The sequence below is a fragment of the Bombina bombina genome, chromosome 1 (assembly GCF_027579735.1).
Source record: "Bombina bombina isolate aBomBom1 chromosome 1, aBomBom1.pri, whole genome shotgun sequence".
In the NCBI taxonomy this organism is placed as follows: domain Eukaryota; kingdom Metazoa; phylum Chordata; class Amphibia; order Anura; family Bombinatoridae; genus Bombina; species Bombina bombina.
Window position 1 is genome coordinate 470,147,263 of NC_069499.1, and position 72,089 is coordinate 470,219,351.

Genomic DNA, 72,089 nt, shown 5'->3' on the forward strand with positions numbered 1-72,089 from the left:
GCTGCGAGTCTGCAGGGGGGCAGCGTTGCACCAGCAGCTCTTGTGAGCTGCTGGTGCAATGCTGAATACGGAGAGCGTATTGCTCTCCGTATTCAGCGAAGTCTGGCGGACCTGATCCGCACTGTCGGATCAGGTCCGCCAGACTTTGGTAAATAGAGGCCTTAGTCTTCAAAAAAATAAGAGTAAAGATTGGCTATAGCTGTATTAAATTCCCTTAAAACCCTTGGGTGCATTCCATCTGAACCTAGAGTTTTATTTACCTGTATATTATCCTCTAGAGATAACCCAGTTATTGGTATGTGATTGTATGTTCTAGTTTCAATGTATTCTCCCTGTCACTGTTATTCATGCTAACCTTCTCACATTTTAATTTACATATATTTTCCTTCTTCAATTTTTTTGACATTTATTTACTTCAAAAACTTTTTAGGCTTTTTAGACTTTCTTTGCAATAATCTTTCATTTTTAATTTTGGCTAATTTGATTGTTTTTTTTGCATGCTTTGTTACATTCCTTATATATTTGGAATGTAGAGTCAGTACTATTTTCTCTGAATAATTTAAATGCCCTACATTTTCTTTCCTAATTTCTTAACACATTTTTATTTATCCACATTGTCTTGGAATAATTTCTCTTACTTTTATAACCGAGTGATATGCGTTGATGTGTATATTTGTTTAACAAAGTTTTAAATGTTATCCATTTATCCTCTGAGTTTTTATTTGAGAATACTTTGTCCCAATTTATGCTATTTAAAAATGTTCTTAAATCATTGATTTTTGTTTTCTTAAAATTAAAAGTCTTGGTTGAACCCTTGTAACTGCTTATGGAAAGTGATATTAAACGTAACTATGTTATGATCAAATGTTCTTTGACTTCTATGTTTGAAATTATTTCTGTATTGTTGGATAGCGCTAGATCCAATATAGCTTTATTCCTAGTTGGCTCCTCAATTAACTGTGACATGAAGAAATCTTTGAGAGCATTTAAAATCTATCTCCCTTAGTTGTATTGCTAGTTTCATTGCCCAGTTTATGTTGAGGTAGCTAAAATCTCCCATAATTACATAACTGTTATTATTAGCAGCCTTTCCTATTTGCATTAGCAGCTGCGCTTCCTCCATGTCACTAATGTTCAGGGGCTTGTAGCATGTTCCTTGTAATATTTTTTTAAGATCCCCCCCCCCATTACTTTTAACCCACAGGGTCTTTACATTATCACCTGTATCATCATAAATATATTTCCTTATTGTAGGTTTAAAATAAGGTTTAATATACATGCAACATCCTCCTTTTATTACTCCTGTCCATCGTAAATAAAGTATACCCCTCTAAGTTAACTTCCCAGTCATGTGAATCATCCCACCAGGTTTCAGTTATACTGATAATATCATAGTCCGCTTAAGCAACTAAGAGCCCCAGCTCCCCCATTTTACCTGTCATGCTTCTTGCATTTGTTGTCATACATTTAATTTTCATGTGCTTTCTCTTGATACTTGGTGCACTTTCCTCCAAACTTTGTAATGTGACATTTCCTATGTGTTCCCTACTGTCACTCATTCCTTGAAATATTCTAGATATATACACAAACTGATCTGTCTGTTCTATTATGGTACGACTGGACCCCCCCTCCTTACCTAGTTTAAAGATTCTCTAAACGTGCTACCATCCTCTCCCCCAACACACCTGCACCCATGTCATTCAGGTGAAATCCATTCTATACATATTGTATTATTATTATTAGCATGTATGTATAAGCTGCAAATATACAGTATATTTAGCGCAAACACACAAATAATTTGGAATTAGAAAAGTGTACTGAAGACCAAATGTGTTTCTTTATCAACAGTTGAGGAAAAACAAAGCAATATGGATTAAAACAATCATTTTATGGAAATGAAAAATAACAAATAATCTGATTTTATCCCCCTTGACATTGACTAGGGCACTAAAATCAGTCAGAACAGCTGCACAGATTACGGATCAGTGACCTGTTGCCTAAACACATTTTATAGGCCCAGTGGTTTAGAATGAAAAGGTTCTAAGGGCATTACAAGGCATTCCACTAGACTGTGTTATTACCACAATTTTCAGAATGAAACTTAAAAAATAGCTGTGGCTATTCAACTGCTTATAATTTTGAGGTCTCAAGAGTATTGCAGGATTATCACAGACTTTCACATAAAAAAGAGACAGTGAAATTAAAACATGGCAGCTAATTACTTCATTATTGATGATGATTGCCTAATGTATAAACCTCTGAACAGCTCATTGCAATCATAAATTAATATTTGTATGGTCATATAGTTCAAAAGTTTGATTTAAACTACATATTTGATTATTTTATTATAAATAGCTTGTTTCTAAACATGGGAGCAAGTGTAAAAACTCACTGAAAACTGTTCTAACAGCCAGTAAATTACACTTGAAATGTGTTTTCAACAGGTCCAAGGTGTTGAATTTAAAAAGTCCAATAATTCAGTTAAAAGCTGTCAGGAATGGAGTTTCTAATTAATTTTAATATAGATTTTGAATTATCATCATTCATGTTTAAAGGGACAGTGTACTGTAATTTTTTCCCCTTTAATATTTTCCCAGTGATCTATTCTACCAGCTGGCATGTATTAAATTATTTACAAATTACTCATTTTACTTTATTTTGTCATTTGAAATAGCTGATTTGGCCTATTGTATCCCCACCTATTCTGTACATTTAAATGCTTAAGTAGTGGTTATAGAAAAACTACGTAAACATGAAGGTTAAGATGAAATCATGCTCCCATGTTTTAAAAGTATCTGCATCACAATAAAAAATTGCAAGCAAAATGGAAGGGGAGTAAATCATTGCTTGACAATAGTCTGGCAAAGAGGCATTTAAGTACACTTCACTATGGGATGTGTCGGTTCTCTGCCATTGGTGGAATGTTCATGCAGCATAGCCATGTGTAGCGAGGGTTTAATATAAACGATCCCTTTAGACATTGTGGAATGACAATACAATTTGCATGTGTTTATTGAAACCGAAACTCTTTTGGTTCCTATTCGATAGTTAAAATTCTAACACCTAGATTACAAGTTTTGCGCTATAGAGGGTAGTTAACGAAAGCAACAAAAGTTGAGTTATTTCACCCTCCATAGCGCTGCCATTATGAGTTTTTGAAAAACCGGCTTGTGCGTGTGATATTTTTGCATCATACCGCACAAAATACAAGCACTTTCCCCATAGACATCAATGGGGAGAGAGTGGTAGAAAAAAAACTAACACCTGAAGCGTGGAATGAAAAAGCTCTGTAACGCAACCCCATCGATGTCTATGGGGGAAAAGAACAGTTACGTTTAAACCTAACACCCTAACATAAAACCCTAGTCTAGACACCCCTAATCTACTGCCCCCGACATCGCCAACACCTACATAATGTTATTAACCCCTAATCTGCCGCTCCCAATATCGCTGCCACCAAAAATAAATCTATTAACCCCTAATCTGCCGCTCCCAATATCGCTGCCACCGAAATAAATCTATTAACCCCTAATCTGCCACTCCCGATATCGCTGCCACTATACTAAAGATATTAACCCCTATTCCCCCGCACCCCAACATCACCCATACTATAATAAATCTATTAACCCCTATTCCGCCGCTCCCCGACATCGCCGCCACTAAATAAAGTTATTAACCCCTAAATCTCTGGCCTCCCACATAACTACCACTAAATAAACCTATTAACCCCTAAACCGTCAGCCCCCAACATCGCAACAACCTAAATTAAACTATTAACCCCTAAACCTAACCGTAAACCTAACAACCCTTAACTTTAACATAATTAAAATAGAGCTAAATTAAAGTTACTAATATTAACTAAATAATACCTATTTAAAACTAAAAACAAACTTACCTGTGAAATAAAACCTAAGCTAGCTACAATATAACTAATAGTTACATTGTATCTAGCTTAGGTTTTATTATTATTTTACAGGTAAGTTTGTATTTATTTTAACTAGGTAGACTAGTTAGTAAATAGTTATTAACTATTTACTAACTACCTAGTTAAAATAAATACAAACTTACCTGTGAAATAAAACCTAAGCTGCCTTACACTAGAACCTAACATTACAAAAAATAAAAAAACACTAAAATTACCAAAAATAAAAAAACTACCATTACAGCCAATAGGATTTTAGCAGCCCTAATTCCTATTGGCTGATTTTAATTTTTCAGTCAATAGGAATGCAATGGTACCCCAGTATAAAAGGGGTACCTTGCATTTCAATCCTCACTGTGCGGCGTACAATCGCATGAAGAGTACCTCCACATCAGATCGTTGGACCTCCGCCTGGACCTCCGCCTTGGACCTCCGTGCATCGACCGCTCCGCCTCCGCAGGGATAAAGAAGATGCCGGTCCCGCGATGGATGAAGATGGAGTCGCCTGGATGAAGATGGAGCCGCTGGGATGAAGATCGTTCAAGTGGGACTTTAGCAACTGTGAGTACCTAAAGAGGGGTTAGTGTTTTTTTTAAGGTTTTTTAGGGTGGATTTTTTTTTAGATTAGGGTTTGGGCATTTCGTAAAAGAGCTGAATGCCCTTTTAAGGGCAAGAAAAAGAGTTGAATGCCCTTTTATAGGAAATGCCCATACAAATGCCGTTTTCAGGGCAATGGGTAGATTAGGTTTTTATAGATCGTTTTTTTGTGGGTTTGGGGGGGTTGTAATGTTAGGGGTCTTTGTATTTTTGTTTAGAAAAAGAGCTGATTTCTTTAGGGCAATGCCCTACAAAAGACCCTTTTAAGGGCTATTGGTAGTTTATTAAAGATTAGGTTTCTTTTATTTTGTTTTGTTTTTTTTAAAAAATGGGTATTAGAATAGGAATAATTGTTATTATTTTGGATAATTTGTTTGTTATTTTGTTTTGTTTTTTCGTTTTGGAGTTGTTGTTTTTTTTTTAGAATAGCCATTTTTTATTTTTAATGGGCAGCAAAAGAGCTGAATGCCCTTTTAAGGGCAATGCCCATATAATTTTTTTGTGGGTTTGGGGGTGGGGGTTTGTATACTATTAGGGGGGTTGTTTTTCTTTTGTAGAAAAAGAGCTGATTTCTTTAGGGCAATGCCCTACAAAAGGCCCTTTTAAGGGCCCTTGGTAGTTAATTATAGATTAGGGGTTTTTATTTCGGGGTTGTTTTTTTTTTTTTTAAACAGGGTATTAGAATAGGAATAATTTTTATTGTTTTGGATAATTTTGTTTGTTATTTTTTGTAATGGTAGTTTTTTTGTTGTAATTTTAGTGTTTTTTACTTTTTGTAATGGTAGGTTTTTTTGTTGTAATTTTAGTGTTTTTTACTTTTTGTAATGTTAGGTTTTAGTGAAGGCAGCTTAGGTTCTATTTCTATTTCACAGGTACGTTTGTATTTATTTTAACTAGGTAGTTAGTAAATAGTTAATAACTATTTACTAACTAATCTACCTAGTTAAAATAAATACAAACTTACCTGTGAAAAAAAAATAGAACCTAAGCTAGCTACAATATAACTATTATTTATATTGTAGCTAGCTTAGGTTTTATTTCACAGGTAAGTATTTATTTAGTTTTAAACAGGTATTATTTAGTTCATAATTGTAACTTTAATTTAGTTCTATTTTAATTATGTTAAAGTGAATGTAAATTTTCTCTACTTTGAACGTTTATCTTATTTGCTTTTTGGTGTACAATTTAAACCGCCACTTTTTTTTTTTTTTTTAAATGTAAAATAAATATTATACTTTTATTACCAATTTGGTCCGTTTTATGGACCAGCTCCTCCCATCCACAACTTCCTGATTTTGTTCCATGTTACATATACAGCGGTCCCACCCGCTGTTTACGTAGAGGAAATGCGCGCTCCCGGCTATCGGCACATCTGCGCATGCGTTACACGCCAATGTAATTGTATAGTAACATAGTATTCAATGAATGAAAACATTCATTGAATACTATCGTTGAAGACAGTACAGCAGCGATCGAGCCAGCCCCTGTATGATCGCTACATACCTTGCGATCCAAAATTGGGGAATAAATTACTAAGACCCAAAATCGTTGAAGAGCGCATGCGCAAAATGTGAACGCGTGTCTGAGATCAGTATTAGAACAGCGCTCTAATGCAAGCACATTACGGACGCATGACGTAGAGAAAAAGTTTTGGTCCCCTCGTGGTGGATTCACTGATTGGTTGACAAGATCGAGCCTACTATGTCAATCAATCATCAAAGATGGCGGGCGGAGGATTAAAAGTACGATCACAGCTATCTAAATACAAAATACTCGGTAAATACAAATTTATTACAAAAATCATCAATTAAAGTATACCTATTTTCAAATACATTTTAATGCTGTGTTTAGCAGCCAGAATGACTTTACATTCACTTTAAAGTTAGGGGGTGTTAGGGTTAGGTTTAGGGTTAGGTTTAGGGGTTAATAGTTTAATTTAGGTTGTTGCGATGTGGGAGGCTGGTGGTTTAGGGGTTAATAGGTCTATTTAGTGGCAGTGATGTAGGAGGCCAGAGGTTTAGGGGTTAATAACTTTATTTAGTGGTGGCGATGTCGGGGATCGGCGGAATAGGGGTTAATATCTTTATTATAGTGTGGGCGCTGTTGGGGTGTGGGGGAATAGGGGTTAATAACTTTAGTATGGTGGTGACGATGTTGGGAGCGGCGGAATAGGGGTTAATACATTTTATTAGTGGCGGCGATGTCGGGAGCGGCAGATTAGGGGTTAATAACTTTAATATAGTATTTGCAATGCGGGAGGGCCTTGGTTTAGGGGTTAATAGGTAGTTTATGGGTGTTAGTGTACTTTGTAACACTTTAGTCATGAGTTTTATGTAACAGTTTTGTTGCATAAAACTCATAACTACTGCTCTCAGATGGCGGTACGGATCGTCTCGGTATAGGGTGTAACGCAAGCTTTTTAGCCTCACCGTAAAACTTGTAATACCGGCGCTATGGAAATCCCATGAAAAAACGTAATTTTTTCGAATGTGGGACTGACGTTGCATTACAGGCTAAAATGCTTGCGGTACAGCTATACCGACAAGACACGAACACAAAACTTGTAATCTACCTGTAAATGAATAATAAACCTACTTGAGCTGGGGTATTGTGGGTATATTGTATATGTGTATATAATGTGCTCTATGTATGCATTATACTGTAAAATAGAATTTTATGTATTTTATTTAAGTTTGTTAGTAAAATAAATATGTTTTTTTTATATTTAGGAACAATATTTTGTGTACGGGAAATTAATATCTGAAAGAAGTGTTTGCATGTTTTCCGGTTTACAATTGTGGCCCCAATCACAATCTATTGGCAGAGTCTTTTTCATTTCTTTTTAAGGCTGAAAAGTCTACTTTTAAATTCTGAGCATTCACAAAAGAGAGTTTTTAGCTGATTTTCGCACTTTCAAACAGGTTTTAAAATACTTGATAAAACTTGTTTTATCTCTTAGGAAGATTCAATGTAGCAAGGCAGCAGGGTCAAGATTTACAGTTTTTTTCTTTTACATGCAAATGGTGATTTAACAAACAATCACCTAGATTACAAGTTTTGCGTTATCGGGCAGTAAGGCTATACTGCTGAAAAATTGTCCATTGCACGTGGAATGGCAGGTAACGCATATTACAAGTCGCGGTGGTATAGCTATACCGCAAGCATTTTTGCCTTTACACAAATCTCCATTCCGCTTTAAAAAAATGATGTTTGAGTGTGGGATTTTCCATAGCGCCGTATTACAGGATGTGCGGTCCGGCTAAAATGCTTGCATTACAGCCTATGCCAACACAATCCATTCAGCGATCTAAGACCAGTAGCTATGGATTTTGCCTAACAAAAATGTTTCACAAAACTCATAACTAAAATGTTACATAGTACACTAACACCATAAACTACCTATTAAACCCTAAACTGCCACCTTCCCGCATCGCAAATACTATATTACACCTATTAACCCCTAATCTGCCTCCCACCCACATAGTCAACACTAAATAAACCTATTAACCCCTAAACCTCCCCCACATTGCTACTACTATAATAAATCTATTAACCCCTAAACCGCCGGCCCCCCACATTGCCAACACTATAATAAAGTATTAACCCCTAAACCTCCAGACCCCCACATCGCAAATAATAAACTAAACTTATTAACCCTTAAACCACCAGCCGCCCACATTGTAAATAATAAACTAAATGTATTAACCCCTAAACCACCAGCCCCCCACATTGCAAAACACTAAATTAAACTTTTCACTCCTAAACCTGACAACCCCCAAACTTTAAATTAAAAGTTACACTATAACTATCTTAAAATAAATATAAATTTACCTGTGAAAGAAAAAAGAATAAGATTAAACTATAAATAAACCTAACATAACTATTCTAATAAAATAAACTACCAAGTAAAAATCCTAAATTACATGATTAAAAAAAACTAACACTGGGGCGTGTCCAATCCACGGCCATGATCGGATGCTAAACTCAGGAGCTCCTACTGCAATCTAACTTAATCTATAGATTATCATCCAACTAATTAGCCATCCTGCTATGTAACTTTGAATATCAACAAAGGAGAAGATCTGGAGTCGACTGATACTATTATCCTGGATATTTTATCATTAAAAGATCCAATCCGACCAAATGCCTGAATCATCTTACCAGCACCCCGCCCCCCCCCCCCCCCCGGCTTGACAATTTGCCGGGTAAAGCTATCTCTTTACGGATCCAAGATGATGGAATCTTGTTTAAGCATATCTACTCTACTAGAGGAATTGGAGCGCAAAGCTATAAGGAAGTTGTCAGGGTGCCAGGAATCAGACTGAGACGAGAAGTGCAAAAATAATCACACCTTTATTAATAGCAAAAAATAATAAAAAATCTGCAAGTCAAATAACAAGCCAGGAGTCAAAACCAGAGCTGGTAGCCAGACGAGCTGAGTCAGGATCCAAAGCGAATAGTCAGACGAGCCGGAATCAGGAACAAGGAAAACAGCAGAGTCAGGAACAAGCCAGGGATCAGGAACCAGGAAGGACGTCAGGCAGCCAGGTAATACACATGAACTCTCACAAACAGGTCTGAGACAACGCAAAGGCAAAGCATACTGAACAGAGGCCCTTTAAATAATGAGTGATGAAATCACAATTCTGAGACTGCATCCTGTCTCACACGAATGATGCACACCAGTCTGGCCATAAAAGGAAGTGCAGGAAATGAGCAGCATCTCCCACAATGCACCATAGTCAGCAAGAGAGGTGAGTAAAATGGCTGCCAGCAGCACATGGCAAACAAAACAGGGAAAAAACCCTGACAGAGGTTTAACAATCTCACAACCACTATCAGAAACACGCTCATGCAAACGGAAGTGCGCCAACCTACCAATTATGGAATTGACACAGCGGAGCTGACAGAAAGTACTTTTCACATAAAGCAGCCCCCATTATATATGAAGGAGAGGCCCGGTGGGGCTTCGGAGTATCATACAAGAAATGGCATAGATGACAAAACTGACCGGTACTGTGCTGACAGCTTTACATCGCTAGCTGAAGTCTCGCTGCTGAAGAGTCGGGCCATTACCACCTTTGATGAGGGGCCTTGCCTGATCTCTAATTGGCAGAATCCATGGGGCTTGACTCCTCCCATCCCACGCTCCCGTGATAAATTGAGACTCAATCTTCTACTCCCAGGCTTGTACTGGGGAGGTGCGGCCGACTCCCACGGGTGAGCTCCGGGGAGTATCTTACCTATTGCTGAGGGACATTTGGGGTGGGAGGTGAGAGACTCGGTAACCGGACTCCTACTGTCCTGTGAGTTGAATGACTTACTAAGCAAGCTTGTTATTTACCGATATGCCCAGACGGGCTTCAGATCTGGCATAGGTTAAAGAAAATATTTACCCACTTAAGAGGATTCCTTTCTTTATACTCCTAGAATAGTACATGTTTGAGACTTGTTAGAATTTACCAATACTTGTTATCTGTATTTATTTAACTCATCAAGATTGTTGTATTGCGCCGTGGCCTGTAGACACCTAACTACTTTGTTAACGCATAAAAATGCCACATTTAAGAATTTTAGATCAGGTGTCTCTATATACGGTGCAAACAATTTTTATACTATGCTGACTGATTTTTACACTGCTGCTTGTGTTTAGTATATCCTCAAAATAATCTGTTCTATCCAGTTTTAATTTATATGTGTAAGATAAACTTAATGAGACTTCCAGCAACCTATGATACAAATCTGTGTAAGGGGTTAGTGTGAGATGCAATTAATATATGTATTAACATTGTAGGCTCTTCCATACTCTGATGCTTAGAACTGTGTGAACAATGAATACAGCAACCTTTCACCTTTCACTAGCTGGTAGGCTTAGTTAAGTACTCCACATTCATCATTATAAAAGCGAGCATAGGTCACTTCAATCAAGCTTATGTATGTACTAGCATAAACCTGCAGAATTACCCAACCATGTGGGTGACACATCTAAAAGGCTACATAGACCTAGAGCAAGTCTCCTCCCTTAGTCACAATAAGCTAGTTTACCGTTTCATAACCCCCTCCAGCTAAGCATATGTATATAGTATCAATACACACCATACCTCTCTAGTAACACTTTCTTGGTTCTTAAGCAAGTTTACATCTCACTGTTAATGCTCAGAGAATGGTCCAGAATTTGCTAAGGCTTGTCACCTGTTTGTATTTAATTTGTTTGGATGTTCATGTCAACCAGTAGCCTGTAGATATCTAACTACTTTGTTGATATATAAACATGACTAGTTTGTCACTGTTAAGAACCATGCCTAGGAATCTTACGGCTAGATTTGGAGTTTGGCGTTAGCCGTGAAAACCAGCGTTAGAGGCTCCTAACGCTGGTTTTAGGCTAACTCCGGTATTTGGAGTCACTCAAAAAGTCACTTTTCAGCCGCGACTTTTCCATACCGCAGATCCCCTTACGTCAATTGCGTATCCTATCTTTTCAATGGGATCTTTCTAACTCCGGTATTTAGAGTCGTGTCTGAAGTGAGCGTTAGAAATCTAACGACAAAACTCCAGTCGCAGAAAAAAGTCAGTAGTTAAGAGCTTTTTGGGCTAACGCCGGTTCATAAATCTCTTAACTACTGTACTCTAAAGTACACTAACACCCATAAACTACCTATGTACCCCTAAACCGAGGCCCCCCCACATCGCCGCCACTCTGCCGACCGCCACCTACGTTATACTTATGTACCCCTAATCTGCTGCCCCTAACACCGCCGACCCCTGTATTATATTTATTAACCCCTAATCTGCCCCCCACAACGTCGCCGCCAGCTACCTACAATAATTAACCCCTAATCTGCCGACCGCAAAGCGCCGCCACCTACATTATAGCTATGTACCCCTAATCTGCTGCCCCTAACACCGCCGACCCCTATATTATATTTATTAACCCCTAATCTGCCCCCCTCAACGTCGCCTCCACCTGCCTACACTTATTAACCCCTAATCTGCCGAGCGGACCGCACCGCTACTATAATAAAGTTATTAACCCCTAATCCGCCTCACTAACCCTATAATAAATAGTATTAACCCCTAATCTGCCCTCCCTAACATCGCCGACACCTAACTTCAATTATTAACCCCTAATCTGCCGACCGGAGCTCACCGCTATTCTAATAAATGTATTAACCCCTAAAGCTAAGTCTAACCCTAACACTAACACCCCCCTAAATTAAATATAATTTTAATCTAACGAAATAAATTAACTCTTATTAAATAAATTATTCCTATTTAAAGCTAAATACTTACCTGTAAAATAAATCCTACAGGGAGTGCAGAATTATTAGGCAAATGAGTATTTTGACCACATCATCCTCTTTATGCATGTTGTCTTACTCCAAGCTGTATAGGCTCAAAAGCCTACTACCAATTAAGCATATTAGGTGATGTGCATCTCTGTAATGAGAAGGGGTGTGGTCTAATGACATCAACACCCTATATCAGGTGTGCATAATTATTAGGCAACTTCCTTTCCTTTGGCAAAATGGGTCAAAAGAAGGACTTGACAGGCTCAGAAAAGTCAAAAATAGTGAGATATCTTGCAGAGGGATGCAGCACTCTTAAAATTGCAAAGCTTCTAAAGCGTGATCATCGAACAATCAAGCGTTTCATTCAAAATAGTCAACAGGGTCGCAAGAAGCGTGTGGAAAAACCAAGGCGCAAAATAACTGCCCATGAACTGAGAAAAGTCAAGCGTGCAGCTGCCAAGATGCCACTTGCCACCAGTTTGGCCATATTTCAGAGCTGCAACATCACTGGAGTGCCCAAAAGCACAAGGTGTGCAATACTCAGAGACATGGCCAAGGTAAGAAAGGCTGAAAGACGACCACCACTGAACAAGACACACAGGCTGAAACGTCAAGACTGGGCCAAGAAATATCTCAAGACTGATTTTTCTAAGGTTTTATGGACTGATGAAATGAGAGTGAGTCTTGATGGGCCAGATGGATGGGCCCGTGGCTGGATTGGTTAAGGGCAGAGAGCTCCAGTCCGACTCAGATGCCAGCAAGGTGGAGGTGGAGTACTGGTTTGGGCTGGTATCATCAAAGATGAGCTTGTGGGGCCTTTTCGGGTTGAGGATGGAGTCAAGCTCAACTCCCAGTCCTACTGCCAGTTTCTGGAAGACACCTTCTTCAAGCAGTGGTACAGGAAGAAGTCTGCATCCTTCAAGAAAAACATGATTTTCATGCAGGACAATGCTCCATCACACGCGTCCAAGTACTCCACAGCGTGGCTGGCAAGAAAGGGTATAAAAGAAGAAAATCTAATGACATGGCCTCCTTGTTCACCTGATCTGAACCCCATTGAGAACCTGTGGTCCATCATCAAATGTGAGATTTACAAGGAGGGAAAACAGTACACCTCTCTGAACAGTGTCTGGGAGGCTGTGGTTGCTGCTGCACGCAATGTTGATGGTGAACATATCAAAACACTGACAGAATCCATGGATGGCAGGCTTTTGAGTGTCCTTGCAAAGAAAGGTGGCTATATTGGTCACTGATTTGTTTTTGTTTTGTTTTTGAATGTCAGAAATGTATATTTGTGAATATTGAGATGTTATATTGGTTTCACTGGTAAAAATAAATATTTGAAATGGGTATATATTTGTTTTTTGTTAAGTTGCCTAATAATTATGCACAGTAATAGTCAACTGCACACACAGATATCCCCCTAAAATAGCTAAAACTAAAAACAAACTAAAAACTACTTCCAAAAATATTCGGTTTTGATATTAATGAGTTTTTTGGGTTCATTGAGAACATGGTTGTTGTTCAATAATAAAATTAATCCTCAAAAATACAACTTGCCTAATAATTCTGCACTCCCTGTAATATAGCTACAATATAAATTATAATTACATTGTAGCTATTTTAGGATTAATATTTATTTTACAGGCAACTTTGTAATTATTTTAACCAGGTACAATAGCTATTAAATAGTTAAGAACTATTTAATAGCTACCTAGTTAAAATAATTACAAAATTACCTGTAAAATAAATCCTAACCTAAGTTACAATTAAACCTAACACTATACTATCATTAAATTAATTAAATAAAATACCTATAATTACCTACAATTAAACCTAACACTACACTATCAATACATTAATTAAATACAATATCTACAAATAACTACAATGAAATAAACTAACTAAAGTACAAAAAATAAAAAAGAACTAAGTTACAAAAAATAAAAAAATATTTACAAACATAAGAAAAATATTACAACAATTTTAAACTAATTACACCTACTCTAAGCCCCCTAATAAAATAACAAAGACCCCCAAAATAAAAAATGTCCTACCCTATTCTAAATTACTAAAGTTCAAAGCTCTTTTACCTTACCAGCCCTGAACAGGGCCCTTTGCGGGGCATGCCCCAAGAAGTTCAGCTCTTTTGCCTGTAAAAAAAAACATACAATACCCCCCCCAACATTACAACCCACCACCCACATACCCCTAATCTAACCCAAACCCCCCTTAAATAAACCTAACACTAAGCCCCTGAAGATCATCCTACCTTGTCTTCACCTCACCAGGTATCACTGATCCGTCCTGGCTCCAAAATCTTCATCCAACCCAAGCGGGGGCTGGCGATCCATCATCCGGTGGCTGAAGAGGTCCAGAAGAGGCTCCAAAGTCTTCATCCTATCCGGGAAGAAGAGGCGATCCGGACCGGCAACTATCTTGATCCAAGCGGCATCTTCTATCTTCATCCGATGACGACCGGCTCCATCCTGAAGACCTCCACCGCGGACCCATCTTCTTCCGGCGACGTCCAACTGAAGAATGACGGTTCCTTTAAGGGACGTCATCCAAGATGGCATCCCTCGAATTCCGATTGGCTGATAGGATTCTATCAGCCAATCGGAATTAAGGTAGGAATATTCTGATTGGCTGATGGAATCAGCCAATCAGAATCAAGTTCAATCCGATTGGCTGATCCAATCAGCCAATCAGATTGAGCTCGCATTCTATTGGCTGATCGGAACAGCCAATAGAATGCGAGCTCAATCTGATTGGCTGATTGGATCAGAATATTCCTACCTTAATTCCGATTGGCTGATAGAATCCTATCAGCCAATCGGAATTCGAGGGACGCCATCTTGGATGACGTCCCTTAAAGGAACCGTCATTCTTCAGTTGGACGTCGCCGGAAGAAGATGGGTCCGCGGTGGAGGTCTTCAGGATGGAGCCGGTCGTCATTGGATGAAGATAGAAGATGCCGCTTGGATCAAGATGGTTGCCGGTCCGGATCGCCTCTTCTTCCCGGATAGGATGAAGACTTTGGAGCCTCTTCTGGACCTCTTCAGCAACTGGATGATGGATCGCCAGCCCCCTCTTGGGTTGGATGAAGATTTTGGAGCCAGGACGGATCAGTGATACCTGGTGAGGTGAAGACAAGGTAGGATGATCTTCAGGGGCTTAGTGTTAGGTTTATTTAAGGGGGGTTTGGGTTAGATTAGGGGTATGTGGGTGGTGGGTTGTAATGTTGGGGGGGGGGTATTGTATGTTTTTTTTTACAGGCAAAAGAGCTGAACTTCTTGGGGCATGCCCCGCAAAGGGCCCTGTTCAGGGCTGGTAAGGTAAAAGAGCTTTGAACTTTAGTAATTTAGAATAGGGTAGGGCATTTTTTATTTTGGGGGTCTTTGTTATTTTATTAGGGGGCTTAGAGTAGGTGTAATTAGTTTAAAATTGTTGTAATATTTTTCTTATGTTTGTAAATATTTTTTTATTTTTTGTAACTTAGTTCTTTTTTATTTTTTGTACTTTAGTTAGTTTATTTCATTGTAGTTATTTGTAGGAATTGTATTTAATTTATTTATTGATAGTGTAGTGTTAGGTTTAATTGTAGGTAATTGTAGGTATTTTATTTAATTAATGTAATGATAGTATAGTGTTAGGTTTAATTCTAACTTAGGTTAGGATTTATTTTACAGATAATTTTGTAATTATTTTAACTAGGTAACTATTAAATAGTTCTTAACTATTTAATAGCTATTGTACATGGTTAAAATAATTACAAAGTTGCCTGTAAAATAAATATTAATCCTAAAATAGCTACAATGTAATTATAATTTATATTGTAGCTATATTAGAATTTATTTTACAGGTAAGTATTTAGCTTTAAATAGGAATAATTTATTTAATAAGAGATAATTAATTTCGTTAGCTGTAAATTATATTTAACTTAGGGGGGTGTTAGTGTTAGGGTTAGACTTAGCTTTAGGGGTTAATACATTTATTAGAATAGCGGTGAGCTCCAGTCGGCAGATTAGGGGTTAATAATTGAAGTTAGGTGTTGGCGATGTTAGGGAGGGCAGATTAGGGGTTAATACTATTTATTATAGGGTTAGTGAGGCGGATTAGGGGTTAATAACTTTATTATAGTAGCGCTCAGGTCCGCTCGGCAGATTAGGGGTTAATAAGTGTAGGCAGGTGGAGGCGACATTGTGGGGGGCAGATTAGGGGTTAATAAATATAATGTAGAGGTCGGCGGTGTTAGGGGCAGCAGATTAGGGGTACATAGGGATAATGTAAGTAGCGGCGGTTTACAGAGCGGCAGATTAGGGGTTAATAATAATATGCAGGGGTCAGCGATAGCGGGGGCGGCAGATTAGGGGTTAATAAGTGTAAGGTTAGGGGTGTTTAGACTCGGGGTACATGTTAGAGTGTTAGGTGCAGACGTAGGAAGTGTTTCCGCATAGCAAACAATGGGGCTGCGTTAGGAGCTGAACGCTGCTTTTTTGCAGGTGTTAGGTTTTTTTCAGCTCAAACAGCCCCATTGTTTCCTATGGGGGAATCGTGCACGAGCACGTTTTTGAGACTGGCCGCTTGAGTAAGCAACTCTGGTATCGTGAGTTGAAGCTGCGTTAAATATGCTCTACGCTCCTTTTTTGGAGCCTAACGCAGCCTTTATGTGTAATCTCAATACCAGAGTTATTTTTATGGTGCGGCCAGAAAAAAGCCGGCGTTAGCTTTTCGGGTCGTTACCGACAAAACTCCAAATCTAGCCGTTAGAGTACTGTGCAAACATTCTGTGGTTCTAATCTGTGTAAGGGGATAACTTGAGGTACAGTTGATGTGCATGTTAACGCGGTAGACCCCTACAGTACTCTTTCTATACTTTGATGCTTTAAACTATGTAAACAATAGTTACATTAACCTACCTCATATCCGCTAGCTAATAGGCTTAATTAAATACTCCACATTTATCACCACAAAAGCAGACATAGAGCACCTCGATCGAGCTTATATATACACTAGCATACTTATGTAGAATTCCCTAACTGTGTGGGTGACATATCTAAAAGAATACATGGACCCATAACAAGATTTGTCATAATGAGCTAGATTATTCTGACATGTCACAGTTACCTCCAGATTAAGCATATTCCTATAACTCCTCCTATATATAAACCCATCATACCCCTTTAGTAATACTTTCTTGGATCTTAAACAGGTTTACATCTCACTGTCAGTATATTTTAAGCGGTGCTCATCCGCTGCTAACCTTATACCTCCTTTGTGCTTTTGGGCACTATAGGGTCTTTGATATGGCTATCATAATTTATCAGTTTGTCCTATATCAATTAGTCCATAAGAGGCTGACTAATTAGTCATCTATGAAAGCTGTTAAAAATATAAAACTGACGTTTCAGAGGCTCATATTACATTATTTGCTTGAAATCCTACTTCTGCCATCTTCTCACTATTGTATTATACTCTTTGTGAAATATGTTACTTATTTATGTTTGTTCATAACTATGCAAAACCTCAATAAAAATGATATAAAAAAAAAAACTAACACTATGAAAAAAATAAAAACCTAAATTACGAATTTAAATAAACCTAATACTATGTATTAGGTTTATTTATAAACCTAATACTATGTAGGAGGCCAGAGGTTTAGGGGTTAATAACTTTAGTGGCGGCGATGTCGGGGATCGGCGGAATAGGGGTTAATATCTTTATTATAGTGTGGGCGCTGTTGGGGTGTGGGGGAATAGGGGTTAATAACTTTAGTATGGTGGTGACGATGTCGGGAGCGGAGGAATAGGGGTTAATACATTTTATTAGTGGTGGCGATGTCGGGAGCGGCAGATTAGGGGTTAATAACTTTAATATAGTATTTGCGATGCGGGAGGGCCTTGGTTTAGGGGTTAATAGGTAGTTTATAGGTGTTAGTGTAATTTGTAACACTTTAGTTATGAGTTTTATGTAACAGTTTTGTTGCATAAAACTCATAACTACTGCTCTCAGATGGCGGTACGGATTGTCTCGGTATAGGGTGTAACGCAAGCTTTTTAGCCTCACCGTAAAACTTGTAATACCGGCGCTATGGAAATCCCATAAAAAACGTATTTTTTTCGAATGCGGGACTGACGTTGCATTACAGGCTAAAATGCTTGCGGTACAGCTATACCGACAAGACACGAACACAAAACTTGTAATCTACCTGTAAATGAATAATAAACCTACTTGAGCTGGGGTATTGTGGGTATATTGTACATGTGTATATAATGTGCTCTATGTATGCATTATACTGTAAAATAGAATTTTATGTATTTTATTTAAGTTTGTTAGTAAAATAAATATGTTTTTTTTATTTTTAGGAACAATATTTTGTGTACGGGAAATTAATATCTGAAAGTGTTTGCATGTTTTCCGGTTTACAATTGTGGCCCCGATCACAATCTATTGGCACAGTCTTTTTCATTTCTTTTTAAGGCTGAAAAGTCTACTTTTAAATTCTGAGCATTCACAAGAGAGAGTTTTTATCTGATTTTCGCACTTTCAAACAGATTTTAAAATACTTCATAAAACTTGTTTTATCTCTTAGGAAGATTCAATGTAGCAAGGCAGCAGGGTCAAGATTTACAGTTTTTTTCTTTTACATGCAAATGGGGATTTAACAAACAATCACCTAGATTACAAGTTTTGCGTTATGGGGCAGTACGGCTATACTGCTGAAAAATTGTCCATTGCGCGTGGAATGGCAGGTAACGCATATTACAAGTCGCGGTGGTATAGCTATACCGCAAGCATTTTAGCCTTTACACAAATCTCCATTCCGCTTTAAAAAAATGTTTGAGTGTGGGATTTTCCATAGCGCCGTATTACAGGATGTGCGGTCCGGCTAAAATGCTTGCATTACAGCCTATGCCAACACAATCCATTCCGCTATCTAAGACCAGTAGCTATGGATTTTGCCTAACAAAAATGTTTCACAAAACTCATAACTAAAATGTTACATAGTACACTAACACCATAAACTACCTATTAACCCCTAAACTGCCACCTTCCTGCATCGCAAATACTATATTACACCTATTAACCCCTAATCTGCCTCCCACCCACATAGTCAATACTAAATAAACCTATTAACCCCTAAACCTCCCCCACATTGCTACTACTATAATAAATCTATTAACCCCTAAACCGCCGGCCCCCCACATTGCCAACACTATAATAAAGTATTAACCCCTAAACCTCCAGACCCCCACATCGCAAATAATAAACTAAACTTATTAACCCTTAAACCACCAGCCGCCCACATCGTAAATTATAAACTAAATGTATTAACCCCTAAACCACCAGCCCCCCACATTGCAAAACACTAAATTAAACTTTTCACTCCTAAACCTGACAACCCCCAAACTTTAAATTAAAAGTTACACTATAACTATCTTAAAATAAATATAAATTTACCTGTGAAAGAAAAAAGAATAAGATTAAACTATAAATAAACCTAACATAACTATTCTAATAAAATAAACTACCAAGTAAAAATCCTAAATTACATGATTAAAAAAAACTAACACTGGGGCGTGTCCAATCCACGGCCATGATCGGATGCTAAACTCAGGAGCTCCTACTGCAATCTAACTTAATCTATAGATTATCATCCAACTAATTAGCCATCCTGCTATGTAACTTTGAATATCAACAAAGGAGAAGATCTGGAGTCGACTGATACTGTTATCCTGGATATTTTATCATTAAAAGATCCAATCCGACCAAATGCCTGAATCATCTTACCAGCTCCCCGCCCCCCCCCCCCCCCCCCCCCGGCTTGACAATTTGCCGGGTAAAGCTATCTCTTTACGGATCCAAGATGATGGAATCTTGTTTAAGCATATCTACTCTACTAGAGGAATTGGAGCGCAAAGCTATAAGGAAGTTGTCAGGGTGCCAGGAATCAGACTGAGACGAGAAGTGCAAAAATAATCACACCTTTATTAATAGCAAAAAATAATAAAAAGTCTGCAAGTCAAATAACAAGCCAGGAGTCAAAACCAGAGCTGGTAGTCAGACGAGCTGAGTCAGGATCCAAAGCGAATAGTCAGACGAGCCGGAATCAGGAACAAGGAAAACAGCAGAGTCAGGAACAAGCCAGGGATCAGGAACCAGGAAGGACGTCAGGCAGCCAGGTAATACACATGAACTCTCACAAACAGGTCTGAGACAGCGCAAAGGCAAAGCATACTGAACAGAGGCCCTTTAAATAATGAGTGATGACATCACAATTCTGAGACTGCATCCTGTCTCACAAGAATGATGCACACCAGTCTGGCCATAAAAGAAAGTGCAGGAAATGAGCAGCATCCCCCACAATGCACCATAGTCAGCAAGAGAGGTGAGTAAAATGGCTGCCAGCAGCACATGGCAAACAAAACAAGGAAAAAACCCTGACAGAGGTTTAACGATCTCACAACCACTATCAGAAACACGCTCATGCAAACGGAAGTGCGCCAACCTACCAATTATGGAATTGACACAGCGGAGCTGACAGAAAGTACTTTTCACATAAAGCAGCCCCCATTATCTATGAAGGAGAGGCCCGGTGGGACTTCGGAGTATCATACAAGAAATGGCATAGATGACAAAACTGACCGGTACTGTGCTGACAGCTTTACATCGCTAGCTGAAGTCTCGCTGCTGAAGAGTCGGGCCATTACCACCTTTGATGAGGGGCCTTGCCTGATCTCTAATTGGCAGAATCCATGGGGCTTGACTCCTCCCATCCCACGCTCCCGTGATAAACTGAGACTCAATCTTCTACTCCCACGCTTGTACTGGGGAGGTGCGGCCAACTCCCACGGGTGAGCTCCGGGGAGTATCTTACCTATTGCTGAGGGACATTTGGGGTGGGAGGTGAGAGACTTGGTAACCGGACTCCTACTGTCCTGTGAGTTGAATGACTTACTAAGCAAGCTTGTTATTTACCGATATGCCCAGACGAGCTTCAGATCTGGCATAGGTTAAAGAAAATATTTTCCCACTTAAGAGGATTCCTTTCTTTATACTCCTAGAATAGTACATGTTTGAGACTTAAGTTAGAATTTACCAATACTTGTTATCTGTATTTATTTAACTCATCTAGATTTTTGTATTGCGCCGTGGCCTGTAGACACCTAACTACTTTGTTATCGCATAAAAATGCCACATTTAAGAATCTTAGATCAGGTGTCTCTATATACGGTGCAAACAATTTTTATACTATGCTGACTGATTTTTACACTGCTGCTTGTGTTTAGTATATCCTCAAAATAATCTGTTCAATCCAGTTTTAATTTATATGTGTAAGATAAACTTAATGAGACTTCCAGCAACCTATGATACAAATCTGTGTAAGGGGTTAGTGTGAGATGCAATTAATATATGTATTAACATTGTAGGCTCTTCCATACTCTGATGCTTAGAACTGTGTGAACAATGAATACAGCAACCTTTCACCTTTCACTAGCTGGTAGGCTTAGTTAAGTACTCCACATTCATCATTATAAAAGGGAGCATAGGTCACTTCAATCAAGCTTATGTATGTACTAGCATAACCCTGCAGAATTACCCAACCATGTGGGTGACACATCTAAAAGGCTACATAGACCTAGAGCAAGTCTCCTCCCTTAGTCACAATAAGCTAGTTTACCGTTTCATAACCCCCTCCAGCTAAGCATATGTATATAGTATCAATACACACCATACCTCTCTAGTAACACTTTCTTGGTTCTTAAGCAAGTTTACATCTCACTGTTAATGCTCAGAGAATGGTCCAGAATTTGCTAAGGCTTGTCACCTGTTTGTATTTAATTTGTTTGGATGTTCATGTCAACCAGTAGCCTGTAGATATCTAACTACTTTGTTGATATATAAATATGACTAGTTTGTCACTGTTAAGAACCATGCCTAGGAATCTTAGAGTACTGTGCAAACATTCTGTGGTTCTAATCTGTGTAAGGGGATAACTTGAGGTACAGTTGATGTGTATGTTAACGCGGTAGACCCCTACAGTACTCTTTCTATACTTTGATGCTTTAAACTATGTAAACAATAGTTACATTAACCTACCTCATATCAGCTAGCTAATAGGCTTAATTAAATACTCCACATTTATCACCACAAAAGCAGACATAGAGCACCTCAATCGAGCTTATATATACACTAGCATACTTATGTAGAATTCCCTAACTGTGTGGGTGACATATCTAAAAGAATACATGGACCCATAACAAGATTTGTCATAATGAGCTAGATTATTCTGACATGTCACAGTTACCTCCAGATTAAGCATATTCCTATAACTCCTCCTATATATAAACCCATCATACCCCTTTAGTAATACTTTCTTGGATCTTAAACAGGTTTACATCTCACTGTCAGTATATTTTAAGCGGTGCTCATCCGCTGCTAACCTTATACCTCCTTTGTGCTTTTGGGCACTATAGGGTCTTTGATATGGCTATCATAATTTATCAGTTTGTCCTATATCAATTAGTCCATAAGAGGCTGACTAATTAGTCATCTATGAAAGCTGTTAAAAATATAAAACTGACGTTTCAGAGGCTCATATTACATTATTTGCTTGAAATCCTACTTCTGCCATCTTCTCACTATTGTATTATACTCTTTGTGAAATATGTTACTTATTTATGTTTGTTCATAACTATGCAAAACCTCAATAAAAATGATATAAAAAAACAACTAACACTATGAAAAAAATAAAAACCTAAATTACGAATTTAAATAAACCTAAAACTACGAAAAAAAAATTAAAAATCTATCATAAAAAAAAAACGCTAAAATGACAAAAAATAAAAAAACACTAAGATTACAAAAAATAAAAAACGAAATTATCCAAAAAAATAAAAATTACATTTATCTAATAGCCAAATAAAAACAAAAAAGCCCCCCCCCTTATAAAAACACCCCTAACCTAACAATAAACTACAAATATCCCTTAAAATTACCTTTTGTAGGGCATTACCCTAAGTTAAACAGCTCTTTTACCTAAAAGAAAATGGCAAAGTCCCCCCTAAAAGTAACCCCTCACCCCACCCAACTAACACCTCAAAATAAAAAAACGAAGTCTAAAAAAATCCTAAAATACCCATTGACCCTATAGGGGCATTTGTATGGGCATTGCTCTTAAAAGGGAATTCAGCTCTTTTACTGCCCTTAAAAGGGTATTCAGCTCTTTTACTGCCCATCAAAACCCTAATCTTAAAAAAAAAAACGCCCCAAAAAATTAAAAAACCTAACACTAACCCCAGGAAATCTACTCACAGTTCCTGAAGTCTGGACATCCATCTTCATCCAGGCAGCGAGAAGTCTTCATCCATCGCGGTGGCATCTTCTATCTTCATCCTGGTGGCACAGAGCTGTGGAGGGGTGGAGCATCGTCGCAGGTGGCGCAGACATCCAGCGAGTAGGATCCTATTTATACGATCACCGCTGTACACTGAAACTTAAATGCAAGGTATTCTTTTAAACATGGGGTACCTTGCATTCCTATTGACTGACATTTTCAAATCAGTTAATAGAATGAAAGCTACTGAAATCCTATTGGCTGATTTGAACAACCAATAGGATTTCAGTAGCTCTCATCCTATTGATTTGAAAATGTCTGCCAATAGGAATGCAAGGTACCCTATATTTAAACGGGTACCTTGTACAATGTTACGCCCCTCCACAGCTCCGCACCACCGGGATGAAGATAGAAGATGCCCCCGCAAAGGATGAAGACTTCTCACCTCACCGCCTGGATGAAGATGGATGTCCGGCCTTCAGAAACTGTGAGTAGATTTCCTGGGGTTAGTGCTGTTTTTTTTTTTTTTTAGGGTGTTTTTTTTTTTAGATTAGGGTTTTGATGGGCAGTAAAAGAACTGAATGCCCTTTTAAGGGCAGTAAAAGAGATGAATGTCCTTAGGGGTTAATAACTTTATTTAGCGTCGGTGATGTCGGGGGGCAGTGGATTAGGGGTGTTTAGACTAGGAGTTTATGTTAGGGTGTTAAGTTTAAACTTGCATTTCCCCATAGACATAGTTTTTTTCTAACACTCTCCATTGATTTCTATGGGGGAAAGCGTGCACAAACACGTAAACTCAGCCCTTGGCTTTTGGGGGTATGGAGCTTATAAAATCATAACGCACAGCACAAGGAGGTTTTTCAGATAGAGCACACAATTTTAAACAACTTTCCAATCCACTTCCATTATCTAAATGAGCACAATATATTTATATGCACAGCTCCTACTGAACATGTGCAAAATTTGCAGGACATACAGTACGTATATGCATTTTGTGATTGGCTAAAGGCTGTCACATGACACTATAGAAAGGAAAATGTAAATACATTTGTCAGAAAATTCAAACTAAGTGCTTTAGCAGTGTCTATTTATTATACATTTATTGATTAAGCTATTCTACTGTGTTTAGTGATCCTTTAAGCGATCTCCTTTAAAACCACTATTTTGTTTATTTTTATTTTTTTTAATTTCTTTTTATTGAGGTGGCAATAACACATCATTACAAACACGGCATCTAGGCATGCAGAAGGTGTAACAGAAGTTTACAGCATGATGATACAACATAATATAATCTTATAGGCCGAACTTTTCTGCTCCTCATTTTGTTTTTAAACCACAGTGTGTCCTCAATGGCAGACAGATCCTCTGGTGGGATCACACTATCCAAAATACAAGGAGGACACCGCTAATAATCGTAGTCAGCATCAGAATCAGACAAAGTGGTATTAATAAGAGTGCTGTGACAAAGCATACTTCAGATATCACTGTTTGCTCAATAAAGTAACAACAGTTAACATTTTTGTCGTAAAGATAACATTGAAAAAACTGGTAAACAACCCTCAGACATTATGTAGAACACAGTGAAAACATTAAAACATGCAGACCATAGATAGTAGAGAACACACAAGTAAACAAAGCATTTATTGTTTCATATTATGACCCGAAGAACCTTTTTACTTATATAGGGGAAAAAACGTACTCAGAGGTTCTTCAGGCTGGGCATAGACTACGAAACTCTGCTAAAGCAGATGATGCGGAGGATAAGTCACATATCCCTAACCACACAAGGGTGGTGAGGGGGGGGGTGCGGAGGTTATGTTAATGATAATGTTCCCCTCCATTGCTATCATAAATAAAGGACAGATAAGCAGTGTCAGTGATAGTCGACGTTAAACATATAACCAGCCTAGGCACACTATGCGTACTAGATCACCAGAGATGACTGGGGAGAGAGTGAGGCCATGGAAGGTACTAAGATTAAGATTATTAATGCACTTATATGATAGGAACTTATAATCGATCAAAGAGTAGCTGAAATATATAGCAGTAAGCTTTTTATATTCTAGAGTATGACACCCAGAACACATAATAAAAGGGAGAGAGTTACTATCTCAAAAATAAGAACTGTGAGCCTAAACCATCACAAACCACACTGAGCCAGGGCTATAGGATATAAGCCTTGTGAAATATAGCTGATCTTGATATAACCCAAATAAGGGGCGTATTATTCAAAGAGATAGGTAGGTCGTTAGTTAATTTCTTAATATGCCATTCGTGATGAACACTCTATATTCAGAACAGGGTACACAAGTATTACAGCTCCTTGTTCTGGTGCTAAATAAAGAATTGAGTGATATCTAGGCCAATACTAAGCTGTACATAAACTGGCACACCACCCTATAGTATAATTATATGTCTCACAATAGTGTTCTAACCTCTACTCACCCTGTATATCTAACTTTCATAAAGCTGGACTCTAAATCCAAGGTGGTAACAGGAACTACTCGCCATAATAGTTATAAACCCCTGTCAGGTATACTATATATGCTAGTAGGGTGTTATATCGGTATCTTCTTATATGAACATCAGGTATATAAAACGGGTGCTACATATGCGGTAATTAGCTACTTTAATTACTTGTTACACAGAGTTGGTAAATTTCAGCATATAGCCACGGCTAAGTATTAATTGCTTGTGCACCTGAGTGGAATTGGAAAAAACAACTTACAAGGTCAGATAAGATGTACATTTGTGCGACTGCACATGAAAGCAAGGAGAGAGTACCGCATCAAAACAGATATCGTGCTAAAGTATATGGGGGGAGGACATAAGTGGTAATCCTAAAATGATATAGAGCAAAGGGGAAATCTCCTTCTAGACTCCTGGGCATGCTATGTAAACAACTAAAATATTAAAAGGGCTAACCCAAATTGCACATGAGACCTAAACAAACTGGTATACATCAAATATAGGCCTTATACCCTAATCAGCTGAGGGCTAGAAAAAGAGGAGACTCATGCTGCAAAAATATGCATATACTATGACATAAAAATTTCTGACAGACATAGGCTTTTGAACCAAGATATACAGCTAAATGTTAGGATATAGGTAGGAAGGTTAAAAGTGTGGAATTTGTGCAGTTTCAGAACACACGACTTTATAAATGCAGAATCATATCACTTATTGTATACAGGGAAATTGATCTGGGAACGCGACCCAATAAACACTTGTAAAAGCTCTTTAACCCACACCAGATCTGTGAGAGCTCAGGGGAGCATGGCATTGAGAAAGAAATGAAAGTCTCTGGTTTGCAGATAGTTCAGTAAAGCAGGTAATGTATAAGATCATGGAGATCAGAATGTCCCGCTGCAGTATCACAGAGACACCAACATAGGAGGCACTGCTAGTTACAGGCAATAAATCCTCTGTCTCCCGTATATCTAATACATATCGATCATCGTACCAGAGATTATAGGGGGACTTTCCCTTTATAGGTCAATAAAGAAGCTGACCTGCACAGGGTGAGTTAGCAGCGTATCTGTGCAGCATCCCCAAGCCAAGTCCACCCGGAGGATCCTCTTGAATATCCAGGTAGTTGTGAAGCTCTGGGTCAACACCAAAACCCTTTTTGGCCTGCTTCTGAGGCATCGTATGTCCCAGAACACAGGGGGCTGCAGATATCGCCACCTCCAAAAAATCAGTACCCACCTCTATGTGTAAAGTTCCACCATGCTCCCAAATTTTTATGCTTTATCATCCACTACTCTGCGGGGTAGGTCCAGGGCACCCCACCACCTTCCAACTGTGAAAGGCTAATGACGCGTAATGCTCCATTCCTGAGAGGCCTCAATGCCGGTTAGGCCCCGATCTGCATCGCGATCAGCACTTCTCTCCGTTCCACCAAATATACCGGATAGTCCCCCGGACTGTTGCAGGGCTCAATTAAAATGAGTGCGTCTCCTTAGATGAGGGCTAAGATATATAAAACAGATATACTAGGTACCATTTGCCCTAAAACCACTATTTTACTAGTACTGTTTGTGACAATCATGATAGTGCGAATGAGACTTGCAATCAAATATAAAAAAAATGTAAAACATGGCATTTGTATATGTGGGTACTGTAGATACTGGTGTCCCACAGTGACTAATGAAATATGCCCATCATATCAAGATACATAATGGCAATTATATGGATACTGAGCATTGGGAATGTTTTCTTATGGCAATAGGTGAATAGCACACATGCAAATGAGTATTTTCCTTGCAGAATGAACAAAGGGGTTACATGAATACAGATTTCCTGTAACCTTACAAGGTTTAAATGGAATAATGTATGTATCAGTTTTGGGAGAAATTTCAAAAAATTTACTTAACGTGTGAGGGATTTCTTTCTTTAAAAACGTATTTGCGGTGGCAGAGTTTAACAAATGAAACAATATAGTACTGTTATCATTTAGGAAACTCAGCTACCAATACGGTCTGAAAGCAAAAAAGCTTTTTTTGGGAGCAATCCAACAATAGAAGATGATAGGAGAAGATGTGTTTCTTAACATCCTATTCTATAAAAGGCAAAGTGTGTTTGTCCGAAGCTGTCATGCGCAGTAGAGACAGCACAAGGACAAACACACCTGGCCTTTGAGTCCTACTCCCTAGCTGATCTGCAGCAGAAGAGGGCATGGCCGGGCGTGAGCAGGGGGCATGGCCGGCGTGAAGGGGGTGTGCCCGGGCGTGAATGGCCATGTAGGGGCATGGCCGGGCGTGAAAGGGGCACGGTCGCGATATAGAGAGGGGAGAGAGATAGAGAAGGGGGAGAGATAGAGAGAGAGGAGGGGAGAGAGAGAGGAGAGGAGGGGTGAGAGAGGAGGGGAGAGAGGAGGGGAGAGAGGAGGGGAGAGAAGAGGGGAGAGAGAGGGGGAGAGAGAGAGGAAGGGAGAGAGATAGAGGAGGGGAGAGAGAGAGGAGAGGGGGAGAGAGAGCGCAAAAGAGATGGGGGAGAGAGAGAGAGCAAAAGAGGGGGGGAGAGAGAGCGCGAAGAGAGGGGGAGAGAGCGCAAAAGAGAGGGGGAGAGAGAGCGCAAAAGAGAGGGGGAGAGAGAGAGCAAAAGATGGGGGAGAGAGAGAGCAAAAGAGAGGGGGAGAGAGCACAAAATAGAGGGGGAGAGAGAGCACAAAAGAGAGGTAGGAGAGAGAGAGAGAGAGAGAGAGAGAGAGAGCAAAAGAGGGGGAGAGAGAGCACAAAAGAGAGGGGGAGAGAGAGAGGGGAGAGAGAGGAGGGGAGAGAGAGAGAGAGAGAGAGAGAGAGAGAGAGGAGGGGAGAGAGAGAGGAGAGGGGGGAGAGAGAGAGAGAGGAGGGGAGAGAGAGAGAGGAGGGGAGAGAGAGAGGAGGGGGGAGAGAGAGAGGAGGGGGGGAGAGAGAGGAGGGGGGAGAGAGAGAGGAGGGGGGAGAGAGGAGGGGGGAGAGAGAGAGGGGAGGGAGAGAGAGAGGGGGAGAGAGAGAGCTCAAAAGAGAAGGGGAGAGAGAGCGCAAAAGAGATGGGGAGAGAGAGCTCAAAAGAGAGGGAGAGAGAGAGCTCAAAAGAGAGGGAGAGAGAGAGAGCGCAAAAGAGATGGGGGAGAGAGAGCAAAAGAGAGGGGGGAGAGAGCACGAAGAGAGGGGGAAGAGAGCATAAAATAGAGGGGAGAGAGCACAAAAGAGAGGGGGGAGAGAGAGAGAGATCAAAAGAGGGGGGAGAGAGAGAGCACAAAAGAAAAGGGGGAGAGAGAGCAAAAGAGAGGGGGGGAGAGTGCACAAAAGAGAGGGGGAGAGAGAGAGTGCAAAAGAGAGGGGGAGAGAGAGAGCGCAAAATAGAGGGGGGAGAGAGAGAGCAAAAGAGGGGGAGAGAGAGTACAAAAGAGAAGGGGGAGAGAGGGAGGGGGGAGAGAGAGTGGGGGGGGAGAGAGAGGAGGGGAGAGAGAGAGAGAGAGAGGAGGGGAGAGAGAGAGGAGAGGGGAGAGAGAGAGCTCAAAAGAGAGGGTGAGAGAGAGCGCAAAAGAGATGGGGGAGAAAGAGAGCTCAAAAGAGAGGGGGAGAGAGAGAGCGCAAAAGAGATGGGGGAGAGAGCTCAAAAGAGAGGGGAAGCGAGAGCACAAAAGAAATGGGGGAGAGAGAGAGAGCAAAAGAGAGGGGGAGAGAGAGTGCAAAAGAGAGGGGTGAGAGAGCGCAAAAGAGAGGGGGAGAGAGAGAGTGCAAAAGAGAGGGGGAGAGAGAGCATGCAAAAGAGAGGGGGGAGAGAGAGAGAGCGCAAAAGAGGAGGGAGAGAGAGAGCGCAAAACAGAGGGAGAGAGAGAGAGCAAAAGAGAGGGGGAGAGAGAGCACGCAAGAGAGAGGGGGAAGAGAGAGAGAGCAAAAGAGAGGGGGGAGAGAGAGAGCAAAAGAGAGGGGGCAGAGAGAGAGAGCAAAAGAGAGGGGAAAAGAGAGAGAGCGCAAAAGAGAGGGGGAGAGAGAGCGCAAAAGAGAGGGGGGAGAGAGAGCGCAAAAGAGAGGGGGGGAGAGAGAGCACAAAAGAGGGGGGAGAGAGAGAGAGTAAAAGAGGGGGGAGAGATAGGGGGGGATAGAGAGCAAAATAGATGGGGGAGAGAGAGAGCTCAAAAGAGATGGGGGAGATAGAGAGCGCAAAAGAGAGGGGGAGAGAGAGAGCGCAAAAAAGAGGGGGGAGAGAGAGAGCGCAAAAGAGAGGAGGGAGAGAGAGAGCGCAAAAGAGAGGGGGGAGAGAGCGCAAAAGAGAGGGCGGGGAGAGAGAAAGCTCAAAAGAGAGGGGGTAGAGTGAGAGAGCTCAAAAGAGAGGGGGGAGAGAGCAAAAGAGAGGGGGGAGAGAGAGAGAGCAAAAGAGAGGGGGAGGGAGAGAGCGCAAGGGGTGGGACCGCTGTACTGCAAAAAATGGCCCATGTGAACGGGCTTTAGGACTAGTTATATATATTTAGCTGCTACAAACGCCTAGAAATGTAAGTTCTCACAGTATAAATTTTTTTTTACAGTATGATATATATATATATATATATATATATATATATATATATATATATATATATACATATATACATATATATATATAACATAATTTATGTAAGAATTTACCTGATAAATTAATTTCTTTCATATTGGCAACAATCCTACCAGGAGGGGCAAAGTTTCCCAAACCTCAACCTCAACAATCCTACCAGGAGGGGCAAAGTTTCCCAAACCTCAAAATGCCTATAAATACACCCCTCAGCACACCCACAATTCAGTTTAACGAATAGCCAAGTAATGGGGTGATAGAAAAAGGAGTAAAAAGCATCAAAAAAAGAACTGGAAATATAATTGTGCTTTATACAAAAAAACCTAACATAACCACCATAAAAAGGGTGGGTCTCATGGACTCTTGCCAATGTGAAAGAAATTAATTTATCAGGTAAATTCTTACATAAATTATGTTTTCTTTCATGTAATTGGCAAGAGTCCATAAGCTAATGATATATGGGATAGTAATACCCAAGAATAAGATGTGATACTCCACAGAAGAGTCACTAGACAGGGAGGGATAAAAATAAAAACAGCCATTTTCTGCTGAAAAAATTAAATCCACATCCAAAAAAATAAGTTTTTCTCATAATTGAAAAGAAAAAACTTAAAACATAAGCAGAGGAATCAAACTGAAACAGCTGCCTGAAGAAACTTTCTACCAAAAACTGCTTCCGAAGAGGCAAATACATAAAAATGGTAGAATTTAGTAAATGTATGAAAAGAAGACCAAGTCGCTGCTTTGCAAATCTGATTAACTGAAGCTTCATTCTTAAAAGCCCACAAAGTGGAAACTGATCTAGTAGAATGAGCTGTGATTCTCTGAGGCAGAGCCTGACCCGTCACCAAATAAGCCTGATGAATCAAAAGCTTTAACCAAGATGCCAAGAAAATGGCAGAAGATTTCTGACCTTTCCTAGAACCAGAAAATACATTATATAGACTAGAAGTCTTCCTAAAATCTTTAGTAGTTTTAACATATTTCAAAGCTCTTACAACATCCAGAGAATGTAAGGGATATCTCCAAAGAATTCTTAGGATTAGGAAACAAAGAGGGAACAACAATATACCTGTTAATGTTGTTAGAATTCACAACTTTAGGTAAAAATTTAAATGAAGTCCACAAAACTGCTTTGCCCTTATTGAAAATCAGAAAAGGAGACTCACAAGAAAGAGCAGATAATTCGGAAACTCTTCTAGTAGAAGAGATAGCCAAAAGGAACAACACTTTCCAAGAAAGTAGTTTTATATCCAAAGAATGCATAGGCTCAAAAGTAGGAGCCTGTAAAGCCCTCAAAACCAAATTAAGACTCCAAGGAGGAGAGATTGATTTAATGACAGGCTTGATACAGACCAAAGCCTGTACAAAACAGTGAATATCAGGAAGCTTAGCAATCTTTCTGTGAAATAAAACAGAAAGACCAGATATTTGTCCCTTCAACGAACTTGCAGACAAACCTTTATCCAAATCATCCTGAAGAAACTGTAAAATTATAAGAATTCTAAAAGAATGCCAAGAAAATTTATGAGAAGAACACCATGAAATATAAGTCTTCCAAACTCGATAATAAATCTTCCTAGAAACAGATTTACGAGCCTGTAGCATAGTATCAATCACTGAGTCAGAGAACCCTCTATGACTAAGCACTAAGTGTTCAATTGCCATACCTTCAAATTTAACGATTTGAGATCCTGACGGAAAAACGGTCCTTGAGACAGAAGGTCTGGTCTTAAAGGAAGTGGCCAATGTTGGCAACTGGACATCCGGACAAGATCCACATACCAGAAGCTGTGAGGCCATGCTGCTGCTACCAGAAACACAAACGATTTTTCCATGATGATCTTGGAGATCACTCTTGGAAGAAGAACTAGAGGTGGAAAGGTATAAGCAGGTTGGTAAAACCAAGGAACTGCTAACGCATCCACCGACTCCGCCTGAGGATCCCTGGACCTGGACAAGTACCTGGGAAGTTTCTTGTTTAGATGGGAAGCCATCAGATCTATTTCTGGAAGACCCCACATCTGAACAATCTGAAAAAACACATCTGGATGGAGAGACCACTCCCCCGGATGTAAAGTTTGAAGGCTAAGATAATCCGCTTCCCAATTGTCTACACCTGGGATATGTACCGCAGAAATTAGACAAGAGCTGAATTCCGCCCAATAAAGTATCCGAGGTACTTCTTTCATAGCTAGGGGACTGTGAGTCCCACCCTGATAATTGAGATATGCCACAGGTATGATATTGTCTGTCTGAAAACAAATGAATGGTTCTCTCTTCAATAGAGGCCATACCTGAAGAGCCCTGAAAATTGCACGGAGATCTAAAATATTGAATGGTAACCTCGCCTTTTGAGATTTTCAAACCCCTTGTACTCTCAGAGATCCCTAGACAGCTCCCCAACCTGAAAGACTTGCATATGTTGTTATTACAGTCCAGGTTAGATGAACAAAAGAAGTCTCTTGAACTATACAATGGTGATCTAACCACCAAGTCAGAGAGAGTCGAACATTGGGATTTAAGGATATTAATTGTGATATCCTTGTATAATCCCTGCAAAATTGATTCAGCATACAAAGCTGAAGAGGTCTCATATGAAAACGAGATGCAGTCATGAGTCCTAAAACTTCCATGCACATAGCCATGATTGAGACTGAAGGTTTCGACAAGCTGAAACTAGTTTCATTCGTCTCTTGTCTGTTAGAGACAGAGTCATGGACACTGAATCTATCTGGAAACCTAAAAAGGTGACCCTTGTTTGAGTAATTAAAGAACTTTTCGGTAAATTGATCCTCCAACCATGTCTTTGAAGAAACAACACTAGTTGATTAGTGTGAGATTCAGTGGAATGTAAAGGCTGAGCTAGTACCAAGATGTCGTCCAAATAAGGAAACACCACAATACCCTGTTCTCTGATTACAGAGAGTAGGGCACAGAGAACCTTCGAAAAAATTATTGGAGCTGTTGCTAGGCCAAATGAAAGAGCGACAAATTTGTAATGCTTGTCTAGAAAAGAGAATCTCAGAAATCAACAGTGGTCTGGATGAATCGGAATATGAAGATATGCATCCTGTAAGTCTATCGTGGACATATAATGACCTTGCTGAACAAAAGGCAGAATAGTCCTTATAGTCACCATTTTGAAAGTTGGCACTCTTACAAAACGATTCAAAATTTTCAGATCCAGAACTGGCCTGAATGAATTTTCTTTCTTTTGGACAATGAATAGATTTGAATAAAACCCCAGACCCTGTTCCTGAAACGGAACTGGTATGATTACCCCTGAAAGCTCTAGATATGAAACACACTTCAGAAAAGCCTGAGCCTTCACTGGATTTGCTGGAACGTGTGAGAGAAAAAATCTTCTCACAGGAGGTCTTACTCTGAATCCTATTCAATACCCTTGAGAGACAATACTCTGAATCCACTAATTTTGCACAGAATCTGCCCAAATGTTTTGGAAAAAATGTAATCTGCCCCCCCCCATCTGAACTGGAATGAGGGCCGCACCTTCATGCAGACTTGGGGGCTGGCTTTGGTTTCTTTAAAGGCTTGGATTTATTCCAACTTGAAGGTTTCCAATTGGAACCAGATTCTTTGGGGGAAGGATTGGCTTTCTGTACCTTATTCTGTTGAAAAGAACGAAAATGATTAGAAGCTTTAGATATACCCTTAGATATTTTATCCGGAGGCAAAAAAAATCCCTTCCCCCAGTGACAGTTGAAATAATTGAATCCAATTGAGAACCAAATAAATTGTTACCTTGGAAACAAATAAATAGTAATCTAGACTTAGATACCATGTCAGCATTCCAATATTTGAGCCACAAAGCTCTTCTAGCTAAAATAGCTAAAGACATAGATTTAACATAAATTTTGATGATATCAAAAATAGCATCACAGATAAAATGATTAGCATGTTGAAGCAAGCGAATAATGCTAGACAAATCAGAATCTGTTTCCTGTTGCGCTAAGCTTTCCAACCAAAAAGTTGATGCAGCTGCAACATCAGCCATAGATATAGCAGGCCTACTAATATAGCCAGAAAATAAATAAGCTTTCCTTAGATAAGATTCAAGTTTCCTATCTAAAGGATCCTTAAAAGAAGTACTATCTTCCATAGGAATAGTAGTACATTTGGCAAGAGTAGAGATAGCCCCATCAACTTTGGGGATTTTTCCCCAAAACTCCAATCTAGCTGCTGGCAAAGGATACAATTTTTTAAACTTAGAAGAAGGAATAAAAGAAATACCAGGCCTATCCCATTCCTTTGAAATCATATCAGAAATAGCATCAGGAACTGGAAAAACCTCTGGAGTAACCACAGGAGGTTTATAAACAGAATTTAAACAATTACTAGTTTTAGTATAAAGAGGACTAGATTCCTCAATATCCAAAGTAATCAACACCTCTTTTAACAAGGAATGTATATACTCCATTTTAAAGAGATAAGTAGATTTGTCAGTGTCAATATCTGAGGTAGGATCTTCTGAATCAGATAGATCCTCATCAGAGGAGGATAATTCAGTATGTTGTCGGTCATTTGAAATTTCATCAACTTTATGAGAAGTTTTAAAAGACCTTTTTACGTTTATTAGAAGGCGGAATAGCAGACAAAGCGTTCTGAATCGCATCAGCAATAAAATCTTTTATATTCACAGGGATATCATGTACATTAGATGTTAAAGGAACAACAGGCATTGTACTAGTACTGATGGATACATTCTCTGCATGTAAAAGCTTATCATGACAACTGTTACATACTACAGCTGGATATATAATCTCTGCTAATTTACAGCAGATACACTTAGCTTTGGTAGAACTGTTATCAGGCAACAGTTGTTTCTGAGACAGGATCAGATTGAGACATTTTGCAAATGTAAGAGAAAAAAAACAACATATAAAGCAAAATGATCAATTTCCTTATATGGCAGTTTCAGGAATGGGAAAAAATGCAAACAGCATAGCCCTCTGAGCATAAAAAAGGCAAGAGGAATATAGGAAGTGGGGTTTAAATAAATAAATAATTTGGTGCCAAGTATGGCGCACAACGCAAAATTAAGTTTTTTTGGCGCTAACAACATCCGGAAATGATGCAACTCGCGTCATGGCAGACACAACCTTGTGCAAGGTAACCTGGCATCAACTAAGTCGCCGGAAATGAAGAATTTGTGTCACCGAACGTACCTTCGTGCCAAAAAAATTCTTGCGCCAAGAATGATGCAATAAGTATCAGCATTTTGCGACCTCGCAAGCCTAATTTTGCCCGCAAAATTTAATGAAAAAGCAGTCAATTTGAAGAAAAGACTATACCCCAGGTAAGAAAAAATAACTTCCTAAATATGTTTCCCAATTTTGAAACTGATAGTCTGCAAAAGGAAATATACATAAAACTTACTCATGGCAAATATAAGTACAATACATATATTTAAAACTTTATATTAATACATAAAGTGCCAAACCATAGCTGAGAGTGTCTTAAGTAATGAAAACATACTTACCAAAAGACACCCATCCACATATAGCAGATTGCCAAACCAGTACTGAAAAAGTATCAGTAGAGGTAATGGAATATGAGAGTATATCGTTGATCTGATAAGGGAGGTAGGAGATGAATCTCTATGACCTATAACAGAGAACATATGAAAAGATTTCCCGTGACGAAAACCATTGAATCAATAGGTGATACTCCCTTCACATCCCTCTGACAAACACTGTACTCTGAGAGGAATCGGGCTTAAATATGCTGAGAAGCGCATATCACAGAACAAAATTAAGCACAAACTTACTTCACCACCTCCATAGGGAGGCAAAGTTTGTAAAAAACTAAATTGTGGGTGTGGTGAGGGGTGTATTTATAGACATTTTGAGGTTTGGGAAACTTTGCCCCTCCTGGTAGGGTTGTATGTCCCATACGTCACTACCTCATGAACTCTTGCCAATTACATGAAAGAAATATATATATATATATATATATATATATATACTGTATATATATATATATATATATATATATAAAACACTTAATACACAAGCACAGTATACCCACAATCCTCTAGGTTATATAGGTTTATTATCAGGCCTGCAGAGAGATCTACCTATCACTCCAGTTAACTGGTCAGTAGTCTTCTTATCACAGCGTCAGGTGAAATGATAGGCAGGGAATCCCACAGCCGGTAACACTTAAACCCAGATAAGGGAATTGAAAGATGGTCACAAACAAAACCTAGGACTGTAGCAGGCAGACAGAAGATTCACAGTAGCAGGGATTAGCAGAACTCATGATTAGGGACAAAATACAGGATCAGGAACAGATAAGCAGATAGTTGAAATATCAAGGGTTAAACAGAACAAGGTAAAAAGTCAAGGCTGGGGTCAGCAACAATAATGAGATAGCAAAGATACCTGAGGGAAAATGAGAGAGCAGGTGAACAGGAAAGCCGATGGTCAGCAACAGGTAATCCAGGAACAACTAAAGCACACACAAGTAGCACCAAGCAAGACCTATATACTATACAGCAATCGGAAGGAAGCAGAAACGACCTTATAAAGGATATAAGGCACCAAACAAAAGCAAGGCCTGGAGCACACACGAAACAATAGCGTACCTGTTATGGAATAGCGCACCTAGGTAATATAATTGATAGTGCGCCTATATAGTATAGTGTATTGTATTAACAAAACAATAGCATGCCTTAAAGGGACAGTCTACTCCAGAATCTTTTTAACATCAGGTCCCCATTGTTGGTCTTTGAGTAAGCAGTAAGAAATAAGATAAGGAGGACTTTTTTAAAAAAAATAATTAGACAGATAACAAAATGAGGTATCTCCCTATAAGCACAGCCCATTTTATTGGGTTGTGGTTTTGAATAGCAGAAACAGAAATTTCATATACAAAATGTAACATAAATATACAATTTCTGATACATTTTAAACTCTGCAACTGGTATAGTGATTGGAAACACATTAAGGGGATATCAATTTTTCTGTACACTTTCCCTTTAAAGAGACAGTTTACACAAATTTTCATATAACTGCATGTAATAGACACTTCTATATAGAATAATATGCACAGATACTGATATAAAAATCCAGTATAAAACTGTTTAAAAACTTACTTAGAAGCTTCCAGTTTAGCTCTGTTTAAAAGGTTACTGGAACACCCACTGCAAGTGGGAAATATCAGACGCCCCCCCCCCCCTTCCTTTGCATATGAAAAACTCTTTACACAAACAGGAGCAAGCTGGAGTAGGTATACGTTGGTATTCTCCTAAAACTTTGGGGCTTGGTTAGGAGTGTGAAAAACAGAGCAATGTTATTTAAAAATAAGCAAAATTATCCATTTTAAAAAAAAAAACACACAAACACACAAAAAGCCATGTAAAATACTTTGCATGGTAATTCTGATCGACCAGAAAATGAACTTTAATGTCTAGTTTCCGCTGTATCTATTCACTATCAAATAAATTGCTAAATTGGGCATCACATTTTGATTAAATGCTCAGTTTGAGTTCTCATAAATTTGATTGATAGTTTGATTTGTGTTATTTTATTACAAATGCAATTTATTTGTATAGAGCTTCCCATTACTTGCCTATTATAGTTCTAGTCTATTGGGGTGCTATACTCAAGGCTTAATCTAACTTACTATATTTTTGTTATACTGAGACAGAGATTTTAATATTTATAATTATATTATCCTTATTTTCTCAAAGTTATTATATGTGAATGTTATATTACTCTCAAGGGGACATTGTAAAATACAGCAAATTTAACTTGGAGTTTAACATTTTGTAATAGCATTGTGGATTTTAAATGCAGAGAGATGACTATAAAGGTATTAACTTATCCTTAACAAAATATTAGCAAATATAACAATATTAACATATTAACAAATATAACAATATTATCAAATTACATATCTTTAAATGGATTGGAATAATCACCATAGTGTGAACAAAGTTCAATGACCATCCTTAGTAGTCTACATCTACAAATAATCATATGTATATTCAGTCAGCAAACAGGTCTGACACCTTTTAAAGGTGTGGTATAGCTGCCTTTTCTTTTATAGCTAAATGTTTTATATACACAAAGGCTCAGCAAAGAGCAAGTTTGCGTAAGAGCCTAGTAACATGTGGCAACATTTTTAAATATGGTTTTGTGAAGTATTATTTACTTGGGCGATCAGTTCTAATTAGGGAACTTTATACTAACTTCTGGGATTATGGTGGTTCACAGAGTTCATTGTCATGATAAGATAATCATATGCACGGCTGCTTATTAACGTGATATTATTAATATTATGTGAATGTATTTATATTATAGTCATTAATTCATAAACAGATACCCATAAAATGAAAAACATTGGAGAAATGCAGGAAAAAAGTATGGTAGAAATCTGCTTTGAAACTCTTAGGTACAGTTTAATCATTTAAAGTTTACTTAACATATCTATATCAGTACAGAGGTAATCACCACCTCTGTCAAGCGCTGTATGTAATCAGGGGGAGCTCTGAATGGTTATATTAGAAGAAAACCAGTATAAATATATGTAAAACGTTTGTGTGTATATAAGCAATAGCCATGAGACTTAAAGGGATATAAAACCCATTTTTTTCATGATTCAAATACAGCATGACATTTTAAGCAGCTTTCTAATTTTATTTTTCTTCATTCTCTTGGTATCTTTATTTGAAAAATCATGAATATAAACTTAGGAGCTGGCCCAAAACAAAGAAAAAATGATAATAGGAGTAAATTAGAAAGTTGCTTAAAATTGCATGATCTATCTGAATCTTGAAACAAAAGATTTGGGTTTCATATCCCTTTTAAAATTATTCAAAATCCTATAGAAGATGCCTTACTCCAGTAATCATAGATATTTCAGCTCGGGTGTACATGGGTGGGCTTTATATAGATTGGGCAGCTGTTGTGAAAATGTCTATGATTACGGGTCACCTCCCAAAACACATCAAATGTGTACGGGCACACACTCTTATTTCATATGCTTTGATTTTTCTATGGTTTTCAAGTTTTCTGATAAAGTAAAAAAAAAAATACTAGAGATATGAGCTGGTCTTGGATTTGCTTTCGTGTTTTAAAATGTAATAAGCTCGATAAAAAAAAAAAAAAAAAAAGAGATGAGTGCTCTAGCCTAGAACAGAACACGTCATCGTCATATATTAAAGTTTGGGAACTTATAGTCTGATATATAGTCTGAAATATTGAGGAAGGAAGTTTTACAAGATAGAAGCCATGTAGACAAGAGTGGGATGAGTTGATGACAAGGACTGAGCGTAGGTAAAAAAAAAAAGCAAATACGAACCTAGGAAAGACGACATATGTAGGGGGTACATGTCTGTAGAGTACTAAGGGTCTTGTAAGTGGAGGATTATGGGTGAAGTGACACAGGTTAGATTCATGGCCTATTAGAATTGAAATTTAAACCTACACCATAATGCCTTAAATTAGCCCAGGGTGGGATGAAGGTGAGAAATAGATGGCAACTGATATATAAAAAGGTAATGTAACTGTGATGAGAGCAGGATGTGATGTCACTAGTTTGGGGGCGGAGCTTAGGTCCGGTAGTCTGTGTCGCAGTTAGTTAGTGAAATCAACCTGACTAGATGTATGTTTCTATGCTCTGTAATAAAATAGAGTTGTACCATCATTGCTGTGTCCTACATATGTCCTGCATCTCATGACATGGTGTCAGAAGTTCTGGCCTGCGCTTCTGTTCCTGATCGATTACAATGTCAAAGTTTACCCCACCTGAGCCTTTTGACTTCTCTCAGCCTGCAGCTTGGTCCACATGGCGTCAGCGGTTTCAGCGCTTCAGGATTGCTTCCAAACTGAACAAGGAGAGTGGTGATGTTAATTCTCTTTTATACTCTATGGGGAAAGATGTGGAGCCAGTGTTCAATGCTTTTACTTTCCAAGAAGGGGAAGAATTTAACTTTGATATAGTTATGGATAAACTCAGTGCCCACTTTGTGCCCAAAAGAAATGTGATTCATGAGAGAGCTTGTATTCACAAACGTAATCAGCGTGAAGGAGAATCTGTGGAGTCATTTGTGCGCAGCCTGTATGAACTAGCTGAATTCTGTGAGTTTGGTGTTGCTAAAGAAGAGCAAATCAGAGACAGAATAGTTATTGGAATTGCAGATGCTGAAGTCTCACTGAAGCTGCAGTTAGAGTCTGATTTAACATTAGATGGGGCTATTAGGATGAAAAAGCAGAGTGCTGATCTGAGGTCTGAGAGTATTGTGGATGAAGTGCAATAGTCCAGGAAAACTGCTAATGAAAGGCACAGTGTGAGCGGTAGATCTAAAATAATGGAAAGTCCTAGAAGTGGATGGGCCCAGCATGCCCGATGCATGATCAGAGTGTTATATGCCCGGCCAGAGATAAAAGATGCAGAAAATGTAACAAAATGGGCCATTTTGAAGTGGTGTGTAAAACTGAATACATTAAGGAGATGCAGGTGGACAGTGACCAGGAGGGTCAAGAAGTGTCTTTTGTGGGGTCCGTTGTGGAATTGCCAATCTCAGAGGAAGATTGGAAAGTTATTTTTACTGTAATGGGAGCCAAAGTTGATTTTAAGATTGACACAGGAGCAGATATCACTGTAATGTCTTTTGCTGCATTTATGAAACTGCCTCGGCAGCCCCAGCTGGCGAAGATTACTACAAACGTCCATAGTCCTGGTGGCCGCATTGATTGTGTGGGGAAATTTCTTGCCAGCTGTGAGTACAAGCAAAGAAAGTTCACTATGTGGGTGCATGTGATTCGAGGTCAGTGTGTTAGCAATTTATTGAGCAGAAAAGCAGCCTGTGACTTGGGCCTCGTGGCCAGAGTGAATGAGATTTCTGAAGACATGTTTGGCGAGTTGGGCCTACTGAATTGCAAACCAGTCCGTATAGCACTTAAAAGTGACGCAGTCCCATACAGTATTTCTACTCCCCGTAGAATTCCATTTCCACTCATGCCTCAAGTGGAGAAGGAGCTTATGCGCATGAAGTCTATGGGGGTTATTGAAGAGGTTGTTGAAGCGACTGATTGGTGTGCCCCCATTGTTCCAGTTGTAAAGAAAAACGGAAAGGTGCGCATCTGTGTGGACCTGAAAAGGTTGAATGAGGCAGTGAAGAGAGAGATTTGTGCTGCCGACATTAGAAGATATAGCTCCAAAGTTGGCTGGGGTGAAGTTCTTTTCCACCCTTTAGACGCTTCTAGCGGCTTTTGGCAGATCCCCCTGGATCCAAAGTGCCGCAAACTGACTACCTTTATCACACCGGTAGGTCAGTTCTGCTTCTGCAGACTCCCCTTTGGGATATCCTCTGCTCCTGAAATCTTTCAAAGGCAAATGAGTTCTTTCCTGAGTGACCACGTGGACACAGTGGTCGTCATGGATGACATTCTAGTGTATGGGTCTACAGTGGAGGAGCATGATCAGCGTTTAAGTTGTGTGCTACAGGCTATCAAAGAGTCTGGGCTGAAGCTGAATAAAGAAAAATGCAATTTTAGGAAAATTGAATTATGTTACTTTGGGCATATCATCAATGGGGATGGCATCAAGCCAGACCCCGAGAAAATTCGTGCTATTTAACAGATGAAAAGTCCTTCTGATGTCCATGAGCTGAGACAGATATTGGGCCTTGTAAATTACGTGGGCAAGTTGCCTGGGTCTGGGGACCTTCACAAGAAAAAGCTTTTATGCATGCCAAGTCCCTGCTGGGGTTCTACGACCCTTCAAAAAAGACTGTGGTTAGTGCCGATGCAAGCAGTTATGGGTTGGGGGCTGCTCTCCTGCAGTTAAATGAAAATAAACTACAGCCCATTGCCTACTGTTCCCGCAGACTGACGGCTGCGGAGTCAAAATACGCTCAAATTGAGAAAGAGTGCCTGGTTGCAGTTTGGGCCTGTGAGCGCTTTCAGCGTTATCTAGTGGATTTGGAGAAATTTAGTCTGGAAACTGACCACAAACCGCTAGTCCCTCTAATCAACTCCTATGATATTGACAAAACACCCTTAAGATGCCAGAGACTTTTAATGAGACTGCTCAGGTTCAATGTTCAGGCAGTGCATGTGCCGGGGAAACAACTGGTTGTGGCGGATACACTCTCCAGGCTCCTGCTGGCTGCTGCTGAAGAATCCTCCACTGAATCTGAGGTGAAAGTGTATGTTGATTCAGTTCTGGCCTCTAAGTCCATTTCTTCAAGGAAACTGGAGGAAATAAAGAAAGAAACATATTTGGACACAGATCTGCAAGAGGTTATAAAGTACATAAAAGAAGGCTGGCCCAAGAGCCGGGCAGCCTGGATGTCTTTAAGTGCTTACCAGCCAGAGAGGTCGCAGCTTAAGGAGCTGGAGGGGTTGGTGCTGTTCCAAGACCGCATCGTAATTCCTGTCAGCATGAGGAAGGAGATGTTAAACAGGATTCACGATGGCCACTTAGGCATTACAAAGTGCAGAGAAAGGGCAGCTACAGCTGTGTGGTGGCCTGGGATCAGCTCCGACATTGCAAATCACGTGCCTTTTGCCGGGAACGCCGGCCTACTCAGAGAAGGGAGCCCTTGATTTCTACTCCGCTACATGCGGGCCGTGGCAGAAAATAGCTGCTGATTTCCTTGTTGTGATCGACTACTATTCCAGGTATTTGGAAATTGCACCCCTGAATGATATCACAAGTCAAGCCGTTATCATTTGCCTGAAGATCTTGTTCACCCGGTGGGGCATTCTAATGGAGCTGGTGAGTGATAATGGTATGCAGTTCGCTTCTACAGAGTTCAGTGCTTTCAGCAGGGAATATGACTTTGTACATTCCACGTCAAGTCCACATTATTCGCAGGCCAATGGAATGGCTGAAAGGGCAGTTCAAACAACAAAATTCATTCTAAAGCAATCTGAGCCGTACCTAGCCCTCTTGTCATACAGGGCGACGCCCATTCAAGCCACAGGGTTTAACCCAGCACAGCTGATGCTAGGATGCCATTTTCGCACCACTTTACCCTCAGTGGGTGTCTTCAAGCCGCCTGGCCCTGTTCCTCGGGACGAAGTCCTTAGGAGGGATGAAGAGGCCAAAAAGGGTTATCGTTTCTTCTACGACAGGAGACATTATGTCAGGCCCTTACAGAAACTGAATGTGGGGCAAACTGTCAGAATTAAACTGGATGATGAGAAGAAATGGAAGACGCCTGCTACGGTAGTTGGCCGCTCTCCAGAACCAAGGTCTTATACAGTCCTTACGGAGGGAGGGACGGTTAAACGCCGTAACCGAAGACATCTTTAGCCTGTACCTGAGAGTCTGGAACTGGATGCCTCAGTACCACCACCGGTGGGATCCCCTTTTCTAAGAGAGGTGCCTTCCCCCCAGCAAGATCCCAGCGGGGATACATCTTTGCCTCCAGCGGACTCTTATTCACTATCTTCTGTATCAGAGGGCAGTTCATGCAAAGTTACATCAAGCGGAAGAGTGGTGAAACTTCCGGCCCGATATAGGGACTGACTTTAGCTAGAACAGTGATCGGAAGTATGGGCAGAATAATCCCATGGTCACTGTGGACTAGGGTATTCTACCCCGATGTCCAAGTCAGGATGTAATTTATGTGTTTATATTTTCTGAACCAATTTGTTTATATATATTGTTCGAAAAAAAATGTTGTTGTATACTCTGTTCGTATACCTTGTTATTTGTTATATTCAAATGTATGCTTCGCCTTTGAAAAAAGGGAAGATGTGATGAGAGCAGGATGTGATGTCACTAGTTTGGGGGCGGGGCTTAGGTCCGGTAGTCTGTGTCGCAGTTAGTTAGTGAAATCAACCTGACTAGATGTATGTTTCTATGCTCTGTAATAAAATAGAGTTGTACCATCATTGCTGTGTCCTGCATATGTCCTGCATCTCATGACAGTAACCCCACTGGTCATTTTTAGTAGGTTCAGAGTTTTAATTATTAATACATTTTTTTGGAACTTTGGTGTTCCAGTGTTGATGAGAAAAAGTGGTGCCATTATTAAAAAATGTAGTGGCTTACTTTTTCAATAGTCACAGTAACTCAGATGACAGCTCAATAGATTTGCATTGTGTTAACAATAGTGGTTCCCTCTCACAGAATGCAAAAGGAGGCAGGACAGAGACTTTTTTTTCTAACAAAGAGAGTCGCTAATATTAACAGCAGTAACTGCAAAGAAATGTCCAGCCCCCTTTTGTCTTCTTTCCATACTCCTATTTTTTCCAGGGTAGCAACTGACAGTAAAGTCTGTAACCAATCAAGAAGTTCTGAAAAATTTTCCTAGATTGGCAATATAAGGATTCTTCAATAGTATAGTGCAGGGGTCGCAAACCTTTCGGACGTCAGAGACCACTAAACTCACAATTTTGAATCCCGTGGACCACTAATATGATTTTTTTTAAAAGGTACAAACCTGTATAATGTATATGTATATATATATATATATATATATATATATATATATATATATAAAAACACACACATACTGTACATAACTAGTATAACCAAGTTTACATTATGTATATACTGTATTTACACATTTTTAAGAATTCGTTTTTCGAATTAACTAACTGAATGAGAGAACTGAGAGATACTGTACTTCCAAATGACAGATGAAGGGTGAGTGCCAACTTTTGGAGCTGGAAACAGAGAGGCAGAAAGTGGAAAAAAAAGAATTATGTTTAAAAGGACCACAAGACTTACAAATCACCTCTCCAGTTAGGAATTAATCAAAACTAGTTATGATCATGGACAGTCATAAATTAAGTTTATATCAGAAAGCTCTCAATATGGATGTGAGCTAACAACGACTGATATTACTGGCAATTACTATAATACTGGTGAGATATGGCTGATCTACTGAATGGCAATTACTGGAATTCAGATGGAATGGCTTTGTGCATGGGAAAACTATTAGAATGAAAAATAATTAATATTTAATTTTTTTTTAAAAGAAGATGGAGGGGAGGAAGACAAACAGTGATGTAAGTCCATCTGAAGGAATTAGGATAATTACTACAAAGAGACACGTAAAGGGAAAAAAATAAATTAAATATGAGAGAGACATTTTTTTTTAAGATTTTCTTTTTTTATATACTTTAATTCCACTATTTCAAGCCAAGACTATACCAACCTCTGATGGCTTTAGAATGGAATCATCTTCCTCTGAACAGCACACTATGCGGGAGGAGTTAAAAATACAATCTAGCTACGCAAGTTGCGCAGTACTATGCAATGTGCGTAGGGAGATTGTAATTTAACTCCTCCTCCATCAGTTTTCACTGATGTCCAGCCAGGCACTGTAGGGAGTTGCCGCACGACAGGGGTGACACCATCAGAGGAGATTAATTCCTGCTACATGGTGTCAAGGACTGCTGGTATAGTGTGGTATAGTGTATGGATTAGAACATTGTTTTATATCATTTATGGGGTTTTCCCCATTCTGACAAATTAAACTTTAAAAAAAAATAATTTTACTCACAGAACCCTCTCTGCTAATATATATATATATATATATATATATATATATACACTATGCTAATTAAATCACTAATAGATCATATATTTCAATTATTTGATGTATTAATATGTTTTATGTTTATATGTAAAATATGTGAAAAAAGGAGGAGAGTAGAGCAATATCCAAAATTTATATAAAACATAACATTTATTACACCAATAAAGGTATTAAAAGTCCAAAATCACATCACCATTTTAAGAACAAATTATTAAAAAACAGCTGAATAGGTAAGCTTACGCGTTTCAGCTAAAGAGCCGTAGTCATAGCTTAACTTGAAAAGGAGAAACTCACTCTTTTATCTCCCTACCTACACAGCCATTGGTTAAAACACAAAACTATTGCAGCTGGAAAATGATCAATGTATTAACGATGGCAAACCCTCAAGGGAACCTACCCTCATTGAATCTTGCCAATAATAGTGATAATGGTAAGCCTGCTAATTATAGCTATTACTTATATGTACTTGCTCTTATTAACTTGGATTAGGGTAATATAAAGCGAATGTAAAGCATATATGTGTACATATATATTATTGTAAATAAGCATAATAACCTAGTATCCCATTAACGTTATATTTACATAACTAATGATGAATATTAATATAGTGTACACAAGGGATTAAAGGCAGAGCTGCCTCATATTCCCTAAAGATCACTGTTGTTAAATAGAAAACTATATTCATATGTTTATAAATAATGTTATTATGTTTGTAAGGGTTAATGACCTGATATCTAACAAAATGGCGTTTAAATACTTATAAAACAACTGTTCTCACCAGTTCTTAAGAACCTGTTCCTAAAATTTAGAATGTATATAGATTCTGTAATAAAGAGAAGTTAGAGAACCTGTTGCTAAAATTTTGGAATTCCACCATAACTTGTTCCTAAAATTTCAGAATCCCATCACTGGTTGCAAGTCTATCTATCCCCAAACGCATTATACAAAGCAGCATGTAAATAATTACTATTGCTTACTTCTGAGTTACATGGGGGGGGGGGGCAAAAGAAAATTTTGCATCAGGGCCCTTTGTTGAGTAGGTCTACTACTGGCCAGTGAGCAATCTTTCCCGCTGTCTAGTTGTGAACACACAAGATACACCTCTTGCTAGTTGGAAAATTAAAATAAACATCTTCATGTTATCCCTTTTTCATGACCAAAATACTGGAAACATTTAATTTGTGGTTTTTTATAGGAATTGCAGAATGTTGTCAGGTTAATATCCCTATAATTACTGAATTTGGCTCTTATATGGAACTATTTTTTTACATCTTGTTCAAGATAAGAAAAATATTTTTTTTTTATTAGAATTTAATTTGACATTCTCCTCGGGTGTGTTTCATGTTTCCTCAGATAAAATCATACACTCTAATGGATAGCCGTAGGATATATCTGAGGTAAATCTATTCATAAGAATTGACTGTATTCCCAAATAGATTAAAACAGACAAGTTCACTGCAGTTCTAAAACATTAAGAAAACATAGGTGTGGTGCTAAATGTAACAGGGAATGCACTTTACTTTCTATATCTATCATTGTGCACTTAAGATAAGTAAATCATTTTTGTATTTGACAAACAATTCTTTCCAGGTTATTGTAACAATTTTTCATAGCATCCAAACTCATAAATGTGTGCAGAAAAGGAAATATTGCTTTAAAATGAAATAACAAGACTTCAGCGGACCCCAGAGCAAAGGCTGCAACAGGGCCCCACATTTTTAACAGTGGCCTTTAAGGCAGTACAATCGAGCAGCCCTCCTGTACAAATATTATGGCAAGTTTTTTCATACAGCAACACTGGCCACCATTTTGGAAACCCTGTCACCATATTGTAAAAGTAAATCCATATACTTTTCGAAACCTGTGTGGCCATTTTAGGTACAGGGCACACAGACGGGCCAGAAGTGATGCAAGAAGAGCCCAGGCCTCCCTGTTGTGACATCACTACTGTTTGCAGGGCCAGAAGAGCCCCTAGAGAGACAGGCACAGTCTTAATTGAGATCCCAATACTTCTGTAGTTATATCCCTGGACAAATACATACCCACCTACTGTCTCTCAGCTTGCAAAATAATCCCAAACTGGTTGATGTGTCCTGGTGTGAATCATTTTTTAAAATATTTTTATGGGAAATCTGGGACCACTTAAACCCTGTTCTGGAATTTCCAGATTACGCAGACTGCTATGCCCCCATCTACGGTATAACCTCTGATGAAGCAGAGTTACGTCCGTGAAACGCGTCAGGCACGTCCCCTTCACGTCATCACACTAGTTTGGACTGGTGGAGTATATCGAGCGGCATTTGACAGAAGCTCAGGTTTTCTTTGAGGATAAAGACCACGGATGGGTCTGACAAACTATCACAGTGGACGTTTTCTGACCATAGTGAGGACGCTGATTTGGGTATATCCCACTTGCTTGTTTGTGTCTAGATACCTCACATGTTTGAGGTTGAATCCTGTAAGAAGCTCTGAGAGAGGAATTGGGGCTACAGTTTTATATGTATTCCTTTGTAATAAACATACTGCATTTAGAGTCCTTTTCGTTATTATATAAATATATATATATATATATATATATATATATATATATGATGTTTTTGTAATATATCTATATGGGTGTTTATATATATATATATATATATATATATTATATTATATATATATATATATATATAAAATTACATATAGATTTACATATGTACAATTTAAAATACTTAGAACATATGCCCCTATGTGGAAAACATTGGAATTAAATATTTACAGTAAATATATAGTTAAAGGGATACTGAACCTAAATTTTTTCTTTTGTGATTCAGATAGAGAATGCAATTTTAAGCTACTTATCAAATTTTCTTTGTTCTCTTGCTACCTTTATTTGAAAAAGAAAGTCCAGAACCCTGGACAGCACTTGTTTATTGGTGGATGAATTTATCCACCGATCAGCAAGAACAACCCAGTTTGTTCACCAAAAATGGGCCGGCATCTAAACTTACGAAGAGAATGAAGAACATTTGCTAATAGGAGTAAATTATAAAGTTGCTTAAAATTACAGGCTCTATCTGAATCACAAAATAAAAAATTTGGGTTCAGTGTCCCTTTAAGTTATTACAAAATTAATATTGCATAAATATGATTTTAAATGTTTTCAGCTTCTTGACTGCAAAGGGCGCCAATGCACTTATATTTTCTATATATGTATACTTGTGTATTTATGTGTTTATATGTGTATATATGTCTGTAAATACATATATACATATATAAATACATCTGTACACACAAGCATTTTTTAAATATTGAAGATTCCTGCCTGCAACCTGGTTGATTTTCTGGATGGTAAGAGTGTGCTCTGTTGGAATACATATATATATATATATATATATATATATATATATATATATATATATATATATATATACACACACACACATACATATACATATTTAGACATGTATTTGTATGCATCTCTATGTTAAAGCACTTTGCAGACCATTTTTATTTTCTAACCGCTTAGACCTCATATCTTTGAGCCCTTATAACTTTTTAATGCAATATTTTTAAAATAAATTTTATTACACAGTGTTATTATGAGTGCAAATTTACTGCGCAATGTATTTTTTTATATGTTTTGTGCAACTTTCTAGTCGAGCATAACAGTTAACCATAGCTCTGAAGTTGCGCTAACCCAAGGTGCGTTACATTAAATTGCACACAATTGATTGCGTTTACTTTAAAATCTTAATATGCGTGCTGATTCCGAAGCGTGCAAAGAGCCGTGATAAACCCCTTATCACTCGTGCGAAATAGAGAGCCACTCGTCATCTAGCCCAAAATGGGTTAAGCTTTCAGGGATATCAGGTTTCCTTATTTAATCACTTTCTGTACATATACTTATTATACTTTTATCTTATCTCTGTCTGTATACCAAATCCCAGTACTTACAGACAACTGAAAATTAACATTTTATTACTCTCCTGCCGCTCACTGGGGGCCGCCTGATGATCCAAAGCTCTCAGGTTTTCTAAGAGGTCTCTTCAGTGTGGTGAAGTCCCTGAAATAAATTTACCTTGAAAGATGTTTATATCTCTATTCAGGGTTCTGTATATGAAGGGCAGACTTCTATACTAAATTATAAGATCTAAAAAAAATACCAAAGATTTTATGTGATTTCTCTCCATGGCGGAGGAATTTTGATAATCAGGCCCTGGAGTGTAATTTCTTCCTCTGGCTATGTTTACACAACTTTTATTTATCTGATACTTAAAGGGACAGTCTACTCCAGAATTTTTATTGTTTAAATAGATAGATAATTCCTTTATTACCCATTCCCCAGTTCTGCATAACCAACATGGTTATATTAATATACTATTTACATCTGTGATTACCTTGTATCTAAGCCTCTGCAGACTGTCCCTTTATTTAAGTTTTTTTGACAGACTTGCATTTGAGCCAATCAGTTTCCTTTCATAAGTAACTACACAGGCGTGAGCACAATGTTATCTATATGGCACACATGAACTAATGCCCCCTCTAGCTATGAAAAACTGTCAAATGCATAAAGATAAGAGGCGGCCTTTAAAGGCTTAGAAATTAGCATATGAGCCGACCTATGTTGAGCTTTCAACTAAGTATACCAAGAGAACAAAGCAAATGTGATGATAAAAATAAATTGGAAAGTTGTTTAAAATGACTTGCCCTATCTGAATCATGAAAGTTTAATTTTGAGTAAACTGTCCCTTTAAGTATAGAAACTTTCAGTATAAGTAGGGATGCCATAGACAAAATCAGCTATTTTAATTGCTGATATAAAGGTAAAGGAGCTATTTGTGAGCAATGCAATATACCCCAGCAGGTAAAATGGATTATTGAGAACAAATTAAAGGGGATGCAAATGTAGGGTAAACTTTCCTTTTAAAGGGACAGTTTACTCAAAAATGTTCTCCCCTTTAATTTGTTGCCAATGATCCACTTTACCTGCTGGAGTGTATTAAATTGTTTACAAGTAGCTCCTTTACCCTTATATTGGTATTTGAAAAATTTGATTAAGCCAGTGGTATCCCCACCTATTCTGAAAGTTTGTGGCCGCAGGTCCAAGCTATAGATAAAGTGTAAACACAGCCAGCAGAAGAAATTACGCTCCCAGTGGGATATAGCAGAGATAAGGTAATAAAATGTTGATTTTCCATTGTTCTCTCCAAGTACTGGTGACTGGTTTATGGACAGATATAAGATAAAGAAGCAGGTATATGTACACAATGCGATAATGTAATGAGATCTAATTATACCTACAAGCTCAACCCATTTTATTAGGTTGTGGCTTCAAAACACAAAATAAGAGCTCTAATATACACAAATAAACATTAAAAAGCTAATTTTCATACATTTTTACTCTGCAGTTGGTAAAAAAAGCAATTGTCAACACATTAAGGGAAAAACTATTTTGCAGTATACTGTCCCTTTAAAGGGACAGTCTAGTCCAAAACAAACTTTCATGACTCAGATAGGGCATGCAATATTAAACAATTTTCCAATTTACTTTTATCACCAATTTTGCTTTGTTCTCTTGGTATTCTTAGTTGAAAGCTTAACCTAGGAGGTTCATATGCTAATTTCTTACATTACCTACCCCCTAATGTGAGCCCCTTACACCGCCGCCATCTACATTACCTACCCCCTAATGTGAGCCCCTTACACCGCCGCCATCTATATTAATTACATTAACCCCTAATCTAATCCCCCTATACCGCCGCCAGCTATATTAATTACATTAACCCCTAATCTAATCCCCCTATACCGCCGCCAGCTATATTAAATACATTAACCCCTAATCTAATCCCCCTATACCGCCGCCAGCTATATTAAATACATTAACCCCTAATCTAATCCCCCTACACCGCCGCCAGCTATATTAACTATATTAACCCTAATTATATTAGGGTTAATATAGTTAATATAGTTATTATATTATATATATTAACTATATTAACCCTAATTATATTAGGGTTAATATAATTAATATTGTTATTATATTATATATATATATATATATATATATATATATATATATATATATATATATATATATATATATATATTAAGTATAATAACCCTATCTAATTCTAACATCTCTAACTAAATTCTTTTTAAAATAAATCTAATTAATATTAATATTATTAATTTAAAAATTCCTATTTAAATCTAAATACTTACCTATAATAATTAATAATTACATTGTAGCTATTTTAGGGTTTATATTTATTTTACAGGTAACTTGGTATTTATTTTAACTAGGTACAATAGCTATTAAATAGTTAATGACTATTTAATAGCTACCTAGTTAAAATAATTACCAATTTACCTGTAAAATAAATCCTAACCTAAGTTACAAATACACCTACACTATCAATAAATTAAATAAACTACAAATATCTAAACTAAAATACAATAAAATAAACTAAATCAAATTACAAAAAAAAACAAACACTAAATTACAAAAAATAAAAAAAGATTACAAGATTTTTAAGCTAATTACACCTATTCTAAGCCCCCTAATAAAATAATAAACCCCCCCAAAATAAAAAAAATTCCCTACCCTATTCTAAATTAAAAAAGTTAACAGCTCTATTACCTTACCAGCCCTTAAAAGGGCCTTTTGCGGGGCATGCCCCAAAGAAATCAGCTCTTTTGCCTATAAAAAAAACACAATACCACCCCCAACATTACAACCCACCACCCACATACCCCTACTCTAACCCAAACCCCCCTTAAAAAAACTAACACTACCCCCCTGAAGATCTCCCTACCTTGTCTTCACCCAGCCGGGCAGAACTCTTCATCCGATCCGGGCGATGTCTTCAATCAAGCGGCAGAGAAGAAGTCTTCCATCTGGCGATGTCTTCATCCAAGCGGCAAAGAAGAAGTCTTCCATGCGGCAATGTCTTCAATCAAGCGGCAGAGAAGAGGTCCTCCATCGGGGCGAAGTTTTCTTCCAAGCGACATCTTCAATCTTCTTTCTTCGCTCCTCCGACGCGGAACATTCATTTAATATAGCTAGCGGTGGTATAGGGGGATTAAATTAGGGGTTAATGTATTTAATATAGCTGGCGGCAGTATAGGGGGAATTAGAATTCTGGTGAACTGCTTGTGCAATGCCACCCCCTGCAGATTCGCGGCCAATCGGCATGGGGTGTTAATCAACCCTATCGTACACGATTGGGCGGATTGCTGTCCACCGCTTAAGAGGAGGCGTATGAGTTAAAGGAGCATATGAGTTAAGGAGCAGCGGTCTTAAGGCCGCTGCTTCTTAACTCCTGTTTCCAGCGAGCCTGAAGGCTCGCGCGGAAACAGATGCATTGGGGCCAATTGACTGATAAATCGGCCTCATAATGTTCATGTGGTGTATAGAAAACAACATGCTTTGAAAAATACTTCAAGGGAACAGGCTCTATAAGCTCAAAGGGTAGACTGAAAGCTTATGGGGCAAAGTCAAAACACACAATGTAAATCCAATAAACATGAGGCGCCAATTGCAGTGCACTTTCCTTGCTGCTAAATCAGAAATCATTTGTGTAACAAAGTTGATATATGTTACGTTATAAAAACGTGACACAACAAAAATACTAAAAAAAATAACAGATACTAATAAAGGTATGTGAGCTAGATGTTTACATTACTAAATGATTAAGTCAGGTTGCAGTCTGCAGGTCAACCAAGGCTTTGATGTCTTAGTTTATTGAGTTATAAAACTGTACTTTAATATCTGGCTCAAACTTCAGCGCTATCATCTCTTGCCAAGTTTCAATATTTTTTGTTGTTGTTGTAAAACAGAGTTAATTAAACATGGCTTGGGCAAGATAATAATTAAGCTTAACTTCACTTTTTTTTATCTAGTTACAGTAAATGATTTTCTAACAATGTATACACAAGTATAAAATATACAGAGAAATACAGCAGGTTTAGTTATAAAACAACACGTGCAGTTTATTTAGAGTTTGTTGCAATTAGCCCTCCTCAATTTTATCTTAAAATTACTTTTTTTTTCAACCCAACAAATTCATCTATTGTTAAACTGTTAAAATCCAATCTGTTTCTTTTAATAAAACCTCAAGTTTATAGAAAAAAGTTCAGCAACTTAAATGTTGATTTAACTTCTTGTCTGCCACTGAATGCTGCAGCAGTTTGCATAGCAATTCATTGTAGTCCTTTATGATTTCTAAAGGGTTAAGATGTGAACACATAAACATGCAAATATTAAAAGGAAATCAAAAGTTATATTTGAGTTGCAGTAATATTCTGAAAAATATTCAAAAGTTTTCAGAGCATTTTTAGTAGATTTGATAAAATATTAGCCCATTCACTTCCTAAAAAATATATATAATTTTACATATTAGCAATGACTGACATTGACAACCTGTTTTTTAAACTTTGACTGTTGTATAACTTCAATAAACAATTGGAAGAACTGAGGTAGAACATAACACTTGTGTTTTTGTGTCCTCAAAAGGAATCTCCATTTTAATGAGCACGGTTTTGGGGCAGAGGAAATGGCTTGAAAGTTGGAGTTCACCTGAGATGTTATTGGTCAGCTTCTATTATTGCATGCTGGTAGATGTAGTACTTTCCTATTTTATTATCTAGAGCTGTGTGTGGACTACATCTGCCCTTGTCTTAACCTCTTAACGACCATGACATACTTTGTATGTTGCTGGTCATTGAGGCCTAGATTTGGAGTTCGGCGGTAGCCGTCAAAACCAGCGTTAGAGGCTCCTAACGCTGGTTTTGGCCGCCCGCTGGTATTTGGAGTCAGTGATTAAAGGGTCTAACGCTCACTTTTCAGCCGCGACTTTTCCATACCGCAGATCCCCCTACGCCATTTGCGTATCCTATCTTTTCAATGGGATCTTCCTAATGCCGGTATTTAGAGTCGTTTCTGAAGTGAGCGTTAGAGCTCTGATGACAAAACTCCAGCTGCCTGAAAATAGCAGGAGTTAAGAGCTTTCTGGGCTAACGCCGGTTCATAAAGCTCTTAACTACTGTATCCTAAAGTACACTAACACCCATAAACTACCTATGTACCCCTAAACCGAGCTCCCCCCACATCGCCGCCACTCGATTAAAATATTTTAACCCCTAATCTGCCGACCGCCACCTACGTTATACTTATGTACCCCTAATCTGCTGCCCCTAACCCCGCCGACCCCTGTATTACATTTATTAACCCCTAACCTGCCCCCCACAACGTCGCCGCCAGCTACTTAAAATAATTAACCCCTAATCTGCCGACCGCAAAGCGCCGCCACCTACGTTATCCCTATGTACCCCTAATCTGCTGCCCCTAACACCGCCGACCCCTATATTATATTTATTAACCCCTAATCTGCCCCCCTCAACGTCGCCGACACCTGCCTACACTTATTAACCCCTAATCTGCCGAGCGGACCGCACCGCTACTATAATAAAGTTATTAACCCCTAACCCGCCTCACTAACCCTATCATAAATAGTATTAACCCCTAATCTGCCCTCCCTAACATCGCCGACACCTACCTTCAATTATTAACCCCTAATCTGACGACCGGAGCTCATCGCTACTATAATAAATGGATTAACCCCTAAAGCTAAGTCTAACCCTAACACCCCCCTAACTTAAATATAATTTACATCTAACGAAATAAATTAACTCTTATTAAATAAATGATTCCTATTTAAAGCTAAATACTTACCTGTAAAATAAATCCTAATATAGCTACAATATAAATTATAATTATATTATAGCTATTTTAGGATTAATATTTATTTTACAGGCAACTTTGTAAATATTTTAACCAGGTACAATAGCTATTAAATAGTTAAGAACTATTTAATAGTTACCTAGTTAAAATAATAACAAATTTACCTGTAAAATAAATCCTAACCTAAGATATAATTAAACCTAACACTACCCTATCAATAAATTAATTAAATAAACTACCTACAATTACCTACAATTAACCTAACACTACACTATCAATAAATTAATTAAACACAATTCCTACAAATAAATACAATTAAATAAACTAGCTAAAGTACAAAAAATAAAAAAGAACTAAGTTACAAAAAATAAAAAAATATTTACAAACATAAGAAAAATATTACAACAATTTTAAACTAATTACACCTACTCTAAGCCCCCTAATAAAATAACAAAGCCCCCCAAAATAAAAAATTCCCTACCCTATTCTAAATTAAAAAAGTTACAAGCTCTTTTACCTTACCAGCCCTGAACAGGGCCCTTTGCGGGGCATGCCCCAAGAATTTCAGCTCTTTTGCCTGTAAAAAAAAACATACAATACCCCCCCCCCCAACATTACAACCTACCACCCACATACCCCTAATCTAACCCAAACCCCCCTTAAAGAAACCTAACACTAAGCCCCTGAAGATCTTCCTACCTTGTCTTCACCATCCAGGTATCACCGATCCGTCCTGGCTCCAACATCTTCATCCAACCCAAGCGGGGGTTGGCGATCCATCATCCGGTGGCTGAAGAGGTCCAGAAGAGGCTCCAAAGTCTTCCTCCTATCCGGCAAGAAGAGGACATCCGGACCGGCAAACATCTTCTCCAAGCGGCATCTTCGATCTTCTTCCATCCGGTGCGGAGCGGGTCCATCTTGAAGCAGGCGACGCGGATCCATCCTCTTCTTCCGTTGTCTCCCGACTAATGACGGTTCCTTTAAGGGACGTCATCCAAGATGGCGTCCCTCGAATTCCGATTGGCTGATAGGATTCTATCAGCCAATCGGAATTAAGGTAGGAATTTTCTGATTGGCTGATGGAATCAGCCAATCAGAATCAAGTTCAATCCGATTGGCTGATCCAATCAGCCAATCAGATTGAGCTCGCATTCTATTGGCTGTTCCGATCAGCCAATAGAATGCGAGCTCAATCTGATTGGCTGATTGGATCAGCCAATCGGATTGAACTTGATTCTGATTGGCTGATTCCATCAGCCAATCAGAAAATTCCTACCTTAATTCCGATTGGCTGATAGAATCCTATCAGCCAATCGGAATTCGAGGGACGCCATCTTGGATGACGTCCCTTAAAGGAACCGTCATTAGTCGGGAGACAACGGAAGAAGAGGATGGATCCGCGTCGCCTGCTTCAAGATGGACCCGCTCCGCACCGGATGGAAGAAGATCGAAGATGCCGCTTGGAGAAGATGTTTGCCGGTCCGGATGTCCTCTTCTTGCCGGATAGGAGGAAGACTTTGGAGCCTCTTCTGGACCTCTTCAGCCACCGGATGATGGATCGCCAACCCCCGCTTGGGTTGGATGAAGATGTTGGAGCCAGGACGGATCGGTGATACCTGGATGGTGAAGACAAGGTAGGAAGATCTTCAGGGGCTTAGTGTTAGGTTTCTTTAAGGGGGGTTTGGGTTGTAATGTTGGGGGGGGGGGTATTGTATGTTTTTTTTTACAGGCGAAAGAGCTGAAATTCTTGGGGCATGCCCCGCAAAGGGCCCTGTTCAGGGCTGGTAAGGTAAAAGAGCTTGTAACTTTTTTAATTTAGAATAGGGTAGGGAATTTTTTATTTTGGGGGCTTTGTTATTTTATTAGGGGGCTTAGAGTAGGTGTAATTAGTTTAAAATTGTTGTAATATTTTTCTTATGTTTGTAAATATTTTTTTATTTTTTGTAACTTAGTTCTTTTTTATTTTTTGTACTTTAGCTAGTTTATTTAATTGTATTTATTTGTAGGAATTGTGTTTAATTAATTTATTGATAGTGTAGTGTTAGGTTAATTGTAGGTAATTGTAGGTAGTTTATTTAATTAATTTATTGATAGGGTAGTGTTAGGTTTAATTATATCTTAGGTTAGGATTTATTTTACAGGTAAATTTGTTATTATTTTAACTAGGTAACTATTAAATAGTTCTTAACTATTTAATAGCTATTGTACCTGGTTAAAATAATTACAAAGTTGCCTGTAAAATAAATATTAATCCTAAAATAGCTATAATATAATTATAATTTATATTGTAGCTATATTAGGATTTATTTTACAGGTAAGTATTTAGCTTTAAATAGGAATCATTTATTTAATAAGAGTTAATTTATTTTGGTAGATGTAAATTATATTTAAGTTAGGGGGGGTGTTAGTGTTAGGGTTAGACTTAGCTTTAGGGGTTAATCCATTTATTATAGTAGCGATGAGCTCCGGTCGTCAGATTAGGGGTTAATAATTGAAGGTAGGTGTCGGCGATGTTAGGGAGGGCAGATTAGGGGTTAATACTATTTATGATAGGGTTAGTGAGGCGGATTAGGGGTTAATAACTTTATTATAGTAGCGTGCGGTCCGCTCGGCAGATTAGGGGTTAATAAGTGTAGGCAGGTGGAGGCGACGTTGTGGGGGGCAGATTAGGGGTTAATAAATATAATATAGGGGTCGGCGATGTTAGGGCAGCAGATTAGGGGTACATAGGGATAACGTAGGTTGCGGCGGTTTACGGAGCGGCAGATTAGGGGTTAAAAAAAATATGCAGGGGTCAGCGATAGCGGGGGCGACAGATTAGGGGTTAATAAGTGTAAGGTTAGGGGTGTTTAGACTCGGGGTACATGTTAGGGTGTTAGGTGCAGACGTAGGAAGTGTTTCCCCATAGACAACAATGGGGCTGCGTTAGGAGCTGAACGCTGCTTTTTTGCAGGTGTTAGGTTTTTTTTCAGCTAAAACAGCCCCATTGTTTCCTATGGGAGAATCGTGCACGAGCACGTTTTTTAGGCTGGCCGCGTCCGTAAGCAACTCTGGTATCGAGAGTTGCATTTGCGGTAAAAATGCTCTACGCTCCTTTTTTGGAGCCTAACGCAGCATTTGTTTGAACTCTCGATACCACAGTTAAATTTATGGTGCGGCCAGAAAAAAGCCCGCGGAGCGTTAACAGCCCTTTTACCGCCAAACTCCAAATCTAGGCCAAAGTGTTTTCAGGCCATAAGATCCTGGATCTCGCCTCCAGCAGCAGGAACGCACTATTATGACCTCCCTTCAGCAGGCTCCCCTGAATAGTATGGTCTAATTGCTCGCAGCGAGACCACATTATCAAAAAATCCCCCATGCAATGAATTACAGATACCCATATATGATGTAGTGTGTGTGTGTGTATGTGCATGTATAAGTGTATGTTATGCATTGTGTGTATCTGTATGTATAAGTATGTGTGTGTATCTGCACGTATAAGTGTATGCTATGTAGTGTGTATCTGCATGTATAAATGTAAGCTATGTAGTATGGGCGCCATGTACTAAGCATCGAAGTGACCCTTCGTCTGTATTTCCGCGTCAAAATTCACTCACAATCTGCATCTCGTATTTACCAATCCGCGATCGAATTGAAAAACCACTATTTTTCATCAGCTATCGTAATTTTATGCAACTAATCGTTCCTAACCCTTTTTCCACTTACTACATGTTCGATCGCACGGAAATTCGCTTTACTCGGAAATTATGAATGTTACAAGTAATCCGTCTGCTACAACTTTCACTCTAACTTCACGTGATTTGCTTCGCAACCATTTAGGTAGCAAATACAATAGAAAGCTATAGGGGCTATCAACCTGACGCCAGGTTGAAGTACTTAAGTGAAAGGACTAGACTACAATAGTTTCATTATTGGTTTTTGGATCACTGAATGAAGATGGAGACACTTTTACATATGTTTCTATTCAGATTGATTCAATTACGAGGAAGAAGGGCTATACAGGCACCGGTTGAAAACATTGATTAGTGATTAAAGGGACACTAATCAACATTTTTTTCTTTCATGATTCAGATAGGGCATGCAATTTTAATCAAATTTCTAATTTACTCGTATTATATATTTTTATTCATTCTCTTGATATGTTTCTTTAAAAAGCAGAAATAGTGTGCATAGGAGCATGCCCAATTTTTGTTCATAACCTGGGTTATGCTTGCTTATTGGTGGTTAAATGTCGACCTCCAATAAGCAAACGCTAACCATGGTGATGAACCTAAAATTTGCTGACTGCTAAGATTGCATTACTGCTTTTTTAAATAAAGATAGAAAGAGAAGCAAGAAAATGGATAATACGAGTAAATAGCACATTAAAAAACGGTTAAAGGGACACTGTACCCTAATTTTTTCCTTTGTGATTCAGATAGAGCATGCAATTTGAAGCAACCTTCTAATGTACTCCTATTATCAAATTTTCTTCATTCTCTTGGTATGTTTATTTGAAAAGCAAGAATTTAAGTTTAGATGGCGGCCCATTTTTGGTGAACAACCTGGGTTGTCCTTGCTGATTGGGCAGCACCAATAAACAATTGCTGTCCATGGTTCTGAACCACAAATTTGCTGGCTCCTCAGCTTAGATGCCTTCTTTTTCAAATAAAGATATCAAGAGAACGAAGAAAAATTGATAATAGAAGTAAATTAGAAAGTTGCTTAAAATTGCATGCTCTATCTGAATCATAAAAGAAAAAATTTGGTTACAGTGTCCCTTTAATAATGTTTTTAAAAAACATTAACGTAAGAGACACATTTTTGGTGCAGACAATTAAACAATATAAATATTAATTTGGACATTAATTTATAATTACCTCGAATATCGCTATCACAGTCATCAGTTATGCCCTCAATGACCTCCGTGCCAAGCCTCTGTAGAGCTTTTCTTTCGAAGTCAGTCAAATCTGCGACATAAGGTTGTCCGCCTCCAGTACCACGTGCATATTGCTTTTCTTTGGCAATTTTGGCTTTAGTTTGATGCTTGATATCATTGAACCTTTTTTTGCAGGATTCAATATCTTTTTTTGTTGGTCCTTGAGTACTCACCGCGTCACACATTTTTCCCCAAATAATCTTCTTACGGGCACCGGGGGTTTGCTTGACTTGACTACCATAAATATTATCATAGTATTCGAGTACTAGATCAACAAGTACAACATTCTGTTGATGCGAGAAGTTAGGGTTGCGAGTCTTCTTGGAGGTAGCTAAATCTCCGGAGCAAGCCATATCTTCTCTAAGTAAATACCGAAAAGTAAATAAACAATATTCTATAATTTCTGGGAAATGCATATTCTTATACATGGCAGCAGCTAAACGTTGCCACTTGTATGACGATTATGACACCTAGATGGTCACGTGGGTGAAGAACTAAACCAATTAGACTGTAGACTGCTTAGTAACTTTGTTCTTTCGCGCCGAGCGAAGCTTCAAAGTTATCAATAATCAGATTGTCTTCGAGACAGATTAGACGCAAAATTTTACGGCTTGGTTTTAGTATATTCATGTAACGAAGTTCTATCCGCATGGTGTGAATGCCGGCGGGTTAATTTGATACGGTAGGTGTGAACATTTTGACGTCTTAGTACATGGCGCCCTATGTGTGTGTATCTGTATGTATAAGTGTATGCTGTGTAGTGTGTGTGTATCTGCATGTATAAATGTTAGCTATGTAGTGTGTGTGTGTCTGCATGTATAAATGTATGCTGTGTAGTGTGTGTGTATCTGCATGTATAAATGTAAGCTATGTAGTGTGTGTGTGTGTATCTGCATGTATAAGTGTATGCTGTGTAGTGTGTGTGTGTGTATCTGCATGTATAAGTGTAAGCTATGTAGTGTGTGTATCTGCCTGTATAAGTGTATACTATGTAGTGTGTGTGTGTGTGTGTATCTGCATGTATAAGTGTATGCTATACAATGTGTGTGTGTGTGTGTATCTACATGTATAAGTGTATGCTATGTAATGTGTGTGTGTGTATCTGCATGTATAAGTGTATGATATGTAGTGTGTGTGTGTATCTGCATGTATAAATGTAAGCTATGTAGTGTGTGTGTGTGTATCTGCATGTATAAGTGTAAGCTATGTAGTGTGTGTATCTGCATGTATAAGTGTAAGCTATGTAGTGTGTGTATCTGCCTGTATAAGTGTATACTATGTAGTGTGTGTGTGTGTGTATCTGCATGTATAAGTGTATGCTATGCAATGTGTGTGTGTGTGTATCTACATGTATAAGTGTATGCTTTGTAATGTGTGTGTGTGTATCTGCATGTATAAGTGTATGAGTAAGGCAGGAGCCGAAACATGTAAGATTGCTGCTGCTCAAGCTCATTCTGACCCATACTGCATGCTATTTCTGCATTTTATCTAATCTTTCTTTTTGGCAATAAACGTTAAGTTTTAAAATTTTCTGCTTGCCCAGCCTCGCCTTCTTTTGTTTTTCTAAGTATATGCTATGTAGTGTGTGTGTGTGTGTATCTGCATGTGTAAGTGTATGCTATGTAATGTGTGTTTCTGTGTATTTGAGTGTGTGTATATGTATATGTGTAGCTTGTGTTACTGTGCATTTTGCTGACTTTAAAGGCTAGAATCTTGAATATTAATGGGGAATATAGAGAGGACTTTTAAAGAATCTATTATTAAATGTCCAATTAAAGTGAATGTAAATTTTCATGAATGAAAACTCTGTTTTTAAAAATACTATTAAAAACATGGGCACTTTTATTCATGAAAGTTTACATTGAAGCCATTTTTTAAAAATACTTACCTTTTCTTCCTTGCAAGCATGGAACAGCGGAGCAGCGAATCCCCCGCCCCCTTCTTACGTCAGAAATGACGAATCCGGCTTCCTCCAATAATGGCTTCCCCCCAGAGCAAACATTGCCTGAGGCCCCGCCATGATTGGAGGAAGCCGGATTTGTCATTTCTGACAAAAGAAGAGACGACGTGGGGGTTGGGGAATTGCTGCTCCGGTGTTCCACGCTTGCAAGAAAGAAAAGGTAAGTATTTTTTTAAAAAAACGGCTGCAATGAAACTTTCGTGAATGAAAGTGCCCCTGTTTTAAACAGTATTTTTAAAAACAGGGCTTTCATTCGTAAAAATTCACATATAAAAAATATTTAGCACTGTCTCTACAAAGGCTAATTAAATAGAGAGCTCGCATGGCTATAGTAGTGGTTTGAGCTTGTGTTTGATTTGCTGCCTAAGGCCTAGATTTGGAGTTTGGCGGTAGATGGGCTGTTAACGCTACGCAGGCTTTTTTCTGGCCGCACCATAAAATTAACTCTGGTATCGAGAGTCCAAAAAAATGCTGCGTTAGGCTCCAAAAAAGGAGCGTAGAGCATTTTTACCGCAAATGCAACTCTCGATACCAGAGTTGCTTACGGACGCGGCCAGCCTCAAAAACGTGCTCGTGCACGATTCTCCCATAGGAAACAATGGGGCTGTTTGAGCTGAAAAAAAACCTAACACCTGCAAAAAAGCAGCGTTCAGCTCCTAACGCAGCCCCATTGTTTCCTATTGGGAAACACTTCCTACGTCTGCACCTAACACTCTAACATGTACCCCGAGTCTAAACACCCCTACCCTTACACTTATTAACCCCTAATCTGCCGCCCCCGCTATAGCTGAACCCTGCATATTATTATTAACCCCTAATCTGCCGCTCCGTACACCGCCGCAACCTACGTTATCCCTATATACCCCTAATCTGCTGCCCCTAACCCCGCCGACCCCTATATTATATTTATTAACCCCTAACCTGCCCCCCACAACGTCGCCGCCAGCTACTTACAATAATTAACCCCTAATCTGCCGACCGCAAAGCGCCGCCACCTACGTTATCCTTATGTACCCCTAATCTGCTGCCCCTAACACCGCCGACCCCTATATTATATTTATTAACCCCTAATCTTCCCCCCTCAACGTCGCCGACACCTGCCTACACTTATTAACCCCTAATCTGCCGAGCGGACCTGAGCGCTACTATAATAAAGTTATTAACCCCTAATCCGCCTCACTAACCCTATCATAAATAGTATTAACCCCTAATCTGCCCTCCCTAACATCGCCGACACCTAACTTCAATTATTAACCCCTAATCTGACGACCGGAACTCATCGCTACTATAATAAATGGATTAACCCCTAAAGCTAAGTCTAACCCTAACACTAACACCCCCCTAAATTAAATATAATTTAAATCTAACGAAATTAATTAACTCTTATTAAATAAATTATTCCTATTTAAAGCTAAATACTTACCTGTAAAATAAATCCTAATATAGCTACAATATAAATTATAATTACATTGTAGCTATTTTAGGATTAATATTTATTTTACAGGCAACTTTGTAATTATTTTAACCAGGTACAATAGCTATTAAATAGTTAAGAACTATTTAATAGTTACCTAGTTAAAATAATAACAAAATTACCTGTAAAATAAGTCCTAACCTAAGTTATAATTAAACCTAACACTACCCTATCAATAAATTAATTAAATAAAATACCTACAATTACCTACAATAAAACCTAACACTACACTATCAATAAATAAATTAAATACAATTTCTACAAATAACTACAATTACATAAACTAACTAAAGTACAAAAAATAAAAAAGAACTAAGTTACAAAAAATAAAAAAATATTTACAAACATAAGAAAAATATTACAACAATTTTAAACTAATTACACCTACTCTAAGCCCCCTAATAAAATAACAAAGACCCCCAAAATAAAAAAATTCCCTACCCTATTCTAAATTAATAAATTTAAAAGCTCTTTTACCTTACCAGCCCTGAACAGGGCCCTTTGCAGGGCATGCCCCAAGAAAATCAGCTCTTTTGCCTGTAAAAAAAAACATACAATACCCCCCCCAACATTACAACCCACCACCCACATACCCCTAATCTAACCCAAACCCCCCTTAAATAAACCTAACACTAAGCCCCTGAAGATCTTCCTACCTTGTCTTCACCTCAACAGGTATCACCGATCTGTCCTGGCATCCGGTGCTGAAGAGGTCCAGAAGAGGCTCCAAAGTCTTCCTCCTATCCGGCAAGAAGAGGACATCCGGACCGGCAAACATCTTCATCCAAGCGGCATCTTCGATCTTCTTCCATCCGGTGCGGAGCGGGTCCATGTTGAAGCATCCGACACGGATCCATCCTCTTCTTCCGGCGTCTCCCGACGAATGACGGTTCCTTTAAGGGACGTCATCCAAGATGGCGTCCCTCGAATTCCGATTGGCTGATAGGATTCTATCAGCCAATCGGAATTAAGGTAGGAATATTCTGATTGGCTGATGGAATCAGCCAATCAGAATCAAGTTCAATCCTATTGGCTGATCCAATCAGCCAATCAGATTGAGCTCGCATTCTATTGGCTGTTCCGATCAGCCAATAGAATGCGAGCTCAATCTGATTGGCTGATTGGATCAGCCAATTGGATTGAACTTGATTCTGATTGGCTGATTCCATCAGCCAATCAGAATATTCCTACCTTAATTCCGATTGGCTGATAGAATCCTATCAGCCAATCGGAATTCGAGGGACGCCATCTTGGATGACGTCCCTTAAAGGAACCGTCATTCGTCGGGAGACGCCGGAAGAAGAGGATGGATCCGCGTCGGATGCTTCAACATGGACCCGCTCCGCACCGGATGGAAGAAGATCGAAGATGCCGCTTGGATGAAGATGTTTGCCGGTCCGGATGTCCTCTTCTTGCCGGATAGGAGGAAGACTTTGGAGCCTCTTCTGGACCTCTTCAGCACCGGATGCCAGGACAGATCGGTGATACCTGTTGAGGTGAAGACAAGGTAGGAAGATCTTCAGGGGCTTAGTGTTAGGTTTATTTAAGGGGGGTTTGGGTTAGATTAGGGGTATGTGGGTGGTGGGTTGTAATGTTGGGGGGGGGTATTGTATGGGTTTTTTTACAGGCAAAAGAGATGATTTTCTTGGGGCATGCCCCGCAAAGGGCCCTGTTCAGGGCTGGTAAGGTAAAAGAGCTTTTAAATTTATTAATTTAGAATAGGGTAGGGAATTTTTTTATTTTGGGGGTCTTTGTTATTTTATTAGGGGGCTTAGAGTAGGTGTAATTAGTTTAAAATTGTTGTAATATTTTTCTTATGTTTGTAAATATTTTTTTATTTTTTGTAACTTAGTTCTTTTTTATTTTTTGTACTTTAGTTAGTTTATGTAATTGTAGTTATTTGTAGAAATTGCATTTAATTTATTTATTGATAGTGTAGTGTTTGGTTTAATTGTAGGTAATTGTAGGTATTTTATTTAATTAATTTATTGATAGGGTAGTGTTAGGTTTAATTATAACTTAGGTTAGGACTTATTTTACAGGTAATTTTGTTATTATTTTAACTAGGTAACTATTAAATAGTTCTTAACTATTTAATAGCTATTGTACCTGGTTAAAATAAGTACAAAGTTGCCTGTAAAATAAATATTAATCCTAAAATAGCTACAATGTAATTATAATTTATATTGTAGCTATATTAGGATTTATTTTACAGGTAAGTATTTAGCTTTAAATAGGAATAATTTATTTAATAAGAGTTAATTAATTTCGTTAGATTTAAATTATATTTAACTTAGGGGGGTGTTAGTATTAGGGTTAGACTTAGCTTTAGGGGTTAATACATTTATTAGAATAGCGGCGAGATTCGGTCGTCAGATTAGGGGTTAATAATTGAAGTTAGGTGTCGGCGATGTTAGGGAGGGCAGATTAGGGGTTAATACTATTTATGATAGGGTTAGTGAGGCAGATTAGGGGTTAATAACTTTATTATAGTAGCGGTGCGGTCCGCTCGGCAGATTAGGGGTTAATAAGTGTAGGCAGGTGTCGGCGACGTTGAGGGGGGGAAGATTAGGGGTTAATAAATATAATATAGGGGTCGGCGGTGTTAGGGGCAGCAGATTAGGGGTACATAAGGATAACGTAGGTGGCGGCGCTTTGCGGTCGGCAGATTAGGGGTTAATTATTGTAAGTAGCTGGCGGCGACGTTGTGGGGGGCAGGTTAGGGGTTAATAAATATAATATAGGGGTCGGCGGGGTTAGGGGCAGCAGATTAGGGGTACATAAGTATAACGTAGGTGGCGGTCGGCAGATTAGGGGTTAAAAAAATTTAATCGAGTTGCGGCGATGTGGGGGGACCTCAGTTTAGGGGTACATAGGTAGTTTATGGGTGTTAGTGTACTTTAGGGTACAGTAGTTAAGAGCTTTATGAACCGGCGTTAGCCCAGAAAGCTCTTAACTCCTGCTTTTTTCCTGCGGCTGGAGTTTTGTCGTTAGAGCTCTAACGCTCACTTCAGAAACGACTCTAAATACCGGAGTTAGGAAGATCCCATTGAAAAGATAGGATACGCAAATGGCGTAGGGGGATCTGCGGTATGGATAAGTCGCGGCTGAAAAGTGAGCGTTAGACCCTATTTTGAGTGACTCCAAATACCGGCGGTAGCCTAAAACCAGCGTTAGGAGCCTCTAACGCTGGTTTTCACGGCTAACGCCAAACTCTAAATCTAGGCCTAAGAGTATTAACAGATATGACTTTATTTAGAATTTTATTTATATTACTTTGGTCTTATTATTTTTTTAAGCCCCATCTCTGCTCCTGCCCACTACATATCAATTTTTTTCCCCGAATTTTGAAATGTTGGGAGGTATGAGCTAATGAGATGTTTGCATTGAAGGGTCAGGAAGAGGAGGTTCTACAAGTAACATTGCTGCATGGAGCAGTTTAAAGTGATGGTTAATTCTAGCATTTTTTTTAAAACACCAGGATTTACCAGTGCTGTAAATAAAAGGGAATATCGGTCATGAAGTATAAAATAACTTCTTGCCTAAAGTTCCTTTATTTGCCTTATACTTTATGACTGAAAGTCCCCTGTTAATGAACAAAAGGGGACTTTTAATGTGCATATAGATCAATAATCCATGACAGAAGGAACAGTAACACTATTGTAATAACTCATATAGGGATAAACTACCATACTGGCACGAATGATAGTCCTATACTTGTAGCAGATGACGTTTGGGAAATTACAGTACAAAATAAATTATGATTATAACCACTGTAATAAGATATACACTTTAGCATATTTCATCTTATGATTGTATAACAATACTCTTTGCTTTTATAAATAAGAATAGTGTGTTCAATTTAAGTCAATTGGTGGTGGATTAGTGCTGACATTATTCTTTTATTATCGTTTGTTGAAAAACGCAATTAAATTTGGTTAATCCACTAATGGGCAGGATCTGCACTATAGTGATAATATTGGCTGAAATATTGCAAACAATGTCCCCCCTTTTTGGTTTGCTATTTGAAATGTGATACGCATTACGTGATATTATTCATAAATCTTACATATAGATTTTGATATCAAGCTATTTTATGCACTTAATCTACTAGGGACACACAAGAAGATTCAGTTTCAATAGAGTCACTATACTTATTCGTGTTAACATTACTCTTTGCTCTGACAGATAAGAAGAGTGTGTCTTATTTAAGTCAATTTGTGAATGAGTTTGGACATCATTCTCTCATGATCATTTTTTGAAAAACGCAATTAAAATTTAAATTTTCTATCAATATATATGGAGAGGCTTTATTTATTTAGTTTTCTACATCAATAGAGTATTTACATTCGTGTGATATAGGAAGGATGTTGACATCATTCTCTTATGATCGTTTTTTGAAAAACGCAATCAAATTTTCTATCAACATACATGGAGAGGATTTATGCATCAATTGAGGATTTTCCTACGTGTGACATAGGAAGGATGAATCTCATTATATGTGTGTTGAAATGTGTGAATGAAAATCTGTCATTGGTAATGAACGCAGATTTTTGTATTGTAAGACACTTTCAAATCCAATTGGTGGATAGAATTAATCTTGTGACCAGGTGGGAGTGACAATTTTGAGTAAACTAGGCTGACATCTTTTAATGCTCCTGACACCTATTACTTGATTTTGAAACAATGTAGCGAATATCTAATATCTTATATTACAAAATTGTTTCAACATGTTACTAGCCTGACATCTGCTTGATACGATCATGTGATGAATCTTTAACCAATTATGTTAAGCCTCTTGTGATAGGCTGCATCTAGAGGTGTGTGCTTAGAACCAATTTCTATTGGTCAATGACGATACAAATACCGGGTTGGGGCCCTGACTCTGGTTAGCCTCTGAGAAAGCTGTGCTAGCGGCGAAATGTACATCAGGCATTGTCTATGTGCATGAGACTTGGTAATTTGTGTTTACCTGGGACCTTTATAAGCTCATATTGATGTGGCAATTGCCTTCCTTAATCAGTCATTTATAAACCGTTTCCTCTCCTGCTCTAGATACCAGTATTGCTCAGATTAGGTAATGTTGTTGGGGTCAATCCCCTTTTTTAGATTAGCTTTAGAGCAATCCGTGTATTCTCTGAGCCCTGAGGGTTACGGTGTATTTGACCTATTACCCAGGGAAGTAATTCTGTTTTTGAAGTCTCACACACACAGTCCTGATCTGTTTCTTAATCTAAGTTTTAAATGTATGTCTCACATATTTATGTTATACATTTGGTACTATTTACCACCCTTTTTATTCTATCATTAGTAAAAGTTACGTTTTAATAACCAGTTCTTGACACAATCCGGTTTTCAATGCATATTGTTACTATATAGTGTTTTGTGAGTGCTGGGTACTGTCAAACTTCTCTCTCTTTTTTGTACCCTTTATTTATAGCACTGGTAAATCATAGTGTTTCAAAAACACTAGGATTTACCATCACTTAAAAAATTGCCCATAAAGGTGGGAGGGAGAAAAAAGGGAAATAAAAGGTGGCGTTTTAAGGATGCATTATTCCATTTAGAAAAGCAAACACATTGAAATAAAATTACACTACCTAAATAAAAATTACTCAGACTATTTAAGGCTTAAATATAGTATGAAAAACATAATAATAATAGTAATTTGGGGAATTTTGAGGGGCTCTGCCCATACTGCCCCAATGGACCTGTCGCCACTGAAAGGATGACTATTGGTACAACTATTTTATGTTTTTTTATTTAGTTTTTTAAAATATTTTTTGCTATTCTGTGTCATTTTGGACAGGGTTAGTAACATGCATACAGTTTCAAAATGGGTTTAACCACCCCTCTGCGAATTCAGAATTTTGTGTAATTGTAAATGTGTTTAAAAGTATATTAAACCCAACATTATGAGTTTTGCATTATGAGTCAAATAGCTTTGTTATGGCCCATAACGCTTCATTTTCCCTAACGCTGCTATTACAAGTCTTGTCGGTATAGGTGTAGCGCACACCTTTAGCCAGTCTCGCAACGTCAGTACCGCACTTTTTTCAATGGGCTTCCCATAGAGCCGGTATTATAAGTTTGCCTGGGAGGCCAAAAAGTGAGCCGTACACTCTATAACCACAATATCCGTACCGCCATCTAAAGTCAGTAGTTATGAGTTTTACGTTACAAAGCTGTACCATAAAACTCATAACTAAAGTGCTAAAAAGTACACTAACACCCATAAACTACCTATTAACCCCTAAACCGAGGCCCTCCCACATTGCAAACACTATAATAAAGTTAATAACCCCTAATCTGCCGCTCCGGACATCGCCGCCACTATTAAAATGTATTAACCCCTATCCTGCTGCTCCCCGGCATCGTCACCACTATAATAAACCTATTAACCCCTAAACTGCCATCACAAACACTATTTAAATATAATTAACCCCTAATCTGCTGTCCGCCCACACCGCCGATATAATAAACCTATTAACCCCTAAACCGCAAGCCCCCCACAACAAAATATACTTAAATAAACTATTAACGCCTAAACTGAAAGTCCCCATAATGAAATATACTAAAATAAACTATAAACCCCAAACCTAACGCCCCCCTAACTTTATATTAAAATTACAATTTCCCTATATTAAATTAAATTAAAACTTACCTGTCAAATTAAATAAATTAATTTTAAACTAACAATTAAACTAAGATAATAATTAAACTACAATAAAACTACCATTTAAATTAAACTAAACTACACATTAAAAAATCCTAACACTACTCTAAAAATTACAAAAAGTATCTAATTACAAAAAAATTAAACAACTAAATTACAAAAAAAACTCACTAAATTACAAAAAATAAGAAACAAATTATCAAAAATAAAAAGAATTACACCTAATCTAATAGCTTACGTCAGAAATGACGAATCCAGCTTCTTCCAATAATGGCTTCCCCCCAGAGCAAACATTGCCTGAGGCCACGCCGTGATTGGAGGAAGCCGGATTCGTCATTTCTGACATAAGATATTTACACCTAATCTAATAGCCCTATCAAAATAAAAAAGCCCCCCCCCCCAAAATAAGAAAAAACCTTAGCCTACAATAAACTACCAATGGCCCTTAGAGGGGCCTTTTGTGGGGCATTGTCCCAAAGATATCAGCTCTTTTACCTGCAAAAAAATACAAACACCCCCCCAAAAGTAAAACCCACCACCCCAATGGGGATTAGGGGTTAATAACTGTATGTAGGTGACTGCGATATCAGGTGCAGCAGATTAGGGGTTAATAACTGTATGTAGGTGGCAGCGATGTTGGGGGCAGCAGATTAGGGGTGTTTAGACTAGGGGTTTATGTTAGGGTGTTAGGTTTAAACTTAACTTTTTATTTCCCCATAGACATCAATTGGGCTGCGTTACTGAGCTTTTCATTCTGCGATCGCAGGTGTTAGGCTTTTTTTTGCCTCAACATTGATGTCTATGGGGAAATCGTGCACAAGCACGTCAAAGCAGCCCTTAATTTCAGTGCAGTATGGAGCTCAACGCTACCATATCACCCGCACAACCCTGCTTTTTTTAAACCTGTAATACCAGCACTATAGGGAGGTGAAATAACGTCACTTTTGTGATGGTCGTTAAAATCCCTATAGCGCTCAAAATCTCGTTATCTAGGTGGATATTTTTTATGATACAGATTTTGATGTCGCAAACCTAAAATGTTGCGTTCGCGAACAGCAAACGCGAACTTCCGCAAAAGTTTGTGAACAGGCGAACCACCATTGACTTCAATAGGCAGGCGAATTTTAAAACCCACAGGGACTCTTTCTGGCCACAAAAGTGATGGAAAAGTTCTTTCAAGGGGACTAACACCTGGACTGTGGCATGCCGGAGGGGGATCCATGGCAAAACTCCCATGGAAAATTACATAGTTGATGCAGAGTCTGTTTTTAATCCATAAAGGGCATAAATCCCCTAAAATTCCTAAATTGTTTGGAATAACGTGCTTTAAAACATCAGGTATGATGTTGTATCGTTCATGTAGTGTAAGGGTTACGCCCGCTTCACAGTGACATACCAAACTCCCCGTTTACCGCAAACAACCGCAAACAGTCCATTTGCACAACCACAAACTCCCCATTTGCACAAGGTTGGATACCAAGCTAGCCATGTTCCGTTCCTTGTCCTCACTGATGTCACTGCGCGTGCAATCACTTCCTGGGGTAACAGAAAATGCTCCACCTACAAGATGCTCCTATTATATTACTGCACTGAGGATGCTGCCTGTATCTGTGTG